Source organism: Canis lupus, chromosome 19 (genome assembly GCF_011100685.1).
Source record: "Canis lupus familiaris isolate Mischka breed German Shepherd chromosome 19, alternate assembly UU_Cfam_GSD_1.0, whole genome shotgun sequence".
In the NCBI taxonomy this organism is placed as follows: Eukaryota; Metazoa; Chordata; class Mammalia; order Carnivora; family Canidae; genus Canis; species Canis lupus.
In genome coordinates this window covers 19107143-19179024 of record NC_049240.1, presented here as the reverse complement: position 1 = coordinate 19179024, position 71882 = coordinate 19107143, and the positions used below count along the sequence as shown (strand labels likewise).

The 71882-nt window shown below is 36.3% G+C and overlaps 3 protein-coding genes and 1 long non-coding RNA gene across 7 annotated transcripts; 2 read left to right on the top strand and 2 right to left on the bottom strand.

Annotated features, from left to right (window-relative positions):
• Nucleotides 1-15477: 15477 nt before the first annotated feature.
• EXOSC9 (exosome component 9) lies at nucleotides 15478-27990 on the top strand. Its single transcript, XM_038564759.1, has 12 exons — nucleotides 15478-15651; nucleotides 16565-16659; nucleotides 17604-17723; nucleotides 17845-17947; nucleotides 18848-18985; nucleotides 20447-20529; nucleotides 22058-22190; nucleotides 23503-23591; nucleotides 24179-24325; nucleotides 24896-25080; nucleotides 27437-27515; nucleotides 27843-27990. The coding sequence occupies exons 1-12, from the start codon at nucleotides 15586-15588 to the stop codon at nucleotides 27925-27927; spliced, it is 1323 nt and encodes a 440-aa protein (XP_038420687.1). The 5' UTR covers nucleotides 15478-15585; the 3' UTR covers nucleotides 27928-27990.
• Nucleotides 24314-34385, bottom strand: CCNA2 (cyclin A2). The gene is made up of 8 exons (XM_038564760.1): nucleotides 33888-34385; nucleotides 32868-33111; nucleotides 31309-31421; nucleotides 30893-31116; nucleotides 30132-30339; nucleotides 29600-29713; nucleotides 29060-29193; nucleotides 24314-28730 (listed from the first exon to the last, which is right to left on the bottom strand). The coding sequence occupies exons 1-8, from the start codon at nucleotides 34098-34100 to the stop codon at nucleotides 28682-28684; spliced, it is 1299 nt and encodes a 432-aa protein (XP_038420688.1). The 5' UTR covers nucleotides 34101-34385; the 3' UTR covers nucleotides 24314-28681.
• On the bottom strand, nucleotides 32976-71619 carry BBS7 (Bardet-Biedl syndrome 7). 3 transcript variants are annotated; one of them, XM_038564757.1, is made up of 20 exons: nucleotides 71415-71619; nucleotides 69138-69203; nucleotides 64747-64809; nucleotides 63729-63904; nucleotides 61036-61222; nucleotides 58961-59033; nucleotides 58457-58573; nucleotides 56517-56647; nucleotides 54959-55043; nucleotides 54094-54196; nucleotides 52241-52433; nucleotides 50970-51044; nucleotides 48375-48440; nucleotides 44290-44429; nucleotides 42167-42331; nucleotides 39196-39305; nucleotides 38957-39060; nucleotides 38705-38828; nucleotides 36472-36617; nucleotides 32976-33111 (listed from the first exon to the last, which is right to left on the bottom strand). In XM_038564757.1, the coding sequence occupies exons 1-19, from the start codon at nucleotides 71448-71450 to the stop codon at nucleotides 36484-36486; spliced, it is 2148 nt and encodes a 715-aa protein (XP_038420685.1). In that variant the 5' UTR covers nucleotides 71451-71619; the 3' UTR covers nucleotides 32976-33111; nucleotides 36472-36483. The 3 variants fall into 3 exon arrangements, with proteins under 3 accessions (XP_038420685.1, XP_038420684.1, XP_038420686.1); XM_038564756.1 differs by lacking the exon at nucleotides 32976-33111 and having other exon boundaries at nucleotides 36278-36617; nucleotides 71415-71618; XM_038564758.1 differs by lacking the exons at nucleotides 32976-33111; nucleotides 69138-69203 and having other exon boundaries at nucleotides 36278-36617.
• LOC111091122 lies at nucleotides 34263-66397 on the top strand. Of its 2 annotated transcripts, XR_005373968.1 has the most exons (6): nucleotides 34263-34719; nucleotides 34890-34938; nucleotides 42173-42257; nucleotides 48244-48323; nucleotides 49874-49986; nucleotides 66181-66397. It is a non-coding gene; the product is annotated as an uncharacterized LOC111091122 (long non-coding RNA). The 2 variants fall into 2 exon arrangements; XR_005373967.1 differs by lacking the exon at nucleotides 34263-34719 and having other exon boundaries at nucleotides 34786-34938.
• Nucleotides 71620-71882: the final 263 nt, after the last annotated feature.

Below are 71882 nucleotides of genomic sequence, written 5' to 3'. Positions count from 1 at the left end.
CTAAATACTAATATTTCATTTCTCCTGCTGGAAGATTGCTCATTTATATTTAGACATATTATTTTCAAGGGGTCATATATGGTAAATTGGTCTACTTAATCTACTTTGGCAAGCCTGGTGGATCCCTGGAGTTCTAGGGATCTAGAAACTAACATGTTTCTCTGAAACTCAAGGAGCCCTCTTCTGGATCAGAAGTCATACAAGAGCCTCAAAATTCTAATGGGCTGCTTTTTTGTGCCAAGACTGTGCTGTCATAGAGATGCCAGGAGCCCTGTGCTAGTTTCTTAACATCCTGTGTGGCGTCAGAGTGAATCCATGAACAAAGCCCACTTTGGCTTCATTAGAAGTGTATCACTGAGTGTCAAGTACACAGTTTCTGGCAGTACATGGCAACCTTACCTCATCTGTAATTCACTTAATACAGATTACGACAAGACACACAGAGTAGCCACTAGCATGTCACATCTCTGAGGGCAGTTTCTGCACACTTATTTCCTACCCCTCCTTGGAAATGGGCTTGTGTTGTTCCCTTTGCCTCTTTGTTCTACCCACCCACCCACAGCCATTCTCTCTTGGCAGCTGGAAAGGAGCTGGCACTCCTGATGTAACTACCAACCACTTTCTGCTTTGCCAAATTGGGTTCTGACACCATGTTCTGCTGCCAAGGGCCCTGCCTCGCTCCAGCTGTTCCCTTATTTCTTCTCCAGCAGTATGACACCCACAATGAGGGGTAGAGGAGAAAGCATCCGCCACCATCCTTGTTTCTATCCCTGGGCTCCACTGGAAGCTCTTAAATACCCAACCCAACCATGTGCTTCTGAGCATAGGGTTTTTACAGCATTTGGGCTAATCAAATAAGCACAGTTAATTTTGTGCTTTGGGACAGAAGAAAGCTTATTAACTGATGTCACAAGTCTTGAGCCAAAATAGACATCACAGCCTCCAGGGAGAGGCCACAGAGTGACAAGGCTGCTTTCTAAGAGTTCAGGTAGACATGAGCCAGAAGTTGCTAGACAGACCTTGTATCTCTCCCTGATTTTTGTCTATGGCACATACAGCATCTCCACAAAATTAAGGGGGAAAAATAAAATCTCACCACTCTAAGTACATTTACTGGTTTAAGTTTTATATAACTCTTTCCAGTGCTTATTGCCATGGATTAATTTTTACACAACATTAATCAACTGGCTTATATAAAGCTGAAAGTGTTGCCACTTAAAAGCACTCCATCAACATATACCCTGATCACCTTCTCTGTGAAAAGCAGAGTTTCAAACAGCCTGTTCAAAATCTGATTACCAAAATATTGACTAATCTCTTGCAGAAAAATAGAATGCACTGGGAAGCTTGTGAAATGCAATTTGGATGGCTAAATATGTTGTGGGTTTTTTGGGATCCTGTAAAGATTTCCAATTCTGAACAAATTTCTTTATGCATCTTAAATTAATGGCCTGGTGCTATGAAACATTGTACTTTGCCTCACCTCAACTGACTTTGGTATCCTTCATAATATTGTAGATGATGAAAACACCATCTGTCCTTCTCTTTTTTTTTTAAGATTTTTATTTATTTATTCATGAGAGACACACAGAGAGGCAGAGACATATGGAGAGGGAGAAGCAGCCTCCATGTAGGGAGCCCCACGTAGGACCAGATCCTGAGTCTCTGGGATCATGCCCTGGGCCGAAGGCAGGCACGAACCCACTGAGCCACCCAGGCATCCCCCATCTGTCCTTCTCAAGAAGGCTTTGAAACTATTTTGAATAAAGGAGGGTAGTCTCATTGAAATTTTACATTATTTATATAATGTTGAAAAAGGTTCTGAAAAATAATTTTATATAACAGTTTTTCATAAAAAGGATGAATGGCTATTTAAAATAAAATGACATTTTCTAATTTAAAGACTTTTAAAACTTGTTTTGGAGAACCTGAAGCCTCAAACTTGAAGTCTGTCATAATCATGTTAGTGGTACTTTGATGCAAAATATGATTAGTAACATATTTTGTTACACATAGTGAACACTCACAGCTCCCCTACCAAAGAAGCGAAAGCACCAAATTAACAAATGTCTTACCTCTGGCTAGTTACCTCATTATCTAGGCATCAAAATCCTCATCTATTTAGGATTGTTGGGAAAAGCACATGTATGGAAATTGCTTTGAAAGGTGCCTGGAACACAGAAAGAATGCAAATGTGACTGTGAAGATTACTCTTGCTCAGTAGTACAATATAGGCCTGTGGTGCCAGACAAATACATTTCCATTTTCATCTTGGTCTTGATTTTCTCTCATTTATTCAATATTTACTAAGTATCTGCCATGTTCAGGCCTAGGTGCAGGGGATAGAAAACTGAATGAAACAGATTCTCCTCATGGAGCTTAATAGAGAGACCGAGCAAACAGACCACTTTAAATGCATCCCATAAATGCTCTAAAAGCACAGAGTGGGCACTCCACCCAGTCTGGCATTTCAGGAAAGACTTCTTGCTGAAACATAAAGAATGGTTAGGAGTTGGCCAGAGAGAAAATGTGGAAGAAAGTACTTCAAGCAAAGAGAATCCCAATGCAAATGCTTGGAGGTGAGAGAGAAATTGGTGCCTTTGAGTAATTGAAAATAATTCAATAAAGTTGTAGATAGAAAGAAAAGTGTGTATAAGTGGGACTGGAAAAATAAACAGAGACTAAATTAGAAAAGGTATTGTAAACCATGGTGTAGAGTTTGGAATTTACTTTAAAGTAATGTGAAGTCATAGAAGGGTTGTATGTAAAACAGCATGATTGGATTTGTGTTTTAGAAGCATCATATGTGATGTGGAAAATGAAGAGGAAGAAGGAAAGGTTGGAGACTGGGAGGCTAAGTTGGTGGCCAATACAATAACTTAGAGAAAAGACAATAGTGACTTGAATTATGGTCATGACAACGGGGTCAGGAGAGAACCCATTGATAGGTATCAACGGATTAGGTGTTTGATAGGTAGCCTCCACTGGACTTGGTAAGTTATGAGAAAAGGTGGATATGGTAAGAATGGAGTCAAGAATGACACCCTAAGGGGTGCCTGGGTGGCTCAGTTGGTTAAGTGTCTGCCTTTGGTTCAGGTTGTGATCCCATTATCCTGGGATTGAGCCCCATGTTAGGTTCCCTGCTCAGTGAGGAGTCTGCTTTTCCCTTTCCCTCTGCCTGCCATTTTCCCTGCTTGTGTTCTCTCTTTCCCTCTCTCCCTCTCTCCTTCTCTCTCTCAAATAAATAAAATCTTAAAAAAAAAAAAAAAGGAATGACACTCTCACATACTGGCTACTGGAGTGCTACCATTCACTAGAGAGAATATAAGGAAAAAAAGTTTGGGAAGAGTGATAATGAGTTCAGCTGTGAACACAATGAATTTGAAATGTCCACAGAACATCTAAAGAAATTTAGAATCCAGAAGAGGTCTGGATTGAGTTCTGAAATCCCACAATACCTTTGGGAGTAATCAGCACACAACCGATAATTGAAATCAGGGAAGTGAAAACCAGGGAGAATGTAAACAAGGGAGAAATTTTCTGAGACAGAATTCAATGAAACACTGACACTTCAGATGTGAACTGAGGTAGAAAAATTCCCCAAAGAGAACTAAAAAGGAATAGTCACATAAGGTAGAAAAATCAGGAGAATTAGAAGTCATGAAAGTCAAAAGGGAAAAAAAAAGTATTTCAAGAAGGCCACTAAAATCATAGGACAAAAGCATCTCAAGAAGACAAATGATATCAAATGATGCAGAAAAATCAAGCAAGAGATTCAATTTTCATTGGTTTTAACAATAAGGAGTTGTAAGTCTATCTAAATCCACAAACACACACAGAGACACACTCACGTGAACTTTAAATTCTCAGCTAATATAGGAGTGTTCCTCTGAGATCCACCAAGGGTCTGCTCTGTCTTGTTTTCCTTCTCTTACCACCTCCATCCTTTGTAGTTATACTACAAAGCTCCTCAGCTCTCAGCAGACCAAACTAAAGGAGGATAGAGGACAGGGGGTGGAGCACAACCTCTGGTCCTGTGGCCAAGGCCAAACTCATGTCAATGGTGCCCTGATTCCAACTGTTGTACCAAAACTTCTCCATGGAAGCAACTTATTACCATTTTAAGTGTAGACTGATAAATAAAATACAATTTGACAAACTGAAGTTTTGTAGTTTAATTCTCATCTCCCAACAATGCCAGTGACCTTTAGAAAATTTAAGAAGGGAGACCATGTACTATACATTTCAATATTTCAAAATGTTTATACTAGCTTTTGCTTTTAGAGAGTACCATCTACACAGAAAACAAAAATATGCATAGCTTTATTTCTTTGCTATATTTAAGTAACCAGAAATCATTTAAGAAAGAAATGCACTTGGAAAGGTTTGCTGCAAAGAAAATGACTGACCTATTTTCAAGGTACAACTATAATTCAGAAATTCAAATGTATAAAATATCTAATTGGTCAAGGGGTTCTATGCACAAAAATTTTACATTTTTATTTCTTCTTTACTCCTTTAAAACATATGGTTTAGTTAAAAGAAATAGGATTTATTTAGATAGCAGAAGAATGTCAGATTATATGACTCATATCCTACCTAAATTTTCCTGTTGGAAAATTTCCTCTAACAGATGAGTAATCTAATTTTATGCTGGATCAGCCCCACAAACTGATACAGTTATGGGTTTGAAATAGAAGTGATTTGCTAGTTGTATGATTCAAATGCTTTTCTAGTATAATGCAATCATCCCGTTACTTTAGCAAAAAATTGAAAACTATGTAGAAAATTTCTAATGGTCTTCATTACTAATGAAGTATGCCAGTAATATAAACTAGATTTTCATCCTAAAGAGAACTAGAAGTTCCCCAAGTTCCAAAAATGCAAAGAAGGCAAATATGTAAATGATGAGCTTGACACTGATTGCAAGTAAAATTCTAAAATAGATTCTCAAACAGATGGTCTGTGGGCATTTAGAAACATAAGAGGTGACCAGCATGCGCTCGGTACAAACAAATTTTGCCAGGTAATCCAATAGGGTTATTAGACTATAATGGATTTGCAAGTTGATGTAATATATACAAGATTATCTAAAAACATGAAAAATAATGGAAACTATTCAGCCATTATAAAGTATGCAGATAGTCTATTAACTATGATATAATTTACTATGACTTTGTATAGCCAATCATCAACAAATAGTTATTGAGCATTTACTTAGTGTCTTGCACTGTGCTGAGTGCTTACACACAACCTCTTTTAATATAGTTCTACCTATGAGGTAGAATAGTTCTCCACTATTATGGAGGCAGTAGAGTATGAGGCTTTTAAGCACACACACTTGGAGCCCCAGAATCTATTCAAATCCTGACTCTGTCACTTAAATGGCTGTGACCTTGAGAAAGTCACTTGATCTCTGCCTCAATTTGCTCACTCATTTGTAGAACGAAGATGGTAATAGTAACCACTTTGTAAAGAAAGAGCTAATCTATGTAAACATCTTAGAAAAGTATCTGACATGTAATAGATGCTGTAAGAGTATCAGCTATAACAACTCTGGTTTAGAGAGGTAGGATGATAGGTCCAAGACACCAATGTTTCCCAAGCCAGGATCTAAACCCAAGGCTTCCTGATGCCCAAACCACTATAAAAATTACATTTTAGAAAATGTGTGACTTTCTTAGATGATTTCAAAGAATCTTTGACACTTGCTTCTTTAGACCTTTGTTTTAACAATGGATTTTATACCTAATGTGTCTGAAAAGCTAGTTCCTGGTTCCTGTGCTAAAACTTTCCAGGAGGCCAGGAAAGCTACTTAGGAAATTGGGTTTGCAAATTTGAAGGCTAGAGCCCTCATCTTATAAGAGGCCGATCGTTATATCTCCAGAGAGTGCTATGTGTTGACCTTATTTAATAAAGAATAAATATTGTAACAGAGGAAACTTATTAAGAACAGTAGCTAATGTTTATTATTGCTAAATATGGGCTGAAGCCTGTTCTAAGTACTTTTTGCACATTATTTAACCCTCATGACCACTTTATGAGGGTGTAATTATTAGCCTCTTTTTTTTTCAGAGAAGTTTACAACTTGCCCAAGGTCACCCAGCTAATAAGTTAGAATTGGACTTTAAACCAGGAGGTTAGCTCTACAGCCCAGGCTTTTTAAATTACCTCTCATAAAACTATGTCCAGCTGTATATAGTACATGCCATAGAACCTCGAAGAAGTCATTTATTTGTTTCCAGCAACCTTCCTCCACAGCCTATTTGGTCATCTGGAATACGAAAGTCCACCACATTCATTCCCCACATTTCCAGCTTTCCTCAAATGCCTGCTCATCAGAGAGGCCCCTTCCTGATTATGTCATCCGCATAGTAACCTTCTGGCCACTCTCTCACCCAAACCTGGTTTTACTGTTCTTTGTATCACTTGTCATTGCCAGGCATTATTATTTGCTTGTTTGTTGATTATTTTACTGTGCCCCTGTCTCTATAACATAAGCTCCAAGGGAATATTGTCTATTATTTTGTGTACTACATATTCTAGTGCTTAGAATAGAGCCTGGCACATGGTTCACTCACAAAAAAAATATTTATATAAATGACTGAATTCTTTCAAATTCCTATTTGCTACACAATCTAATTTTATTAGTAACATTAGAAATAAAATTTAAAGTGCCACTTTAAATTTTATGTAATAAAATTGTAATAGATATCTGTAATCTCCGTAATAGTTCATCTCTGTTAGAGATGTAATAGATATCTATGTTAATTTCAGCCTTCCTTTCCAATCCAAATACTGGTATTTCTCTTTATAGATATGTACTCATAACAGAGATTCCAATATGAATTTGCCTTTTCAGATAACATTACTGGATCAGGTAAAAAAAAATCCATTGCTGAAAGGAGTTTTGCTTGTCAATGACTTTCAACAGACTTTTTTTTTTAAGTAAGAGCAAAGTTGGTAAAGGCTTTTCCATCTGCACATTAGAAGTAATTTCCCATATATTTTATATTGCCAGAGATAAAAATGATAGTTCTAGTCTAGTAGGACTTAATTAACTATAGCAAGATTCTTGAGATACAAACCATGCTTTCCTTCCAGTTGACCTCTTAAAGATCATCAAAAAATTTCCTGGTCACTAAGGAAAGCATACTTTAGTGACACAGAATCAGCATTTATGTGTTACAAATTTCTTCACAAAATATTTTAGCAACATTTTGATAAAGTTGCAAAAAATGTTAAATATAGATTTTCTTTGCACTATCAACAAGATGAGAATAGGTGAGTGGAAATATGAAATCCAGAAGTAATGCTTACCTAAGAGTTTGTGCTAGAAATTGCATTAGCTATCTATTGCTACTTAGCAGCTTAAACAATAAACGTCTATTATCTCATAGTTTCTGAGTCAGGAATCCGGGCACAGATCAGCTGGGCCTGCTTAAGGCCACTATCAAGCAGGGCTGGGGTGTGTTACCTGAAAGCTCAAGTTGGGAAGGATCTTTTTCCAAGCTCACTTAGGTGATCATTGGCAGTATTCAGTTCCATGGGAGCTGTGGATTGTGGACCTCAGTATCTACATGGCTGTTGGTTGGAGGACATCCTTACTTGCCATGTGGCCCCTCTAACATAGAAATATAAATACGCTTCATCGCAGCCAACAAGGGAGAGAAACTTGTAGGAATATGGAAGTTACATTCTCTTATAATCACAGATGTGTCATCCCCTCAATGTTGAGGGCGTCTATTGGTTTGAGGCAAGTTACTCAAAGGGAGAAGATTATGCAGGTCTTGAAACAGGAGGTGGGGATCACTGGGGGCCATCTTTGAGGCTGCCTACCACTGAAGTACTACCTCAAAATAATACTTTCTTGCTTTTTTTTTTTTTTTTAAGATTTTATTTATTTGAGAGAAAGAGAGCACCAGCAAGGTGAGGGGCAAAGGAAGAGGGAGAAGCAGACTCCCTGCTGTGTTGGGGGTCTGATGTGGGGCTTGATCCCATGGACCCTGAGATCATGAGACCATGACCTGAGCCCAAGTGGGACATGTAGGATGTTTGATGGACTGAGCCACCCAGGCGCCCCTAATTTATTGCTTGTTAGAGAAATGTGCCCACATGAAACCACCTTCTTGCCTCAGCTATCCACTATCACCTTTTGAGAGTCACTGTCATCTGGTATTCTCCCATTTCTGCTGACACTGCTGCTTGGAAACAATCTGAGCTTTCCTTCTTAGGCAACTTCAGGAAGAGGTACACAAAGTGAAAACAAGAAGTAGAAGCATTTCTTCTTAAATCATTAATGTGGATAAAGAGTTGATCCATGATATAGGTGCAGCATCCTGGGCTTTAGGGCTAACGGTCATACAAATGACATATTCTGTAAGAGTCTCTCAATCACCAACACCACTTTTGCACGTAGAAGTTCTCCTATTGCTTATTAATAAAAGCTAAATTACAATCTTACTCCTTCTGTATGCAAGCTTTGGGATTACAGTTGGTTCTCATCATGTCTCTCTGCATTAATGAGCCCACTTCATGGTTGTACTTCTAATTGCATGTCAAGTCTAAGCATAAGAAATGGAGTTTGGGTAATATAATAGCAGCTTTCTTATCTATGTATGGTGAACCTTTGAACAATGCAGAGGTTAAGGGTGCTGACCCCCCACAGTGTCAAAAATCTGTATATAACTTCTGACTCCCCCAAAACTTAACTACTAGGAGCTTACTGATGACCAGAGGCTTACTAATAACATAATCAATTAAATATATTTTGTATGTTACATATACTGTAGCCTTACAACAAAATAAGTGAGAGAAAACATTAAGGAAACACATTTACAGTACTGTATTGTATTTATCAGAAAAAAATCACATATAAGTGGACCCATACAGTTCAAACCCATGTTATTCAAGGGTCAACTGTAGATGTAAGTAGAACTGAAAGGGGAAAGTTAAGATCATCACAGAGAAAGAAAATAAATTGATTTGGTATTAAGATGAAGATCACATACTTGGAATAGAAATGGATTCTCATTTATAAGCAGCAGCACAGGGTAGTGGATAAATACCTGTCTCGAGACAGACTGCCTGCAAATGAGTTCTGGTTTCATGACTTACTTTTGACCCTAGGCAAATCCTTAATCTCTCGGTGCCTTAGGTTTCCCCAACTGCAAAACAGAGATGATAATTTGATCTACCTCGTAGGGTAGTTATTAGGATTAATATTTATAAATGCTTAAATCAAGGCCTGGAACATAGAATTATATGCATGTTTGATAAATAAAAGAATTTAAGTTTTTGGTGTTCCTCATGTGACTTCCAATGCTGGTCTAGCACACAGTCATCTTGGAAATGGTCATTTCTGCCCACATGAAAAGAAAAAAAGCTGAACTAAAAAATTGACAACTTTTATTAGATCTGTCATAAACCAAAACACTGTCACAAAATCTGGAGAGGCAGACAGACTGATACAGAGAACTACAACTTACCAGAACAGAAACTCACATACAGAAACCTCAACAGGAACCTCTATGGTAGAACACCTGAGCAGTAATGAATGGACTAATTGCTGGAGTTCAATGCAGACAAGTCTGATAGTTAAAAACTCTCCATTGGGGGGTCACTCATGGGATGACTCTCACTCTTTCGTGAGTTTTACCTCCAGAAGCCCTACCAGGCTCTCACAGTGAATATTGGGGGGAAAAGTCTTCTCATGCTTCTGGCAAGGAGAGGGGAACAGTTAGCCATTCTGACATAGGGCCAGAACACTCTGTTCTTCTTAATAAGGCTTGTCCTCAAGAGAAACTATGTCACCAGAGCCCAAGAGACTGGGGTTTTACCACAGTCCACCTAACTTGGGGGAAAAGAAAGACCCAACTCCATTCCCCATTAGTTTTCCTGTCTTACCTAAGGAGGATGGGGTGGGGAACTGAGAATCACTTGTAAAGGTCACAGCCTAGGGGCCCAGGCTCACTAAAAGACTAAGACCAAATCATAGGACTACAGAATGCTTCCTCCTTCCCACACCTTACCAACACTAGGTGGTTATATATTCCAGTTACTTTTATCCAGTACATGATGTCTGGTTTTCAACAATAAGTTACAAGGCATACTAATAGACAAAAATATATAGTTTGAAGATGACAGAGCAAACCTCAGAAACTGTCTCAGATATGGCAAGGAATGTGGAATGATAGGACCAGGAATTTTAAAATAACTATAATTAATATGCTAAGGGCTCTAATGGAAAAAGGTAGACAACACTTAAGAACACAAGAGACCATCTAAATGACCATGGGCTTGGGGATGATGATTTTTTAGATATAATGCCAAAGATAGTATTAAAAAAAAAAAAAACGCTGGCAAGTTGGATTCAATTAAAATTAAAAACTTCTGTAATGTAAAAGACACCGTCAAGAGAATGAGAAGGCAAGCCACGGACTGGGAGAAAATATTGCAAAACATATATGTATCATCCAAAATATACAAAGAACTCTTTAAAAAAGTGTTTTTTTTTTTTTTTTTTTTTTTTTTACAAAGCACTCTTAAAACTCAAGAATAAGAAAATATAAAACTCAATTTGAAAATAAGCAAAAGATCTGGACACCTCACCAAAGATTTGTAAATGACAAATAAGCAAATGTATTTGCTCAACATATATTAATATCATATGCCAGTAAGGAATCACAAATTAAAATAACAAGATACCACTATAGACCTATTAGAATGGTCAAGATCCAAAACACTGACAACAGCAAATGGTGGTGCAGATGTGACGCAATAAGATCTTCACTGTTGGTTGGAATGCAAAATGGTACAGCCACTCTGGAATACAGTCTGACAGGTTTCTTTACAATGCTGAACATATTCTTACCATATGATCCAGCAATTGTGCACTTTGGTATTTATCCAAATGAGTTGAAAACTGATGTCCACACAAAAACCTGTATCTGAATGTTTATAGCAGCTTTATTCCTAATTGTCAAAAACTTGGAAGCAACCAAGATGTCCTTTAATAGGTGAATGGATAGAGAAATTATGGCACACCCATAGAATGGAGTATTATTCAGTAATAAAAAAGAAAGCCACAAGAAGACATGCAAGAACCTTAAATGCATATTGTTAAGTCAAAGAAGCCAATCATTGTAAGGAAGCACAACTTTGCTGGCACAAATCACACTGTCTAGCACATATTAGGAGCTCTGTAATCCCTTTTCTGCCTCCACTTTCCTCCAGAAGTCTCTAAGCCCTCAGTTAGCAGTGTTCCCTGGGGAAGGGGAGTGGGTAACATCTGCAAGCACATTTTTGCATAAGACTGGGAATCCCAGAGCTATGGAAAAGACCAGGCATATCACTTTCTGTAAGAAAGTTTGATTAGGGCTTCTCTAACTTTAGTGTGCATAAAAATCAGCTGGAGGAGTTTTTTTTTTAAACACAGATGGTAGGGCCCCTTTTGCAGAGTTTCTGATTCAGTAAGTCTAGGGTGGAAGCTGAGAATTTGCCTAATTTTCTTTGTGTTCAGGATTACTCACATGTTACAACTATCAGAGAACAATGCAAATCAAAATATTCCTTGCTTCTCCTCTCCCTTCATCTTATTGTATTTATAAGTTGAAGATATAATTTTTTATTCCTCTAAACATATAGAAAAATCTTAATAATGAGATCATATATAAATAGCAAATGATAAGAAAAGGAAGCTCTTTTAACCATTCCATAGAAGTTAGAGATGAACTTGATAATCTAGGGTTTTAAGTTCATAATATGAAGAAAAATATGGAAAGGAAATACATACTACATGTGACTTATTAGTGTTCAATCATTTTTGTCTTAGTCTGTTTGGGCTGCTATAACCAAAAATACCACAGACTCGGTGTCTCATAAACAATAGAAATTTATTTCTCACCATTCCTGGAGGCTGAAAGACTGAAATTGGGGTCCTGACATGACTGGGTGAGAGCTCTCTGAGTCACAGACTTCTTATGGTATCCTCATGTGGTGGAAGGGGCCAGGGAGCTCAGTGGGATCTCTTTTATAAACCTACTAATTCCATTCATGAAGGTTCCATCCTCCCCTTCCTACCTCCTAATGTGATCACTTTGGGGGATTAGAATTTCAACATATGAATTTGCAGGGGGACAGAAATATTCAGACCACAGCAGTTGTCAATACATAAAACGTTTTCACATATTAATTACATAGTTTCCAGTTTGAATCTTGAAAAACAGCAAAACAAATGTCTTTGCTAAAATGTAGTTGTAAGTCAAAATCTCTTTAAATTGATAAATGTGTCAGAACAAGAAAAGAAAAATACATTTTTATTTTTTTCTGATGATAAAAGCTATTCATATGCCTTACAGAAGATTTGGAAAATATATAAAGAAGAAAGTTCAAAAAGAAAAAAAAAAAATCCCAGAATCCCACCACCCAGAGATAAAACCATCTTAACATTTTGCATTATTTCCTTCCAGGATAATTTTTGGAAAACCAATTTCTATATAGACAAATTGTACAGCAGACATATTATATGGCAAACAAAATTGAAAGATTCCACTTGTTCATTTATTCATCCGCCTATTAATTTCTTTCACCAGATGTACTATAATAGGCCATTCATCCATTGACTCACAAAGCATACTACCAATTTCAGTGGGAGATATAAAGATTAATAAGACATGGATCCTTATAATCTAGTAGAAGTGTATTTAGTCAGGATTCTTCTGGACACCCTTAACCAAAGACCAATTCAAATGTATTGGCTCATCAACTGGGAAGTCCAAGAAATGGTGCAAACTATTTCTACATAAGGGCTCCACTTCTCTCCCTTATTTCTCATTTTACTGGCCTCTGTCTGACTTCATTTTCAAACACATTCTCTCCATGTGGTGGCAAGGCGGCCCCTAACAGTTCCAGACTTGCATCGTCCTTACAGTTCATAATAGAGAAGGAAAGACCTACTGTCTCCCAGATTTCACATGTCAAAACTGACGAAGGGACTCTATGTAGTCCTACCTGGGTGAATAGGCAATGAGGAGAGAGGGTTGGGGCTCCATGATTGGTAGGATCTGGTTATACCCATGCCTGCTATTAACACATTGACACCAGAATAATGTGGGATCAGGACAGGGCATTCTCCAATAAAATAGAAAGATGATGGTCAGACAAAGCAAAGATGTCTAATAAAGAGGGAAAAAAGATGTGTACTCAAATATTTTGCTGTAAAGCAGGTTATATTCAGGCAGATAGTCCAGTTTAATATGCTGATTCAAACCGATTCTTCTTAAAGAACAGAATGTACAATATTATCTGAAGCCCTTTTCAAACTTCAAAAACTTTTTTCGCCTGAAAACATGAAGCCAAAGTCCCTTGGGTGTTTCAAACATTTCTAAAAATGAGATTGTGAAGTAAATATATTTTGTGATGGTATGCAGACGTGAGTGGACATGTGTTATACATCTTTGTATTAACTCTAATAAAAGGCAGATGCTGCAGTGTTAAAATTACGATAACATAATAGTGAAAGTAGGAAAGAAAGGTGGGAATCCTACCAAAGTGGAGAAAAGCAAAGGCAAATTAATCAAGCAACAGCAAGCTGACATGGTGACTCTGGATAATTTCAAGGGAAGCCTTTGGCAAGCCAAAAAAGGGAAGGAAACTAATATTTGAATAGCTATTTTGCCTAAAACACTGTGTTATTTTTTCAACTTAATACAAAGTAATTACTTATTTCCAAACTAAGATACAGAAGCTGAAGCTCACACAGATTACCTCACTCACCCAAAATCCATTTGAACTGACGTTTATCTGAAGCCAAACTCCCATTTTTTTTTTCCTCTACCAGGCTGCTCCCCCGGAAAGGCTAGATTACTTCAATAAAGCCCCACTTCATTTCTGATGAAAAGAGAAATTAGTAAATGTCCACTCAAAGAAATGATGAAATTAGCCTGGAGTCCTGTTGTGAAACTGTAGTATAAAAGAACTAATGTTGTTAAAGAGCTTGAATGCCTATACTCCGTAATCTCCTTTTCCTGTTTTGAAAATCAATCAACTGTCTAAGCATGTGGACATGATTTCTGTCCACTTTCCTCTTTCACAATTTGTCACCAGGTCATGTTAAACTCATCCTATCTCATTTTTTTTGACTCTCGATGGTCCTCCTGATTGAAACACTTATCCTTTCCTCCAGGTTGATATCATGGCTGCTCCTTGTCATCACTGACAATTCCCTTAACTCAAATGCCACCTCTACAAAACTTCTTCCTGCAACTACCCCTATTAAAATAGCCACCCCATTCTCAGATGGCATTCAATATCTGAACTTGTTTTTTTTTTTTTAAAGTTTTTATTGTTTGTCTCTTCTAAAAAGAGAATAGAAGTTCCTCGAGGAAACAGGATTTTGTCCACCACTGTTCTCCAGCATTTGAATTATTCTTGGGACATAGAAGCGCATCCCCCCACCAAAAAAAAAAAAAAAAAAAAAGAATTTATTGAGTATGTGGATTGCAAGTGCTACAAACTGAGACTACAATGTCATCACCCTTAGGGGAAAAATCTTGTAAGATGAAACAAAAGTAGTGGACTGGAACCTGAAAAGGAATCGTAGTGCCTATTACCTCTGAAGCAAATGTCAACCACATAATATGCAAACACTTGCATAGGACTTACTCGTTCCAGACACTGTTCTAAGCATTTTACATGTGTTAACTCGTTTTCATCCCTCATAATAAATAGGCGTATCACTCCTACTTTGCAGATGAATAATGTGAAGCCCATACACTAACTCGGCCAAGGTCGCAGACCTGTTAGTCAAGGGCAGAGGCAGAATTTCAATCTGGATCGTCTGGAGTTCCTGCTTTTAACTATTTCTCGGTACCGCCTCTCCAAAAAAAAAAAAAAAAAAAAAAAAAAAAAAAATGCCAGGTGGTCGGCGCGAGCATCCGGTTCCTCTATGCCCATGAAATTAAGTTTATCAGCTTGAAATAACTGCGGAGACTGAAAACACACACACACACACACTTAGTCAAGGCTAGCGGGGATTATAACGCTGTTAGTTACAAAGTGGTTAATATTCCCAATTCTTGTCAACTCCTCAAGTCTACGAGATTTCACCTTGAGCCCGCAGTTAATACCCCCCTCACCCCAGTTTCTCCTCCTCCCCCCCCCCTTCGCGCGTTCGCTCCGGGGTTTCTCCTCTGAAAACGTTTACAGACTTGGCCTCTGCAGCTTCCTAGCGGCTGAATCCCAAGTTCTTCATCTCTGTGAGTAACAATACCTGTCTAGCTACCCCGTTAGAACTGATGAAACGGTGGAATGTGAAAGCCCCATGCGGATATCGACTTCTATGCCTGATAGTTACACCTGCCTCTCCGCCAGCGCGCTCGCCTCTCCCACTCTGCTCTGCACGCGAGCGCCCGCGGGCCTCCGCGCTTGCGCACTGGGGCGGCCCCCGCCTCGCCCCTCCTCAGCCGCCGAGCTTTGATGACGTAGGTTTCCTGCGCGTCGGAGCCCGCGGGGCGCGCGTGAAGGGGGATCCAGATCACTTCTCCCAGCGGATTCCGGTGCTGGTGTGTTCCGTGTGCCTGCAGCATGAAGGAGACACCACTTTCAAATTGTGAGCGCCGTTTCCTACTCCGCGCCATCGAGGAGAAGAAGGTAAATGGCCCCGGAGAGCTTCGCGGTGCGAGGGCGGTCTGGTCGCGCGGCCGCCGGCAGCCTTCCGGCTTGGACCAACCGAGCTGGCAGTCGCAAGCGCGGGGGTGGGCGGGGCGGGGGGTAGAGAGGTTACGGGGTGGCCGAGGGGGGTCCGGGGGGGCGGAGGGGTGAAGGGTCCAACGGAGCTGGCCTTCGCAGGCCCGGGGGTGGGTGGTAGGAAGGTTACGGGATGGGTGAGGGGGGGTCCAACGGAGCTGGCCTTCGCAGGCCGGGGGGGAGGTCGGGGGGGGCGGAGGGGTGGGGGGTCCAACGGAGCTGGCCTTCGCAGGCCGGGGCGGGGAGGTTAGGGGGGGCGGGAGGGCGAGGGGGGGTCGGGGGGGGCGGAGGGGTGGGGGGTCCAACGGAGCTGGTCTTCGCAGGCCGGGGGGGAGGTTAGGGGGGGCGGGAGGGCGAGGGGGGTCCGGGGGCGGAGGGGTGAGGGGTCCAACGGAGATGGCCTTCGCAAGCGAGGGGGGGGAGGGGGGGAGATGGGGGGGAGGGGGGGAGATGGGGGGGAGGGGGGAGGGGGGGAGAGGGGGGGGCGGAGGGGTGAGAGGGTCCAACGGAGCTGGCCTTCGCAGGCCGGGGGGGAGGGGGGACAGGTACGAGGTGGGGGGAGAGCCCCTGAGGGGAAATGCCCCAATCCCTCAAGTTTTTTTTTTTTTTTTTTTTTTCTTGGCTCCGGTTGGGTTCAAGGCTGGAATCACACCAGCAACTATTAGTGCTCAGGGACCGAGATTCCACTTTCCGATGGGATGGGGGAGTGGTTAGGAATCGCCGCCGCGCCCCCCCGCCCCATGTTTAGCTCCGGCATAGAGTAGCTGCTCAATAAATACTTGTTGAAGGAATAAATGAATGAATGTTCTGCTTACAGCGGCTGGATGGCAGACAAACCTATGATTATAGGAACATAAAGATCTCATTTGGAACAGATTATGGGTGCTGTATTGTGGAGCTTGGGAAGACAAGGTAATAAAGGATTCGAATTAGATGAAAGCCCAACAGGGAGAATTTTAAAAGAACCTTACTGAATCAGTTGTTTACAAAGCAGCTAAGAAGTGTGCACAGACTTCTTTGTTTTGCTGCCAAAATAAGTATATTTTCTTAAATGCGAGAGTTTTGCGGATTTATAGTTCACATTTAAGATTTTTAACCATAAACGTATTTTTTGTTCCATGAGTATCATAAAATGTATTTTTCATCCCATGAGTATCACGTAGTTTTCTGATCTCTTCAAGCCAGCAGTAATTGCCCTGAATTTGTTTCCTGTACTTCCCATTAAATGGTCCTACTTTTCTCATTTTCCTGACATGAGAATTAGGTTTTTAATATTCATTTGGAAGCTGTAAAAATATTGTTCAGGTAACGTTAGCTAGCCATGCCATATGAAAACTCTTAAGAAATCTCAAGTTTTCATGCCATCTTGTGTTGATAAATAGTTGTTTTACAAAAGCAAAGATCATTGATTTTTAAAAATAAAATCTATGGAATAGTATTATAGGAAGAGTTTTTTTTTTTTTAAGATTTTATTTATTTATTCATGATAGTCACACAAAGAGAGAGGCAGAGACACAGGCAGAGGGAGAAGCAGGCTCCATGCAGGGAGCCTGCCGTGGGATTCGATCCCGGGTCTCCAGGATCACACCCTGGGCCAAAGGTAGGCGCCAAACCGCTGCGCCACCCAGGGATCCCAAGAGTTGTTTTTTCGTACCATCTTTTTGAGTACACCAATATGTGTTTTATTTCTGTATATATTCTAAACTCTATTTGTGATTTCAGCCTCTAATAGTACATCATACTGAGTGTGTGATTACTCAGAGTAAGATCAAAACTTAATTGGTATCTGTTTTAGGTTAATTTTTAATTGGAAAGGAGATATATTTAGTTAACAGATTTGTGCTTTATCTTTACAGAGTTCTTGGACAGGTTTCCTGTGAACTTGTTTCTCCAAAACTCAATAGGGCAACAGAAGGTATTCTTTTTTTTAACCTTGAACTCTCTCAGATGGCTGCTCCAGCTTTTGAACCTGGCAGGTATTTAAACCTTTTTTTTTTTAAAAGCTGCTTTAGCCAGAGGAGAACCTAACAGCAGTGAGCTATTGTTTTAATGCCTGGTGTTATATTTCATGACATTAGCCCATTCCTATTTTCATAGGCAGTCAGATCTCTTGGTGAAGTTGAATCGACTCTTGGAAAGATGTCTAAGAAATTCGAAGTGTATAGACACTGAATCTCTCTGTGTTGTTGCTGGTGAAAAGGTGGGGAATATGCCCAAAATTCTTAATCTTAGGCTGAGTATTGTTGATTCATGGATTCCTGTATCTGTACTTTTATTCTCAGAGCTTCTGTTAACTTAGTTTTATACTGATTCACTTCACTTAAAATGTTCCTGAGTGCTACCCATAGAATTTTATGTCATCTCTCTCTGAAGAGACAATAAACCTCAGTGAAAGTATCAATCTAGATGTGTATAAAAATGTGTTATTTAAAGAACTTGTGGTTTTTCATATATTCTATTTTCTTATGTTCTTTGGGTTGATAGAAGCAGTTAATGTGTTCCTTTTTTACGAATGAAAGAACTGAAGAACCGATTAAATCCTTTTGTGTAGGTTTATTGACTTATGTAGGGCTACACGAGGAGGCAGTGACAGACTAACATTGGAAATACTGCTCTCAATGAATTGTGTGCATGATGATGTTTTAGAACTTTACCCTTGATTAGGGTATTTTGACTATCTTTTTTGTTTCTGGAGAAGTCACTTTCCACATTCTATCCTTGAATATAATACTTTCTATTTGAATTACTTGTAGTGTTATTATAAATATTGTGAAGTAAAACCTAAAAGTTTGAGGTTTTTAAGTTAGGAGACACAATAAAAATATATTTAGGGTTGGGAAAATCTTAGTACTATTGTGTAGTGGTTCTGTTTATTTAGAGAGTATATTTTACTGTTGTCAGATGACTCAGAAGGGTGAACTGTTGGTACTTCAGATGTTGGCCTGGCTTAACATTTCTCTTAATACATTTTATTGGTAGAATAGGAGTAACTCCATGTTTTAACAGCAAGAGAAAAATTTGCACACAGTATTATTTTGCTTATAACTACCCAATGGTTGTGATCCTTTAGGATTTATTTTTGTTTTAAATTCACATTCAGGTTTGGCAAATACGTGTGGACCTACATTTATTAAATCATGATGGGAATATTATTGACGCTGCCAGCATTGCTGCAATTGTAGCCTTGTGCCACTTCCGAAGACCTGATGTCTCTGTCCAAGGAGATGAAGTAACACTGGTAAGCTCCCGTAATTTAAGCCAGTTTTCTCCCTATAAATGAATGAGTATCCTTGATGTGTAGGCAACTTGTTATTAGTGAATTCTTATTGTAGATGGTAATTAAGTATGTTCTAATATTTGTTGATAAGGCAAAAATGATATTGGTCAAAATTGTCCTTGAAATCTCTTCCATCTCTTGTATTAAAGTATCTGTCAATAAAAGCACACCCTGTCTTGGTTTTCTAGGATAAAACTAGATGACTTTTTCTTGGGATTGAGCATGAGATGAAGTGGTTGATTTATGTTGAGGAGCCACATGTGTGAGAGATACATGATTCGCAGCATGTTGAGATACTTGTGCGTACTCTCTGGCAAAAGTCCATCAGAAACAACTAGAAGACTCATTAAAACATACTGCTATGCTCTACCCTCAGAGTAGGGTAGGGGTAGAACCTACAAAGTACTTCTAACAGAGTTTCTAGATGATAATGATGCTGCCACTGTTAGGGCTACATTTTGAAAACTGTTGACATATACTCTTTACGTTGCCCCTCTCTTTTGTGTTCAGTATGTTCATTTCAATTTATATTTGAATTCATGCTGGAATAATGAAAGTACACTTTGGATAGTTTGAGTCTTAAAGTTGTGAAAGGAAACATCAGATGCCCAAAATTCTGAGCAGTTAGGTGTTCATGTGCTGCTTTTAGGCAATAGGCTAGGCTCTAACGACTTAAATGTACAGACAAAGGTTTCTTAACTATAGAGACATGTTCCTTTAGAGAAGGGAATTGGTATGAGGAAGTAAAAGAGTGATCAATTTAAAAATATTGTAGAGTTATTGCTAGTGGTAACCTAGAATATATAGCCACGTTGGAAGAGTTTGGCAGTTTCTTAAAAAGATAATTGTCAATTTATACAGCCCAGCAATTCCATGCCTGGGAATCTACTCAGGAGAAAAGATACGGCATTTTCAGTCAGAGACTTTCATGGGAATGGTGAATGACAGCATTAGTCATAGCACAAAACTGGAAAGAATCCAAATGTTCATCAACTGCTAAGTTGAAAAACAAATTGTGCTATATCTATATATTCAGCAGTAAAAAGAACCAAAGTAGTAATGCATATACAAGATGGATGAAACATGCTAACTTCAAAAGAAGCACATGTAAAAGACAAAATTACTTGATTCTACTTGCATGGAATGCTCGTGGTTGGGAGTGGGAGAAGTGACTGCAAATAAGCTTAAGATTTGGTGGGATAATGGAAAAGTCAACTGGATTACATAACTATAAAGTACTACAAACAATATTTATCCATAATATTCATTGTTAATGGATTTTATGTTATTTATACATTAAAAAACCTTTTTGACATATGTATAAAGTTCTAAGGAACATGAGTGGCAAAGTCAAATAGGTAATTGTAAAAGAGTTATTTAGGTACTTAACTGAGGATTAAAGGAATTTTTATTTTCAAACAGTATACACCTGAAGAGCGTGATCCTGTACCTTTAAGCATCCACCACATGCCCATCTGTGTCAGTTTTGCCTTCTTCCAGCAAGGGTAAGTCTCGTTCTTGTCATGGGCTGAAATTGTACATACAGCTAGGAACTTTTTTGTTCTGTTCAAATGTTCCCTGGACAAAGGAACAAATACCTCCTTTAATATTAAAGCACCTTTTTTCTTTCCTTGGAAGAGCATTAGTTGGCAAAGAGCATTCTCAATAGAAGTGACAAACTCTTCTATAATGAAGAGAGTTCACAACACTTTTCAAAGGATACTTACAAAGTTACTGCAGCATGGTGGTGCTAGAGATGCATCGATGTTAACAGAGTTGTGTGCTAGGCTCTAATTTGGGAGAGTAGGGTGAGAATTACTGTAAGTTAATGGAAGATGGGACTTTGGAGCATATTAGATGGAGTGGTTGTAGGAGCAGGTTACAAGGGGTAATGGTTCACAGATGGGATAAATCTAGTTTTATCTCTTTAGTAGTTTCTTCACAGTTCACTGCTAACTTTCTACAGCAGAAAAACTGGAGTCTTAGGTTCATGTTATGGTGCCTTTAAATGAAAATTTGAGCCTTAAATCTCTTCAGAAACAAAGGGAGGTATAAATCAGATGTTTTAACGATCTTATGACTAAAAACAAGGGAACTCTTCAACTTTTAGTCATTGTAGTGCAGAATTTCATTAGTGGGATATAGACCAGCACTCTCCAGTAAAAACACAACATGAGCAGTACATGTAATTTTAAGTTTTCCAGTAGCCACATTAAAAGTAAGAAGAAAGAGGGAAAATTAATTTTTATATATATTTTATTTATGTGTAAACTATTACCTTAATATTTAATATAAAATTATTCATGAGATATTTTACATTCTTGTATTTCTACTAAGTCTTTGAAATCTAGTATTTTTCACTCCTGTACATCCTGATTTGGACTAGCACACTTCAGAGGCTTAATAGTCACATGTGACTAAAGGCCAATAGTATTTTTTTAATGAGCCATTAGCTAAACCTAGAAGAACTTCATAATCTGCAACACACTAGGTAACATTTAAAATTTAAAAATGAATGTTATCTAAGTTTTCAAAAATATTTTAAAACTTATTTATGAGAATGCTTGTGCGCACAATTGGAGGGGGGCAGTGGGAGAGGGAGAAGCTGACTCCCTGCTGAGTGGGTAGCCTGACATGTGACTCAGTTCCAGGACCCTGAGATCATGACCTGAGACGAAGGCAGATGCTTAACTGACTGAGCCACGCAGGCGCCCCATCTAAGGTTTTATTGATAAGCCACAAGTCATTTAACCAAAGTGATAGCATTAGATTTAGATTATATATTATTAAAAAAAAAAAACAACAATATGAACTTAAGTGATTTTACTGTAATAACTAGTGATACCCACTTAGCATTTATTTTGTTCATAAAAACTGTAATTCTCATTTCTTCTCCTATTAAAGGGATTCACATCTATAGGCTCAGACCTTCACCATGTTGACTTTATTAATACTATCTTTTAAAAATATTATCTTAAGATTGATAAGCATTCAACCTCAGATTTGCTCAGGTCCATTTAACATTCATTTCAGCACATATTTATTGGTGGATCCCAATGAACGAGAAGAACGTGTAATGGATGGCCTGCTGGTGATTGCCATGAACAAGCATCGAGAGATTTGTACTATCCAATCCAGTGGTGGGATAATGCTGCTGAAAGATCAAGTTAGTGCTTTGATTAATGTCCTATTAAGAATAGGTCTCTTCTTTTTAGAAGCTTGTTCTTATTTTTTGTTTTGTTTTGTTTTTGCTTGCTTTTTAACTAAAAGCCATTAAAGATATTTTCAGTGATTGATTCCAGGCGATGTTAGAATCTGGTTTCAATATTATTACATTCTGTTGACTGGTGGCTACCAGTCTTCCATGCTGCTCCCATGTATGGCCCTCCAGGGTATGGCCCTTCAACATAAAGGAACACTTTTCTTCCCAGTGAGGAAAGAGATTTGTATTCCTCTTCCAAAAAAGGGGAAGGAAGGAAGGGAGGGAGGAAGGAAGGAATGAATGAATTAGGTAAAAAGATAATTTTATTCTCAGAAGTTGGGTTCAATAAGCAGTAGTTCTCAAATCCAGCTATGTATCAGATTCCCATGAAGGCTTCTAGAAAATAGATTAGCATATAGCACAGGTGGGGCACATGGCTGCTTTAGTTGGAATTCTAGTTCTGCCTTATACTAATTGACCTTTTGCAAATAATTTCATATTTTTGTGCCTTGGGTTCTTTATCTGCAAAACCAGGAATAATGTTATTGTCAACACCTTGTTAAAGAATGTAAGGATAAACACATGGGTACGTTGCACTGAGTAGTAGCATATATTAAGTATGCCGTAAAATGTTAGTTTCTATTACCAGTATTGTGACCATTACCAGATCCCTATTTGCAGAGATTCTGATCCATTAGATCACTGAGGCCTGGGAGTCTTTGCTTTATAAAAATTTCCCAGGGGATATTGCAGCCATGTCTTGAACCGATGCTTTGAATCACTCACATAGAAAGGTAGTTAGTGCATCCCTGAGTATATAATGTATGTGTGTGGCCTTTTCAGTGGTATTTTTTGCACTGTCAGGGAAGTTTTTGAGTCTTTTTTTTCCTTTTTTTTTTTTTTTTTTTTAAGATTTTATTTATTCATGAGAGACCCAGAGAGAGAGGCAGAGAGGGAGAAGCAGGCTCCCCGTGGGGAACCCAATGCGGGACTCGATCCCAAGACCCCAAGATCATACCCTGAGCTGAAGGCAGATGCTCAATCACTGAGCCACCCAGGCGTCCCTTGCGTCTGTTTTCTTAACATGATAATCCTTCAGACATTTTAAAACAGCTCTCACATTTTGCATTAATTTGTGTTTATACTGTATTTTCATATTTGAAAAGGTCAGGCTTAAATTTTAAAAGTAGAAAAACTATTCTCATGTTTATAGCTTTGTTAGAGAAAGCTATGTGGTTTGTTGTCTTTAAATAACAGAATGCACTTTTATAAATAGGTTTTGAGATGTAGTAAAATAGCTGGTGTGAAAGTACTGGAAATTACAGAGCTAATACAGAAGGCTTTGGAGAATGACCAGAAAGTTAGGTAAGTTTAAAACTAAATGGTCTTTTTATTTTTAACAGATTTTTCTGTTAGGGACTTTTCTTGCACAAGGGTAACAATATAATTTTTGCACTCCCATTTTTCCTTATCTGTTAATCTAAGTTGAAGTGTTGTATTCCAATTTAAATATAGTCTGTATTGAGAAGCCATATATTTTTCTTTAAAAAAAGTATCATTTTCTTCAGAAAAAAAAGGATTTGGTAGCTCAAATTAACAGAAGAAACACAAAGTGGGTTGACACTCTGCTGCTTCTATAATGTAGCACTTCCAAGTCTTCTGAAATATGGGAGATAAGACTTACTTGGTAGGGCTGATTTAAGGATTAAAGAATAATATACTTAGAGCACTTAACACTTGCTTGGCACATGGTTCAATAAATGGTAATTATAGTAACTTTCTTTTTAATTATTACTTTTGATAAGCATAGTAAATTGGTGAGGTTAAGTTAGTTTTTTTCCAATGTTTCTCCATCAAAAGGATGAAATAGTTAACTTTTCCCTTCCTGTTTTCTCTTCCATTATCATACCCCCCTCCTCCATGCCTCCCACTCCCAAATAAAACCCACACAGGAAAGAAGGTGGAAAATTTGGCTTTGCAGAGTCCATAGCAAGTCAAAGAATCACAGCATTTAAAATGGAGAAGGCCCCTATCGATACCTCCGACGTAGAAGAGAAAGCAGAAGAAATTATTGCTGAAGCTGAACCTCCTTCAGAAGTGTATCTTTATTGGATGATTTTTTCAGTAACATGATTCATAACACTTTTGGCAGTATTAGGTATATGTGAAGGGTGTACATACTGAGGTTTACCTTCTGAAACACTGCTTTGATAGAGAACACATTTAAGATACAAGACAGTGACTAGTCTTAAGTCTGACATAATATCCACCTCTTCATCTATCCTACAAAAACAGAAAATTTTCCATCTTAGCCAATTTACAGCATTTTATTTTCCTTTGGAAAATTATTCTTTAATCTCATTGGCATAATCAAGCATTATATATACTGTTACACATTGTTCTTGGAAATTTTTCATACACTTGCCAGATTTATGATTGGAACTGTTGAGAGCCAGTATGTCTCAGTATTTCTCACCATTGTTTCCATAAAATCTTAACCTTAGTTACATGTTTTTTCTTTCTCATTGTTCAGCCATCCATAGCGCAGCTGTTAGTGAAATTTTGCACAAATGATGCACACTTCAGTCTTAAAACTTTTACTCTCATCTTTTTTCAACACTGCATCAAATCACAGCATTTGTTATTCATAGTTTTCTTAACTTGTTAAGTGTTTCTAATCCTGTGCTTTGGACTCCTGGAACTGCCCAAATTGGAGAGGGAATAGAAAACTCCTGGGGTGATCTTGAAGAGTCTGAGAAGGAAGAGGAGGATGAAGATGGCACTGATGAAGCTATCATTCTTGATACTATAAAAATGGACACTGGAGTAGAAGTCTCCAATATTGGGAGCCAAGGTAGGTAACGCTTTATGGCTTTTATGTAATATATTATGTGTATTACAGCTCTTTTATTAGCAGTTCCTTTTTCAGAGGAGCTAAATATTTTGTGGTTTGAATCTGTTCATATTTAACCCCAATTCTTTTCTAAAATAATGTGCTTATCTTTGTGGAGTTAGTGGTACTCTTTTGTATGTAGTGGCATTTTTAGTTTAAAAATGTTTTGTTCTTTTTTCCTTTTATATCTGGCCAGTTTTAAAGGGATGGGTTTCCTAAGGATTCATTCCTGCATGCTATTTTCTCTTTGTAGTTTCTAGACTCAAATATAAAAAGCCCATATAACAGGTATTAGAGCTGTACAAGTGGAACTGTCTGTAATGTTAGAGATCTTTATGTACACTGTTCAGTATAATAGCCACTAGCCACATGCAGATATTGAACATTTGAAATGTGGTTTGTGACAGAAAATTAAATTCTGAATCTTAATTTTAGTTAATAGAAAAGTAAACAGCCATGTATGGCTGTTAATAGAGCAGTATTAGAACATACAAAATTCTAGAATTGCTTAGAATACTGGTAGTCCTGGATAAGATATTCTTTGCATTCTGAAAGCTGTAGAACTTGAGAAAATTGTTTTAACTTTTACTGTTAGTAAAAATTCTTGCTTAGCTCATAATAATCATGAATTGGGCTTTTTTTATGTGGTAAAACTTATCCTCCAAGGTTGGATGTAGCAAGTAGGCTGGCAGAGAACTAAAGGGTGTAATTATTAAAATCTGGCTGAAAAAATTAGGTTATACTGTTTAGGTATGGAATGCACATACCTGCCTACCTTCAAGGAAAGAAGTTATTATCTATAAACATTACTGAGAGGCTGCTGGGGTGTTTTTTTGTTTGTTTTCGTTTTTTTAAGATTTTATTTATTTATGAGAGACAGAGGCAGAGACATAGGCAGAGGGAGAAGCAGGCTCCATGCAGGGAGCCCGATGTGGGACTTGATCCTCCAGGATCCTCCAGGATCATGCCCTGGGCCAAAGGCGGTGCTAAACTGTGCTGAGCCACCGGGGCTGCCCTGCCGGGGTGTTTTGTGAGGAAAAATAATCCCCATTGATTGGGAGCCTTATTCAGCTTTCCCAGTGGTTACTTCTTTTGGTATTACTCTTCCAGACCTTGTTCCATGTATTTATTTACTGTGTATTTACACCAGAATAAGCTGCTTAAACACAGGGACTGTGAATGAATCCTTAGAACTTTTTCATGTCATCAGCCACATTTTTAAATGCTGCATTGAATTCTAGCTTTGACATTAACTAGGTTGGCTTAACGAAATTCCCTCGTTGATAAATGTTGCCATTTTCTGTTACAGTGCTAGAGTAAAGCATCTTTGCATAGGCCTCTTTTTAGATATTTTTGAAATATTTTTCTAAGATTAGTAAGATTAATAGCTAAACATTCAATTACCGCTTGGAAGAGTAATATTTTCAACTGAATGAAAGTAGACCTAAGATAATTGGGAGGATAAAAACAGGTAAAGTCTTTCTAAAGCATATAAACACTAAAAAGAAACTTAACTGAAAACTATAAAGAATTGATATGCCAACTAGGAAGAGGGCTAATCCACATTGTATATAGTATATATATATATTATTAAGGCTCAGGAGAAAAATTGGCAAATGATACAAAGTAATTCTCAGATATAAATGGCCAGTAATATATTTAATGGGCAACTCTAGTGGTAACAAATAAATTCAAAGCAGAGATTTCTATCAGAGAATATTAGAAATTGGGGCATCTAGTGGCTCAGTAGGTAAAGTCTGACTGGTTTTGACTCAGGTTTTGGGATCAAGCCTCATGTGGGACTTCATCCTCAGTTCAGAGTCTCTTCCTCTGCTCTTAGATAAAATCTTAAAAACCACCATTGGCAAGGGTGCATATAGGAAAAACAGGTTTTTCATTTAAATTGGAACAGTATTTTGGGTGGATTTAGCAATAAATTTTTTAGAATGTATATACCTTTGACCCAATAATTGTTTTTTTTGTATTTTCCTTTCAGAATAGAAGATACATAGATTTTGCCCCATTATGACATGTACAAAGTAGAATATAATTACAGAATTTTTAGGAAAGAAGTATAAATTACAGAATTATACATATAATTAATTACAGAATTTTAGGAAAGAAGTATGTTATTTTTCAGAGCTCCAAGGAGTTACTTTAGGGAAGGAAAGAACCAAGTAGTTCTGTAAACTCCAGAATAGTTGGGGCTATTTGTATGCAAACAGAGTATCAGAACTGCTGACATAAACCTATGTAGAAATTTTCCACGTGATTATACTTAGATAGTTTCCTTAATTTCTTAATTATTTTCTTAAAGATGCCCCTATAGTACTCTCAGACAGTGAAGAAGAAGAAATGATCATTTTAGAACCAGACAAGAACCCAAAGAAAATAAGGTAACAAATTTCTGGTTTATTTCAAATGTATACACATACTCAAGACTTCTGTGGTTTTATTCTCATCCTACTATAAACAAAGACACCCCTATTTTATTCAAATTCCAGCTGTTCTTACTGAAAAACTGGATGGATGCCTTTAAAGTTACCTCATTTTATTCTCATAATTGGCAAATGTTGTATGTTCTACTAGAAAAAAAAATAAGGCCTCCTATTTTGGTGGTCCAAAATTTAATGAGCAAATGGTGTAAGTCTGGTAAACCATCCATGGTCTCACCTTTATAATGCTAATACTGTTAGTAAAATGTTAATTTATTTTATTCACAGAACACAAACCATCAGTGCAAAACAAGAAAAAGCACCAAGTAAAAAGCCGGTGAAAAAGAGAAAAAAGAAGAGAGCTGCCAATTGAAGTGCATAGAGTTGTATGTTTGTATATATAACTATTAAAAGGATATTTATTCAGTGCTAATAACTTTGGGTATTTTTCTACTCACAAATCCATTATAAAATCTAGTTGATTCTTTACATAGCATTTTACATTATGCTTTAAAATATTAACCTTCTGGACAACTTAACAGGTTTTAAATAATTGTAAAGTGTAAAAGTTGAGGAAAGAAAAAGCACTTTCATAGTGTGTTCAAAGGGCTGAAAGATTCTCAGGATCATCACAACTGATAAATAAGCACAGATTTATTCCAGATATGCTTAGATTATGCTCAAGTCACAAAATTGATCCAGTTGCTTAGGAAACTGAATATTAAAACTTCAATGTTTCCCTAAAACTATTTTTAATTTCAAGAGAAGCCTTCCCAGTCCCCTTCTATAGTAAAATCACATTAATTCTTCTGAGTGGTATCTTAAAGTCAAACCAATTTGACTTACAAACCAAATTTTCCAAATCCATTTATTAGTTCTTACTCTTATTGTGCTGACAGGTGGCATCATTAATACTTTAACAAAACCACTTAAAATTAGCCAAATAACTAAGATAGTTACATGTACAAAAGATATACAAATTAAAACCATTTAAAAAGTAATAGATACCATAATTTGTACTTGACCATAACTATTCAGAATGATTGTAAAATTAAAACCTTACAAAAACTGTACACCATATACGTTGAGTGATTTACATCTTAGAAAATAAAGGCAGTCTTTCGCTGTTAGACATTTAGTGTCTCTGGTGGGTTGAGGAGAGAAACACCATGATACCTGTAAGTAGGAAAAAACAGTAAATGTTCATCAGGTAAGATCATGGAATGATACATCTAATTAGGAACTCAAAAATGCTATTTCTATTCTGAATTAATGGTTATTAAATCACTGGTCCACAAAGCATGCATGCATGCCCCATTCCTCTCCCCTCCTCTCCCTCAAATGGAGAACATAAAGCCTCTAACTACAACTTGCTCAAAACAGTTGGCTTGCCAAGAGGAGGCTGTGCCTCTTTTGAATCCTTTGATAAAATGTCAAGGATCTCAGAATCCTACAGTAGCCAGGAAAAGCAAGCTTCTTTAATACCTATTTATGTTAATTCTTACTTTGAACTTTTATACTTTTCTCTTATAGACTGTTGTGCATGCTGTGGTGCTCTGAGGTAGGTCTGGTGAAGGTCCATGAGACAAGGCTTAAGACTTTCCAAGGTATATCCAGTCTTTTGAACTAAAGATTCAGGCTGCAGAGAAAGGAGTAGAGAACCACTGAGTTTTGTTTTTAGCAACACTAAACACAATGAGTTAGTAGTTGGTATTAAGCTTGAATTTCATTAAATTTAGGACTAACACCTCCAACTAACCAATCTAGTGTTCTCAAGCTGTAAATCCATCTTTTATGCTGACTTTGATCAATTTTTATTACTTTACCTGTCAGTAGTAGGTCACATCTTCCAAATCCAAGCAATAACTAAGCTTTCTATGTAACAAACATATTACTAAACAGGTAAACTTTAAGCAGCTTAGATTTTTTTGAACTGTTTTTCCAGGTAGGTACCTCTAGACCACCAACACTTGTACAGTTATCTAACTTATCTGGCCTAAATATTCAAATTGCTAGGTAGACATGTGAAGCATGGCAATACATACCCAGCTCTGTCCTGTGACTGTGTAGAGTGCTAAATGAAAGGCTGCTGCAGCAATAACTGATGGGAGATACTTTAGGTAGGGGTCAGCATCGATCAGACTTAATTCTCCCAAAAACTGGAATGAAAAAGTAAATACACTTGATGATTACAAGAGCTCTAGAATTCAAACCTCAAATTTTTGCCTTCTGCCCTAACATTTTCCACTCTTTAAGACTGGCTCTATGGCAACCAAAGAAAAAACCTCCCATAGCCTTATCCATTATCTTAGTGTTTTTTGCTCCATTCTCATCCTGAACTTTTTCCTCTTTTAATAATTTTTAAAACAACTCTTCTGGCTACCATTTCCTAAGACTTCATCCTTATACCACTATACTCCTGGTACTTTCCCAATTCATGTTCTCTTTTGCCAATGGTAGGCTCTTTTTATGCGGCAACACTACTTTGTCCCTGAAATACTAAATCCCTTGACCAAAGCTATGTAATTAAACTATGTGACCTAAAAATCTTCATTCAACAAAATGAAAAGAACTTACCATTGCTAAACTTTCAACTTTGCAGTTGGCAGACTGCTGGTGCAGAAAGTATTGGGTAAGAAACTGATTTACTGTTGGTGCAGCTAGGTCAAAAGCAAGCACTTTCAAAACTAGGTGCTCCATTCTCAGGACCTGTTTCTTGGTATAGGTATCATCTGTAATGTACACAAACTCTGCTACTTCTGGGGGGTATATTTCTTCAAACTTTCTACAATGAAAAAAGTTTTGAGTAATCAGTTCTTCCAAAAAGAGAAGCAAGCTGTTTATCTAATTCTGAAATCCCTTTAGCAGAGCAAGCTGTTTATCTAATTCTGAAATCCCTTTAGCAGAATACATGGAATGAATCCAAAACCTATACTCCACCACAATGCCAGAATTCACCAAGTAACTAAAAATTTAGGAAATTCTTAGAAAAATAAACATTTTTAGTTTTTGAATTTAGTTTCCATGTCTTAATGGTGAGAAGATTTCATGCCAGAAAGTACTTTTTGATGGAAGGAACCACTTTTAAACTTGGTAATCTAGTCCTAGCATATTAAAATATAGCCCGTCTCCCATCTTCATTCAAGAAAATTCCCTGAAATCTAGATCTGGGAAAATTAATGTCCTAAATTAGTTTCTTACTCTGTTTCATACTGCTACCCCTTAAAGTAGTCACTCTCTGCCTTGTGTATATTAAAATGTCACAATGTTAAAAATCACAACTTCTTCCCTACACAAGAAGTTATCACTTTTAATCCAACAAACCAGGTTGGACTTACGAGGCCAAGAGCATAGCAGCAGTGCCCACAAGCTGAAGTTTTCCTCTCAACACAGACATCGATGAAAGGAACCTATCAATGTAGTTCACAGCCAAATGCAGGGTCTCATTCTGTAGTTTATATTCTTCTCCTACTTCAACTAACCAGTCCACAAGGATAGCCCTCATACTGTTAGTGATGTCTGGCTGTTTCTTCATGTAACCCACTTTAGGCTTACATTTAACCTGTTGAGAAAGTTACTTAGTATAATGTTAAAATTACAATTAGATTATTCTACCATTAACAAAGATGCTACATACCAGAAACCTAAATACAACAGAATAATCCACTAGCAGTTAAAAAACTTAAAATCATCCCCTTGGTTTCATTTTGCCACAATGAATAACAGTATAAAAACTGGATTCCAGAGCTGTTACCTCCATTTCCCTAAGGTATGTGTGAATGTCCTCATGGTAGTCTGGAACTTCATTGACACTCAATGGCTTTTCATCTTCTAATACAATTGATATGTCCATAGTATGTGGTGACTCTGGGAGGATATAAAAGTATGATTAAGTTCATAGTTTAATTTTCTAATTAACAGTCAAACTGATTGGCTTTGTAAGGCATCCCATTCAAAAGCATTTATTTCATCCAATTAAAAAGGGCTTCTCATGGCAAAGAAACAATATTTCACTCTGGTTTTAGTACCTCAGTCCACTTTTTTTTTAAGTATGTATTTATTCATGAGAGACAGAGAGAGGCAGAGACACAGGCAGAGGAAGAAGCAGGCTCCATGCAGGGAGCCTGACGCGCGACTCGATCCCGGGACTCCAGGATCACACCCTGGGCCCAAGGCTGGCGCTAAACCGCTGAGCCACCCAGGGATCCCCAGTCCACTTGGTTTTAATCAACAAGAGAAAATACTGCTAGGCCACTAAAAGAGTGTGCTTGAAAATGTATTATTATGTTTAAGTATCAATCATATTCCATGAGAGAAGAGCAAATGGCACAGTGATTCTGCAAAGACAGTTAAAATCCAAGTTTTGTGGTATTATGTAGTATTTACCTTAAGAGTGCTGACCCCAAAGTCTGACATATTCAAAGAACAATGTAGCAATAACTAAAAGCAGGGTTAATGTTAATTAAAATTAGGTTTGTTATGAGCAATTCAAACAAATTAACACTATAATCACCAAATGTTTCATGTTTTGTAATTTTAAATTACTTTTTGAGGCAAAGAATATCATTCATTACTCTTTTCAAGTTTCATTGTAAGGTTAAAGTTTGTTATAAATTTTCAAGAAAAATACAAAAATTACTTTATTTCCAAAGGATTTTCCTGCTATTCCCAGACCACTTCTCAGAACTAAAACCTAAATGAGATGAAACGAATGAATTATCCAGTGACTCAACAGACCTATCTATGTATGGTAAAGAAGTTGCACGCATAAACTGTTGGCAGAGCTTGCTTTATAGCAGCTACTTCATTTTATATGTGGTTAGCTGCAGTCATGATTCAACTCTTGCCTCACAGGAGGACAGTGTCCCTCTCTGGTATCAGACTGGATTTACAGAAAATTTTAAGCTGTAAGAGATGTTAGATATCACAATATTGAAAGCTGTATCCTATTCAAATACTCTCGTAAGTGGTATGTACACAGTGAGTTTATGAATACGGTTCAAATCTATTCTCCCAAGCAGGCAAATATTTCCAGGGTCAGATTAAAATAAGGGTTTGAGATCTAATTAAATTGATGTGATTGGCAGTAATATGGGAAGGAAGGAGCACCCAGTTAGGATTTATAGGTCACTAGGTCAATGTATGAGCTGTGAGATCGGAGATGAATCATACCCTTTCTAAACTTTGTTACATTACACCAAATTCATTATATAGTAAGGGTCAGGTAAAATAATGTCTTAAAATGAAACTATCATTAATCCATAATCACTTTAGGATTACATTGATTTGATACAGATGTTCTTTAAAACTTACCAAAACTACCATCCATTGGATAATCAAGAGGTACCAGCGGTTTTCTTGGTCCAGGTAGAGTAATAGCTGAATTAAAAGCCAGGACATTTTCATGTTCTGTTTTTTTAGATTCAGCTGGCCTCTTCTGAGTCTCTTCTTCTGTTTCATCCACATGAATGGTAAATGCAGGCTGTTTACTGTTTGCTTTCCAGGGAGGAATAGTGACTTGTTCATCATTTATAGGAAGATCCTTAAGAGGTGCAACCTAAAAAGAAATGAATAGCTAGCTTTGAGCCTATTAAATGGAGTTCTGCTTGCTTTCTTCCCCTTACGGTTCTCAGTTTCTGTTTTCACTCCCAAATACTCTAAGGAAATTAAACTATCTGGGACAAAATCCAGGCAGTAAAGTTTGAATAGCTGAAGAAAGGGATGTTCAAGTTCGTTAGCGGCATTTCTACATAAGTTATAGAATCACACTAAATGCATTTATGCAAAACTAATCAAGGCCACAAGAGGAGTGGGGTAGCAGGCTGAATGATGACAAGTTTAGGAGAGCCGGCAAAGAGGTGTTGGTTCACCGCTTTGGCCCCAGGGTGGAGCAACAGAGCAAATCCGGTAAAATGGCGGAATTTAGTAAAAAAAAATTATTTTTTATACTCTTTCCTAAAGTAAAGGTAATCTTAACCAAATGGCGAGCAGGAAGGGGGTCCAGATCCTAGGGCAGTGCCTGGGGTTTAAAGCGGCGAAGAAAGCGCGGACATACGTCGTGGTGCTCGGTCTGACCCTCATATTCTATCGGAAAATATACCAAATAAAGAGCAGACAGGGAGCAAAACACACAGCGCTGGCGAAGAGAGCTATGGGAAAGATTTACGTGGCATCCCCCGCGCCAGAACACTAGGCATCAAGGGGACTGCAGACCCAGGCCTCCCTTACAACAGCTCGGAAGATGCTTTCTCGCCACGCTCCCCGGCCTGCTCAAACCTCGTGCAAAACTCCCGCTCGGCCCTCCTCGCCTGCAGATATCGTTCATCTCTTTACCCGCCGTGTCTTGGGCCTCTGCTGCGGCGCTGGGACGCGCTGGTTCCCGGCCTTCAGGACCGCCAACCCGGCCCGGGTCCGGGGCTGCTGGGCGGGCGCCGCCTTCTCGGGGTTGATGTTCTCCTGGTCCTCTTGGAGCGCCGTATGCTGCAACGTTAGCAGCGACGAGCCCGCCTCGCGGGCCTCAGGCCCAGGCTCCGAGCTGCCCAACATCACTGCTCCCCGGGTCGCGGCGGGATCAGCCTGCGGCGCCAAGCAGCGTGTACTGCGTCCCGCCGACCCCGCCGAGAAACGCTCCAGCCGCAGCCGCCCGCGGCAGTCCGGGCCAGCCTGCTCGCTCGGGATCGCGCAGCTCCGAGGACGTTGCGAAAGGCTCAGGCAGGAACTGCCGGGCGTGGAGGGCTCAAGACGCCCCCGAGATGTAGCGAGCAGCCCGCCGGAGCGGCGGCTGTTCGTGCAGTTCAAGTATCCCGCGACTATTGAAATGGGCCAATGGGAAGGGCCGATGCCCCTGACGTCACTCAAGGCGACACGGTCGCAGACAAATGAAGGAAGCCGTGAAGGCCACGGAGCGGGGGCGGAGAAACGCCGAAAGGCGGCGGGAGGGAAAACGCCTGCGCCGGCCAAAGAGGCGGGGCCTGAACTTCTAGTGACTAAACTGGGCCACTTGGTGACCCGAGGGTGCTGGGCCGCGGCTGTCTCTAGGACCGACGGAGTCAAACCCCAGCAATTGTTAGTGGCCGCGCCTGCCTAACGCTGGCCGTGGGGCCCTCAGTTGGCTGGACTGACTGGTCTCCCAAGCTCGGATCCGACCCAGCCGCGAACCGGCCTGGTAGGCGGGCCCCGTGATGACACGTCTCTGATTCTCAGTGTTCTCATCTATTAATTGGGGGTAAAATGCTACATGTCGTATGGCTGTTGTGATTATGTAATGTGCGTAAATCATTAACATGCTTGCTTACTGATCCTCGAGTGTGGACTGTACTGTCATGTATCATTTAGGGGTTTCTTCAGTCATGCTTCCGAATTCACCTCATGAAGATGTGATTAGGTAGGTGCTACCTTAACTACTGTTGATACATATATATAAACAAATAGTAATGTACTGGAAGAAACTCAACTAGACAGTCACTAATTTTGATGCTTTTCCCAGCTGTGCCAGCCAACAAAAAGCACCCAGTGAAATTTCTAGTGACATAGATACAGAATTTTGTTCCATTTGGCAATGAAGGCTGTTTAAATAAAAACAACATGACCTTTTAAAATAAAACTCTCAGTGATATGTGCCTTTAACAAGTTCTCAGATTTAATAAACAAGGCTTGCATATATTAATATAATGGTAAAGAATTAAGAGACCTTGTTTTCTGACAAATTCATGAGGATGCCCTTCTTAAAAACATGATTATATAATCTTTACGCCATTTTAAAACAATCTTCAAACACAATATTCTCCTGAGTATGAAGAAACATGAATTAACATTAGTGAATAAAACTTCTGTAGCTTTAAAGTCTTATTTCCCTCTCTACATGATAAAACAAGTCAGTGGACACTAGTGCAGGAAAATCTAAGAGGCCATCACTATTTCTGCACTATTCACATGTAGTAGCCTTGTACAGTTCTACTGGTTATAGGACAGCAAGTGAAGATCCCTTCAATCTGTGCAGCTCTGCTCATTTCCCTGGCCAAAATTTATAGCACTGAGCATACTCAAGCTCACAAACTGAGCACGGGTCACAAAACATTACCTAGCAAGAGTGAAATCAGTTGCAAATTGGGGGATCCCTGGGTGGTTCAGTGGTTTAGCGCTGCCTTCCGGCCCAGAGTGTGATCCTGGAGACCAGGGATCCAGTCGCACATCAGGCTCCCTGCATGGAGCCTGCTTCTCCCTCTGCCTCTGCCTCTGCCTCTGCCTCTGCCTCTGTGTGTGTGTGTGTGTGTGTGTGTCTCATGAATAAATAAATAAAATCTTAAAAAAAAAAAAAGAAATCAGTTGCAAATCAATCTCAACTCCTAGAAAAAATAATTAGTAAGTTATTCTCACTGATTCACAATATATAACTGGTCCTTATATAGTAACCAGGACACAAACCAGGCACCAGAACTTGGAATCTGGTCCCAGCTTTACAAAATAACAGCAGCATGTCCTCTTCATCACTTAACCTCACAGAGAATCAGTTTTCTTATACGACTTGACAAAATAACAATAAATATATATTGTGAAGCTCAGATGAAGTACTATATGTAAATACTTTGAAAACTGTAAAGCAGCTTATATGTGGGTGTAGCTTGTTAAATATTTGAATTTATTTTCCAAATATTTCTCATTTAAAAGTTAAAACATCCACTTGCAAAAAGTTCATTGAAATTCCTTATAATCATTCCACTTGCTCCAAAATAAAAATTCTCTTTATTTTTAAAAAGTTCCATTTCTCAAAATAGAAGCATTAGTAAAGGAAGTCACATCTTAAATGTTTTTAGATTATATTAAAAAGCATTTGAAATACAAGTATGTACAGTTAGCTTGTGCCATAATTCTGTTTTAAAATATTTCGTTTAAAAAGACAACTTCTTTGGAACTTTACCTTGTGTACATTTCATGCAGCATCAAAGAAAGCAATCAATGCATTTTGGTCGTAACTGTCCAGAATCTCCAGTAAAAGAGGCACTCTGGTTTTTACATTGGTGCCTTTGAACTTGAACTTATCTATGAAAAGATCAGTGATCATGCCTATAAAGAAAAATGTTAATTTCTTGTCATTGATTAGTTCTAATTAACACAGTTCTTAATGAAAGTGATACCTGAGAATCTATTTCTAAGCACTCATTAACTGCATTTTTAAATATATACAAAACTAAAAGTATTGATATTTTTAAAAATATTTATTTGGGGGGATTTTAAGGCAAGTTTCAAAACAAATAATTTGGCTAGTAATCCTCTTATTAGTTAAAAGCTACTAAATTCAGAAAATTAACTGCTGACATGCTGTGAACTGCTATTGGTATATATGTAACATCACAAGTGGTTTTATTTTTCTTCCCAAGCTGACCATTTTGACAAAATGTAGACAGATTCTGTTTTTTTTTTTTTTTTTTAAGATTTTATTTTTATTTGAGAGGGAGCAAAAGAGAGCCTGAACAGGGTGAACGGGGAGGAACAGAAGGACAGGGATAAGCAGACTCCTCACTGAGCAGGGAGCCCCACTTGGGGCTCAATCCCAGGACTTCAGGATTATAACCTGAGATAAAGCAGATGCTTAACCAACTGAGCCACCCAGGTACCCCAACAGATCTTGTTCTTAACAGTTCTATTTGAATTAAACTATTCAATTAATATGATGAATATTCTTGGAATTTATCTAAGATGTGTTTCAGAATTTTTCATATTTTAGAAAGATAATAAAAGGAATACATCATATATGGCATAATATCCAAGGGAAATGAGCGGCAGCATCTGAGAACAAAACATAATAGTGGGACGCCTGAGTGGCTCAGCGGTTGAGCCTCTGCCTTTGGCTCAGGGCATGATCCTGGGATCCGGGTTTGAGTTCCACATTGGGCTCCCTAAGGGGAGCCTGCTTCTCCCTATGCTTATATCCCTGCCTCTCTCTGTGTGTTATTTATTTATTCTTTCATGAATAAATAAATAAATCTTTAAAAACCAAAAAAACACAATAGTGTTTTTGCGGCAAAATATATCGATAAATATTCATACTAAGTAGAATAAAAATGACTATAAATAACCTCAATTGTCAGTTTAAGTGAGGTTTTGTCATTAAATTATTAATTTAGATCAAGTCAAATTTGCTGCCAAATAATTTATAAAAGTTTTAGTTTTCAAAGCTTTCTAGATTTTGGAACTTGTGATAAGAGATGGTTTTGTACCACCCATCTTCTAAGTTATTGTAAGGATAAAAGATTATGTGTTTGCCATATAATCAATATTAAGATACTAGATTTTATTGTTATAGTTTGTGAGCAAGTCCCTGGGTATAAAATTCATTAGGCAGGCTCAAAGATCAGTGTGGATTGATGATACCAACTGACTCTACAGAAGATTTGGTATAGTACAAAAAGCAAGCATTTAGGGATGAGGAAATTATAATGCAGGCTGTGCTACTACCTATGTGACAACAAACTTTTTAGTCTCAGGTTTCAGTTTAAAAAAATGTGAAAAATAACGGTAACACCATCTACCTTGCAGAACTGTTGGAAGGATTAAATATCTGATTAATGAAGATATTGTAAAGAAACGTGCTCTGCACATAGATATTATATAAAGATCACAAAAAAAATGTTTTCCTTAAGCTGTTCTATCCTTTCTCTCTCTTCCTATATGTCTCTCTCTTGCTCTCGATGTTTTTCAAGACAATTTGTGAAACACCCAACTTGTCACCATCAAAGCAAAACAAGTTTTCAACTGTAAATTGACAGCACATATATATCCCTTACATTTTGTCTAAAAAATATTAAATGTTGCATTTTGATATTTCACATTATCATCATAACCTAAAAATTATTTGTGTGAAATACAGCCTACATTTTAATACTTCATAGGCTATATTCATTTCACACCAGATTTCTTCATATACAGATTAATTTACTGCATTACATGTATTTCACTTAACTTTTATTTTGTCAAGTAAAAATATTAATTAAAAAAATTTGACAAAATATTCAATGAAATAAATTCGTTGTCACTGGTTCATGATTTTTATAATCTTCACTTACCTTTCTGCCTAGCTTCTCTCACATGATCCTCCACAAATAGCCAGCAGAAAAGAAATATAGCAAGATTTTCTAGAATAGTCTACTAACCGTACAGTCTTTCAAGATGTGCAGGTTGCTTTTTGTATTCTTCCTGTAGGTGATCTGCTTCTTCTAGAATACAGCGATATTCCGGTATCAGAAAGTCTGTATTTCCCTCGTGAACCTGCAATTCCTTATTTAAAATAAAAAACAAAGGCCTTTAATGTTCAAAGTTAAATCCATGTAACTTTAAAGTCTATAATTTTAGAAATCCCATCACCATAAAGTAATGATCATGAGTCCATGTAAATGTATACTTACTTTTAAAGCATCAATTAATTGCACTTTCTTAGCCAAAAGCAACTGGTACTCCAGCTTTGGGTGGATTAGCTTTAAAGTGTGTTTGACGGATACTTCATTTATCTCTAGAAGAAGGTGAGCCAGGCACGATTAGCTAAGTCACTTTGATCAGAAACATTCTTATTGTAACAACAACGAAAAACCAATACCCCAGAAAGAATGATTTTTCTTCTTCTTTTTTTTTTTTTTTTTTTTTTTACCGTATGATATGTTGAGGTTAATTTTCCTTTTGGTAGCTTCTTTAGACAGCACATCTTTGAGGATGGATATAGTAGAAATGTTGTCAGATTTAAAAATTCCTTCTCCTTTTCTATAAAATTAATATATTTTTAAAAGAACAACTTTAGAAGAAAATAAATATAGTAAGTAGGTCCAGTAAATACAATACTTTATAACCAGTACTTGGTGTTTAGAATTCATTTGATTTTAGATTTCTTTATATACGTATCTCATTATTAATATAAAGCATACTTAAAATGTGTAATCTTTTACTGTTATACAAAGTTTTCATGTGTTTTCATGTGAACAAAATTGTGAAACTAAATAAAAGATGTTAGATATATGCCTCCCAAACATACGTCAATACATGTAAGTCATTAAAGCATCTTTTTTCTTTACTTTGACTAATAAAATTCCCAACAGCTAATTCTGTATGTATATGAAATGCACTTAGAATTGCTTATTACACATAAGTATATTTTTCTTCAACGTACTCACACAAATTACAACAGGACTACATTCTTCATTCTTAAAAGAAAGCTGATACTAAACATAAGAATAATAGCTCTGTTTTTCCATGCCCATCATCCATTGCCATTTCTTACAGACACAGGAGCCGTCATCTTCTTTACAGAACCACTTCTTTTTTCTCTAACCCTCCTCAATCCATATAGTTGACCCTCGAACAATGTGGGGGGTTCGGCTGCCAAACCCCTGCAGTCAAAACTCTGCATATAACTTCTGACTACCCATGGGATCCCTGGGTGGCGCAGCGGTTTGGCGCCTGCCTTTGGCCCAGGGCGCGATCCTGGAGACCCGGGATCGAATCCCACGTCAGGCTCCCGGTGCATGGAGCCTGCTTCTCCCTCTGCCTGTGTCTCTGCCTCTCTCTCTCTCACTGTGTGCCTATCATAAATAAATTAAAAATTAAAAAAAAAAAAATTTAACTTCTGACTACCCAAAAACTTAACTAGCAATAGCCTACTGCTGACCAGAAGCCTTACCAATAATATAAACAGTCAATCAACACGTATCTTGTATGTCATATGTATTATATACTATATTCTTACAGTAAGTTAGAAAAAAGAAAATGTTAAGAAAATCATAAGAAAATACATTTACAGTACCATACTGTATTTATTAAAAAAACTGTATATAGGTGGTCTCTCACAGTTTAAACTTGTGTTGTTTAAGAGTCAACTATAGTTTCACTGGCACTGGCCTCAACCCTTTTTGTGAGACTTTAGGAGGAAGCATTTAGCAATTTGTCACTAAATGTGACATTCCTGACCACAATGGTTCATGGCTCTACAATGACACTCAATCCTGGGACTTTTATTGGAAACAGTGGGAAAGAAAGGCTCGATATTAGCTGAAAAGATAGAAAACTGGATAGAACTGCTGGTGGCCACAATGATACTTAATTGGAAAGCCAAAAAGAGACAAGAACAGAGCTGAGCAATGGAAAGGGATGGTCTTGATGACATCAGTTAAGCCAGTGACCCAGTTGTGCCTAAAGCAGATTACTATGGACTTTTAAGTTATATGAGCTTTTATTTGGTATGTTGGTCTACCTGTATTTGGTTCCTTTTTATGATAATCAAAAGTTTCCTAATCAATATATATACCATCTTTCATGTATGAAATGCTGTCTTTTTTTTTATTTTCACACACCCTAATAGTTTATATTAACTACCTGTAGACAAATGCTAATTCTTTTTTTTTCTAGGAAGATGACTCCTATATTATTTTGATTCCAATTATGTTTTAGAAATCATGATATTTTCACTAGTCTTTAATTTTAACTGATGATATTTAATATTAAACACATAGTACCTAGCACTGTGGCATGATTCACAAGATTTACATTCTTTAATCAATCATCACCACTCATTGAAGTGCTATTATTTCTATCCCTCAGAAAAGAAAACTGAAATCAGTGAAATAATCCAGATAGATCAAATAGCTGATAAGTCACAGAGTCATGATTCAAACCTAATGTCTGCCTCTAAAGCACACTTTCTCCATATTACATGTATTTTTAAGTACCCTAAAAATATTTGAGCACCACTATGTTCAAAGCCATGTAGTAGGTACTTGGAGGAAACATATAAAGATAATTAAGAAATTGACTATGCCCATAAGGAGCTTAAAGTCTAATTTGAATAATTTGAAGGAACAAGCTTACATAAAAATTACTATTTACTTCAAACAAATAACAATAAATACCTAAGACAGGTCATTTCACATTCCAAGATAGGAACAAAGGAGAAGCAAAATTTAGCCTCTACTGTATTCAGACAGAAATTATGGAAGCCTGTGGGAGATGAGTGAGTAGCGACATGAAGGAGCAGGAGTGCAATGAAGAGCTTAAGAGTGTAGAAGAATATGACCTCCAACTTTTAACATGATAGCTTCAAAAACCTAAGCTCTCAAGTTCTGAGCCATTTCCTATTTTTGCATAAACAAATTTAACCAGAATTTTTACTGGAATCAGGATAAATGTCTGAAACAATTTGGGAAGGACTGCCATGTTTACAATATCGTCATACGGATGACTATAGAATATATTACTACATTTAATCAAATCTTTTATGTCAATAAAATTTTAAAGTTTTCCTCATGTAAGTTCTGCATATTTCTAATGAATAGTTCTACAGATTTTACATGGATATTTTGTTACTGTTATTGTTATTCTGATAGTGTCTTTTAAAATAATTTATTTTCTAACTGGTTATTGTTGGGAACAGGAAAGGTATTGATCTTTCATATTCATCTGTATTCAATCATTTTTTTAAGCTCATTAATTCTACTTGTTTTTCAATAGATTCTCTTGAACAGTATAAGCTTTCAATCATATTATTTTCAAGTTATTCCTGCCTTAAAACAAATGAAAAATTAGAACTCCATTTATATAAAAATATTTGCAAGCCAGTAATAAGTTTTATTTACCTGTAGGTACTTTCAAGTTGGGTATCCAGGAAGGTGTTCTGAAAGTAAAATGTCACACATTCTCCTGCTGGAGGTTTTTCAGGAACTTCAGGTAGGCAAAAAACCACCCAGGAGTGAACTTCAGCAAAACTGAACTGGCCCGTTAAAGTCAGTGTATTCATAGGTCTGTAATTTAATAGTGGGGGTACAGATTTGTGTGTGGGAATATGTGAAGGTATTTATGTGCATAACACATGAACAAACAGAATTCTGCAATAGTGGTTCAACAAATAGAAAAATATCCATTTAATTTTCCTCAGATTAATAGTAATCATCAGATAAATAAAAATTCCAGTTTCATGAAAAAAATTATTTTTAATATTAAGTAAAATATTAGCTTTACAAATAAAATTCAGTTTATTCAGGTAGACTTCATTTTTTAAAAGTTCATCTATATAAACTACAAAATATACTTAAACAAGAATTTCCTGAAGGAAAGAATCAGCATAATGTGAAGGTGAAGAATTGGGCTTTCAAGTAAAATAGACATGGATTTGAAACCTTGCTCCATTATTTTCTAGCTGTTTACTAGCTGTGAGGCACTGGGCAAGTTAGAGAAAAATACCTGCTATCTTGCAGGGATATGGAATACAATACTTCTTATTTTGCAAAATCACACACATACATATGCACATGTACACAAAAGGTTGTAAAATAAATCAAATACATTTAAGATAAATAGATAATTGTGAACAGTTAAGAAAATGCAAGGAATTAAGGATTCAGAGGAATTTTAAGAAGACACAGAATTAAAGAATATAAGGACAAGATGGGACCTTTGAGAGCATCCAGATCAACCCTCTCATTTGCAGATAAGAAACCTAAACCCAGAGAGATTAAATGCTTTCCCCAAAGTCAAAAAGGAACATTAGATAAGATGTAAGATTATAATCTTGGTCTCTTGATTCCCAGTTTGCTGTTCTTTCCAGCACACCATGCATGCTACCTCCATTAACAACAAGTTAGACTTTAAAACAGGAAGAAAACCATAAAGAATCTATTCTCTTTAATGTTTTCTCAAAATCTTCACTAAGAATATTTCTCCTTATATCTTATTTAAAGTACATATCTTTAAAATTACCAACTGCAATATAAAAAACATGGGCTTTGGCCTCCAACCATAACTGTTTTCTGTAAACAAGTTAGTTAACTTTTCCAAGCCTCCATTTCTCATCTATAAAATGGAGACATTACTACCTGTCTTGCTTGCTGTCAGACTTATATTTAAGTCCATGGCGTCTCATCTTTAGGAAAGAAAATGAAAAACTACCAACAGAAGGATGCTTCACTTGAAATGGAATCCAGAAATAAGGGACTATCACAACCAATTGCTTTACCAGTATTCCCTGAGGTAAAATAGAAAATATAATGTTTGAGACTAATATAATAATGATAAAGGATAGCTGAAGGCAAGCAGGCAGGGACAAGCACCCCCACCCCCACCCCCACCCCAAGGAGACTAAACCACACTTAAAAGGATTTTACACCTCCCTGGAAGGAGCCCTCCACCCTTTCCCACGTGACAGGGGACAAAAACTTGATTGGATGACAGGCACAGGGATGATTAATCAGATTAAAACAGCCCATAGAAACCCCCAGACTTAGAAACTCCATTGATAACCCTCTCAGGTTCCCTCCTTCTTTGGGAGCTTTGTATTATAGTTTTGCTATTGCTCAATAAGCTTGCTTTGCTACCCACCACTGTCTGGTCTATCTTTTCATTCTTTAAAATGGCATGACAAAGAATGGCAGGCACCCATGTAGAAAGAAATCCTGTAACAGTAAGAGCCTATTCAGAGAGAAACTGAAATGCTAAATCATATTTATTCATCATAGGTGTTTGGGAGAGAGAACTATTGTTCTGCTGATATCAGAATGGTAATATTTGAGAAAGACAGGAGAATTCACCTTAAATCAACCTTTAAAAGAAGACAAATCTTATATTAAAATTATGAATCCATAGTGTTTAAATATTTAATTTTTAAAATGTATAACTAGCTACCAGAATTTGTACTATAAAAGTGAAAAGTGTATTTGCATCATGTAATATCCTAAAAAATAAACTGCTTCTTCCTTTGACCTACCTGTCATGATCAATAAAGTGAGTTCTTTGATGGAGTGAAAGCGGTTTGATAAGGTACTGGTGCACCTGACAGGTTTTAGGTTGAATCCTTGGAGTCACATATGCTTGAAGTGTGCCATATTGGCCTTCAATTGAACGAATCTGATTTAACACAAAAGAGAAAAGAAAATTTTAAAAATCTAGCAACAAAACATAAATGTCATCTTTAAAATGTTCAACACAAGTAACCAAGTAATTAGACCTTAATCTCTTCTGTAATATTCTGAAGTAAATAATGACATTCTATTTAACAACTGCTTTTTATCTAGAGTAAAGGAAAATTTAAAAAAGATTTTGGCGGGCACCTGGGTGGCTTAGTGGCTGAGCGTCCACCTTTGGTTCAGGTCATGATCCCAGGGTCCTGGAATCGAGACCCACATCAGGCTCCTTGCAGGAAGCCTGCTTCTCCCTCTGCCTGTTTCTGCCTCTCTCTCTGTGTCTCTCATGAATAAATAAATAGGATCTTTAAAAAAATTTTAAAAAATAAAAAGATTTGGGTACTCAAAGGTAAACTTTATCTATAGAAGTTATCTCCATGACATACTTTTAGGTGATTTGTCTACATTTAGCAGTGCTATGCCATTCCAAAAAACATAGATTCTCACACACTACCCTATCACATCTAAAAACATAGGTGTATAATGTAATTTCATAAGATTCACATAAAAAGCGGTTAAAATTTAAACATTTTCATTGAGAGGATAAGTTTTTCAAATAATTAAAACTTAAATGGAATACTTCATTTTCTCGTTAAGTAAGGGTATCACAGCATAAAGCTATTATAAAAATCTGTTGACAGAGGGGCACTTGGGTGGCTCAGTAAGTTATGCGTCTGTCTTTGGCTCAAGGTCATCTCAGTCTTGGGGTTGAGCTCTGTGTTGGGCTCCCTGATCAGAGGAGAATCTGCTTCTTCCTCACTCTCTGCCCCTCACCACCACTCTACTCTCTCCCAAATAAATAAATAAAATCTTAAAAAAAAAAAAAGCTATTGACAGAAAAAAATCTAAGAACTTAATTCTTGATTTTCCATGAGAATAGAGAAATAAACACCATCTAATTATTACATATTTGAATTAGGAAATTCTTTTGAGATATTTTAAATGTACCTGGTTGGACATCCTGAGAATTCAAAAACACTTAACAGAAAATAATAATTCATAACTGTGAAGAACTAATTTTAGAGGGGTTGGAAAGCCGTCCGGCTTCTCCTTCCTGGCCCACTTTCTGCTCCTCTCAGTTCAAATTCATGAGATGGACTGTAGTACCTCTTGTATTACCATGGTAGCTTCTCTAAGCTAGCTGATATTTTAATTCACACTTTTCCTAGCGTGTCGGGGGGTGGGGGCAGCAGAGAATCAATGTTTTACCTAAATGGGAAACATAAAAGTTTAAAGCAAGGTTTTATGTAAATGTTATACTGCAAATATTGCTCTAAATGGAAAGAGAGGAAAGATAAAAAGATAAAAGATACAAATACAGATAGGAAATAAAAAATATATCTGATACAGCCATATTTCAGGATTTGGTTCTAAAACATAGGCTTACACTGGCACATAATTGTTTCCACAATAAAAAGTCATACTGCCTTGATTATATAATAATTCACATTCACTATTAAAAATATAAGTAAAGAAAAATTATGATGAACATAGAAGTCACCTAAAATCCTCCCACCCAGAGATGATCATTACTGCTATATTGGTCATGCCTTCACACATTTCTCTATGCAGATGTATAAAAATAAAAGCGTAATTGCATAGGAATAAATTCTTTTTATATCAGACATCTTTGTTTTTATTTCTAATAATTACTTTTTTCCCTTATCTCTGAGTCTCCAATGCCACCCACTCCCATCCCACCCATGCTTTCCCCCTATTTCATAACCTGTTATATCAGACAGGTGTGTGTATTTTCATATCTTTCTTCATATTTATACCACCATAGGTAAAATGTATTTACATATACAGGGATTTCATTCACATTTTATTTTTCATGGAGTTTACTCCATGTTAATAGGAATAGATCAATGCATTCTTTATTGCACCTGTGTTACATTCCATGGAATGCATAAACAGCTATTTATTCAATCATTCAATTACTGAATGTCCACCTTGGTTCCATTGGGGCGGTTAATGAAATATACATCTCTGTGTATGATACTGTGATTTTGTTGCCATAAAATAGATTCTTCCAAATGGGACTTTGCCAGTTTTCCAAAGTAGTTATAACAATTTTTATTTCCTTCACCTATGGTTGAGAGTGTCCTTTTTCTCATCCCTGTCATCTGGTGATGTTCCCTTTTAAAATTTTTTGCCAGTCTCTTAGATAGCAAATGTTTTTTGTTTATTTTAATTTGAATTTCTCTAACAAATAATACGGTAGAACATCTTCTTTTAGTATTTGTTAGCTATTTTGACTCCCTTTTGTGGAAATCTTTTTTTTTTTAATAACAAGTTATACACAGTCTTTGTATTTTATTGATATTTACCCATTACCTACAAGACAACTAAATTTCCTTCTTTTTAAAAATAAAGTACTTAACTCATCTGAACTTATTTTTTAAATATGGCATTAAGATAAGAATCCACTTGATTTTATTCTGGATAGGTGCCAGTTGTGTCAACATCAATTTTTAAATAGAAATAGTAATTTAATAGAATTTTCCCTTACATAAAAATATCATACATTAAATTTCCATAAATGTATAGTGGGCTCTATTTCTATTATGTTGCTCTGCCTATTTAGGTCTTATAAATACCCTACACTATTTTCATTATAGTAGTTTTGTGTTATGTTTTAGCATATGGCAAGATAAGTTCCAACTTTTTCTTCTCTTTTTGTAATTTTTTCACATCTATTATTGCATCCAATTTTTAAAAAAAGAACACAGCTTTTTAATATTTTTAGGCCTACTTCCCAATTTATTGGCACAGTGTTGTTCAGTGGAAATGTAACTTAAAATGTTTAATGAAGTTACACAAAATATGTTTTAAGTATATTCGTTTAGAAATAAATTTATTCTAGTTTTCAACTTTGCTTTCAAAATCCACAAGAAGGAACTTATGCAGACTAAAATAAATTGTTTAGAAAAAAACCTAAATTTAATTGGAACTTCCTTAACTAGATGTGAAAAAGTTATTGTATAACAGCATCTCTCTTGAAAAAAACAGGCTTTGAGTTTCTGAACATCAGCAACACAAGGAAAACAGTTACAACCCTTAATTTTTAGATCATAAATGTATCAAAAATAATTTTTTTGAAACCTCACACAAATTAAGTAACTAAAATAGATTTGTGTGCTATAATCAGTATTTAATTATAAGAGATATTACTAAATTACTAAAGAAAAATTAAAATATTTTCTTTAGAATATATGGTAATAAATGACATTATTGGAACACAATCAGAAAAATCTGGGTGGTAGAAAAATATAGGGCAAATACTCCAATACTTCAGTAACCAAATTACCATATTTGGACCTTGACTGGATCAAACTATAAACATTAAAGTCAGTGAAATCTAAATACTAAATATTTGATGATAGTAAGGAATTATTAATTTTCCTTAGGTGTGATAATAGTAGTGTGCTTACGTTTTAACAAATAGTATCTTTTGGACATATGTACTGAAATATTTACAAATGAAATCATAAAATATCTTGTATTTGCTTCAAAATAATTTGGAATGGACAATGACAGTATAAACAAGAATGTTATGAGTTGATGACTGCCGAAACTAAAGTCATTACTTTTATGTACCTTTGAAACTTTCATAATAGAAAATTAGAAAAAAAAATTCCACTTAGAAGAAATTCAGGATGGGTAATTCTAGAGAAGCCAATAGCAGAAATGATGATGGTTGGCGCTAGTTAAAACCTAACTTGTCATCCAAAAGTCATTACTCCAATTCATTTCAGGGAGAAAAAAAATACAAAGAAATGAGATCATATGTTGCAAGATATACCAGAGGGAAAAAAGTTCAAGTTTTCAATTAAAGGTAATTTCAAATTTTTTTTTTTTTTTTTTTTTTAATTTCAAATGTTTTTACCTTGAGTTCCAGCCTTGTGGTATTTGCCTGGCACCGATAAGTGGCGAGAAGAAAGTTGTCATTTGACTGGGAAGAATTCAAAGTTGAGGAAAAAGGATGAATTCATGTTTTTAATAACAAAAACATCAACAATAATAATGGCTACTTAACATTTGCTAAGCACATATCATTTGGATGACACTGTGATAAGTGCTTTTTTCTTATTCTTGCAAACAGCCCTATGCAAAGTTTTATTTACTAAGTAAGTTTTAGCAGACGAAGAAACTGCAACATCATAGGTTAGGAGAATCTCCCAAAAGATAGTAAGCAATGAAAGTGGAATCCAAATTCGTACCTTTTAAGACTCTAATGCTCATGATCTTTCCATCCTGAGCTTCTACAATAACATTTAAATATTAATTGTCCTAAAACTTTAACTGACAGCACATACTCCTAATGTTTATAATATTAAAAGACAAAAACATCAGTGTTTGGTATTGACTGTCTTTAACTTTCACAAATACTTATAGAGGACAAATAGCAAATAGCACAGTGCCTGGGATACTATAAGCATTCATTACAGGTTTGTCAAATTAAATTGGAGAGCTTACTTCAAATATAACTTCCTGAAACAATATTAAACTGCTAAAAATAGAGAAATGTTGTATGCAGGAATTGTAAAAACAAAGCAACATGAAATATTTAGCATGCAACTTTTGTGTACTACTATTTCCCTATTTTTAATAAGTAACTGAAGAAATTAAAAGGATGCCAATATCAAAAAGAGAATTTGAATATTTTAATTTCAAATCATTTAAATTTAGTAAACAGAATTCTATGAACTTATACTTTCGTGTGGTTAAGAACAAATATTATATATTTAAATATTTATGGATAAGATGATAAAGATTAAAATATATGAAAAGTCTGGGATTAGGCTTGGGATGGGAGAAGGAGAAGACGATAAAACAAGACTGGCCATATGTTGAAGTTAATGAGTTCATGGAGGTTATTATACTATTGTCTCTACTTCTGTATATACTTAGAATTTCCATAACAGGTTTATTTTTTTTCTTTTAAATCCATCATTCTAGAAAATGGGTTCTAAATTAGCATAAAATGCTCATTTCAAAGAATCCTGCAGTGGTGTAAATAAAATCGGTTAATCTTTCATAGCAACTTAGAAATTAAGATTTTTTAAGATCAATTTGATTTTTTAAATGAAAATAAAAAATGTAAGTCCCAATCTTTTATGTTTTATTCTCAAATAGGGATGAAAAACCATAAATATTACATAATATAACTGTTATAAAATCTCTTATCAAAAAAACCTTTACTATGTAATTATACTGAAAACTATTCCCTATTATAGGCACCAATTTTGTCCTTCATCTACTCTTTATTCCTCCCTTTTTTATGTGTATAACTACCTGCCAACTCTAGTCACCATCTCCTGCTCTAGCTTGTGTTTCTCCAATACAACTACTCCAGACCCTAACTTTACCCTAACCTCTCTTTAGGAGCCACACTTCGCTCTGAGACTGCTAGTTAGCTAGTACTAAGCAGGAAGAAGTGATATAGTACGCATATCCAAAAGCTCCGACACAATCTCATCCAAGGTACTTTGCACATGGTGAGTACTCAACAAATGCCTACTAAATGAAAGTTAAGCAAGATCCAGCAAGCCCAGAAAAGGTGAAAAAGAACAGACAGAAGGAACAGACCATGTTCAAATGTAGGATGTGTGAAACTATATAGCATTTTCAAGAAATTTAAAGAACTTCGGTTTGGCAGAAATATGTGCATGGGAGGAAAAGTAGCAGCTGGCAAGAGATAAGCTAGAGATATAATCAAGAGCTGAATCATAGGAAGTTGTTATGCTACAAAGAGAAATCTAGACTTATATGCAGCAGGTAATAAGGATTTTTAAAGGTTTTAAGAAAAGAAATGACACAGAGACGTTTATACTCTAGGAAGACCTCTCTGGTGGCAGTATACAACAGAGCCTAGAGGTGAGAGGCAATACTGGAGGCAGAAAAACTGGTAGAAGAGTAGTTCAAGCAAACATGATAAGGGCCTGGAAAGTTAAAAGAAGTGGAAATGAAGCGGCACCTGGGTAGCTCAGTCAGTTAAGTGTCTGCCTCAGGTCATGATCTCAGGGTCTTGGGATTGAGCTCCTTGTAGTTGGGCTCCCTGTTCAGTAGGGAGTCTGCTTCTCCCTCTCCCCCTCCCCTTGTTCATGCCCTCTCTCTCAAATAAATAAATAAATAAATAAATAAATAAATAAATAAAACCTTTACAAATTAATAAGATAAGAAATAAATGAAAAAACGTGGAAATGAAGCAGAATAGAGGTGTAAGAGCCAAGGAGATAGAACTGGCATAAACTAGTAACTAACTGGACTTAAATCAGAGAAAAGAAGGAATCTAGGATGACACCCCAGTTTTATGGATTATCTGAAAATACAGGAAAAGAGCAGATGCAGATTTTGAGGGAAAGGTTATGAAAAAAGATTGAAGAAGAAATATCAAACCCTAGTAGCAATCACAGACTTAATTCAAAATGGTGTCATAGAAATGAAAGTGTCTGAAAAATTCTTTATACTTTCTACTCACCTCAGAATCACAGCTGCTAAAGCTGACAACAGCAGAATTTTTATCCACATCAAGTAAGTCTATTGGAACATCACTCTACAGTCAATTTAAAAAAAAAAAACAAAAAGGTTCAGATGGAAAAGTAGAAATTTTCACAAAATATTTTCTAAGTATTCTCTTTAATTCTATTTCATAGTCATCTTTAAATTTGAACATGTGAATTTTTTAAATTTATATGTGAGGACAATGTATACTTCTAGAAAATAAATGCAATAAAGAATAAATGTTATATCCCAATGACTTATTTCTTTCTTATTTGGATTACCAGAGATCATAGACTATCATCTCTTACCACCCCCTTAAAAGTATAATCTTCCTAATGTGGCTATTCTTACTATATCAGTTCATTTTTATGAATTTTATTTTCACCTCTAACACAGAAAGGAGATAATATTTAATCTCCTCTGGAGAGTAGTTTCTTGGACACTGCTGTTGCACTCAGTTCAAAGTAAATGGATGTACCTAGAGCTGTTTAATGCAAGCCTTAAGCTAGCATTACTTAAGACAGGTTTCAGCCTTTAGATTTAATTAAAAATCTGATCTCTCCCCAAATCTTTTTAAATCTTGTCTTCTTCCTCATGTTTTTTTCTCATTTTCTGATGGGTTTTGATCTTTTGCTTGTTTTCCATTCATCCCACTATCATCCTTCTCCACTCCCTGAATATCATCCAATTTAAAGAAAAACTAATTAAATATATTGTTGAGTGGAGTTATATATTTTATCCCTCAATTCTACCTTTGGGATTATCCACTTTGTCTACTGACCTACCTGGAAACTAGTGGCTAATGAGCAAGCTGTACTGTAAGCTCCCATTTTAGGATCTGGAGCTTAAAAAAAAAGGTTATAATAAGGGTATTAAATACTGCAATTTTCTTTCACATCTCTTAAAATTCTCATAAAGGTCAACCAAAGAACGAAACCCTTAACGTTCTTTCTGATGTTTCCTGAAACTTAAGTACATCAGTCTTATTTAGTGCTCATAGGATAAATAAAAAGTAAAGATATAATTTAGGTAATCTATGACCAAACTGATTATCTACTTAAAGATTAAGATAAGCCTTTAAAATTATCTAAACTAAATGCAACATTTAAAAGATGAACACTTAAAAAATAAATAAAAGATGAACACTTACAATTACTGTCTAAAATTAAAAGTATTTAGTAGTAATTAGTGCATATGACTGGTCTGCAAATAGATCCAATCATAAAACAAATAAGCCATTTTGCTTACCTGTATTAAGACGTTATCTATTGCTGTCTGCACCTCTAAGATGAGACTATAGCTGGCATCATCTTTATTTAATGTAAACTTGTCATTTACACTAAATGAAGGTACTGCTGATTTTGCCTTGCTTGATTGAGAAGACTGTTGATATTTTTCTCTTTCCTGTAGTACCTTATACTGCAGATGTTCCAGCTCACTCCTAAAGGAAAATATATACAGCTCTATCACCTATAAGTATACATATTTGAAGTTCTTAGAATGATTTCAAGCATTTGAGACATTTACTTCTGCAAAATGGACTTTTATTAGTTGAACTAGAATTATGATACTAATAGGAACAAAATTTTGCTTCTGTGACTGACCAATTCCACATTATTTATCTTTAATTTAAAAGTTAAAGCTCAGTACTATACCAGCATTATTACTAAAGAGTTATAAGTATCAAAGCAGCTTGCAAATAATCAATTCTAACACACCAGTCTAGGTACAGTTACATATAACACTAATCAGAAGAGAAACTGATTGTACTGGGACAGAGAAATGTATTAGATTTAATTTGAAGAAACAAAATGTGCAAAACCAGAAACATTACCTTTCAATAAGAATTAGGCAAGACAGACAAAAGAAGGAAACAAAAGAAGGAGGAGGCTGCAGCATATTCACATTTGGGGGACCACAAAATGATCATGAGCCAGTGCTATACCTGAAGTTCTACAGACTGCACTACAAAGGCATTGCTTCATTGCTTAGAGCCACTCCAATTAAAGGGAAAAGCATATGCAAATGAAGCAAACAGTAACTGAGAAACAACAACATGAGGCTTAGCCAGCCCCAAATTAGGGGGAAAAGTCTGGGAGGAGCTTGGAAGAGATTTGTGCAATAAACAAAGGAAAAGATTTATTTGTCCAAGCAATATCTACTGAGTGCTCCATATGTACCTATATTGCAAGTGCTGAATAAACAAAACAGATATAAGCTTCTCATTCAATATTCCGCTGGAATCAGGAGGGATAGACTGGGCTATAAACAGATGGTTTATGGTCTCATACTGAGAATGTGAAATAGTAGACATTAACTCTACTTGGTTTTCTTGTACAAATATTGGAGCTTGCTTTCCAGGTGGCTTTGCTAAACTGGCTTGTGGTAAACTTGTGTGGCTTTAGTGAATCAGTACTTATGGCATTTTGCTGCCTTAAAAACTTCTGTAGCCCTTAACTACCACCAAAAAAAGATCGGCCCTCACTGCCCCAAGAGGTTGGTAAGAGTTGAAGTAGGGAGAGTAGTTATTAAAGTTTCGGCAATTCCCACTTCTTCATTATATGAAGTAATTTTACTTGAGTCTGGGGTCCCTTTTCATAGGACTTGTCAAATTAAATAGGCCACAGAAGCAATCCCTGTGTCTAAAGGAATCAACATTACTCATTTTCAGTAAGAAATCTGGTCTGTCCATAGGAGCAGTAAACATTACAATTAATGAGGAATACAGCCATCTGTGTTGGTTTCTTTCTAATGCCTGTGAAAAAAACAAAACATTACCACTATCTATAACTAAACGAGTGAAAAAATACAATTTTTGATATAAGAAAAAGTTAATATAGAATAAGGCATATAAAAGTATATTTCTAACTTTAAAATATTAATTAGCACTCACTGCTAATTTTCTCAAACTGATAAACTTTCATTTAAAAAGGTGATAAATGGATTAAGGTATAATTCCTTCCAATAAAATATTCTGCATCTATTAGTATATGTGCTGCCAAAGTGAGCACAATATTCTGCATCTATTAGTAATTAAAAAAACAAACAAACATGTACTTCATGAAGTGAAAAAAAAAGGCAACAAAAAAATCCAAAATTACCTTAAAGAAGAAATTTTATTCTGCATCTCCTGATTAATTTTTAGTTCCTCTCCTGGCCCACTTTCCTTATGTATAGGCTCTGTTGTCAGACCTGTAACCCAGCCTGTAGAGATGAAATTATAATCATGCACCATTAAGTGCTGCTAGGTGTTTAAAAAAACCCTAACGTATATATATCTTTGTCCACGAAGAGCAAACTCATTTAGTCCTAGGACTTATTCCCCAAAAAACAAAACAAAACAAAATGAAGAACAACAGAAATCAAGCTGGAAAATATTCAAATGATAAAAAAAAAAAAAATAACAAGTATTTTGAGATACTAGTTATTTTGCCTGAAGTAGTATAATACTATGATTAAGGAAATCTTATAATGTTAGTTTTCAAGTATGGAAAAAGTCAAAACATTCTAGCAAATACCTGATGAATTAAAACAGTCTTTTAAAATTCATTTTCATGGAAAGTTAAATTCTCCCATTGGCTATTTTGAAAATATAAAAATGACCAACTCAAAACCAAGGAAATTTTTATAAGAAATGTATACAATAAGAAAACATAAAATAATTTCAGTAAATACTTATTTTTAACCAAAGACTATCATTTAATTTTCAAAGATACTAGAGGATGCTAAGTACTCTCAATTAAGTATTATTCAAATATTAACTTTTTTATAAATATTTTATAAATCAATAAATCAATACACCCATTCCTTACCTCCTTATTTTTTAACCAATAAAGAAAGGTTTGAATGCTGTTGGTAAGACTGATTTACTAATGACACTTTTTTTAAAAAGTAGTCATCAAAAATAATGTATTAAATTTCTATTTTCTTATTGATTCTTTCTTTACCTATTACTGTTTACCTTACCTGAATATGTGGATACCACAATTTCATCATAGCCATCTTTCCCTATACAACCACCCTGGATAGATGTGACACTTTCAGACAACATCTAAAATAAATTTAAGATCAAGCAGTTCATTAGTACCTGTAAATAACTGTAAATAAAAAGTTGTCAGACATATAAAATAAGTCATAAAACTTATTTTCCCATCTCCAGACATTCAACATACATTTACTGAGTATTTATCATGTGGAAACACTGAGGTTGGAAGGCAAAAATCCTGCACAAATGGCAGAAAATCCCAGTGCTTTCAAGTTTGGAGAAAGAAGATTAGAAATGACTCATATATTTGTGTGTTGTACTTAGCCACAGCAGTCACCTAATAAGCAAAAATCATTTATTTATATGTCACCTAATGAGCAAAAATCCTTTATTTATATAAAGAAAGAAATTTTTGCTTTCTGTTTTTAAAGATGTATTTATTTATTTTAGAAAGAATGAGTCCACATGGGTATAGCATAGGGAGGGAGAGGGCAAAGGGAGAGGGAGAGAAAAACTTAAGCAGACTCCTGAGTGCAGAGCCTGATGTGGGGCTCAATCCCATGACCTGAGAGGAAACCAAATCAGATGCTCAACCAACTGTGCCACCTAGGCACCCCAAGAAAGAAGTTTTTTAAAAAAATTACATAAGAAAAACTCCCAATATGTTTAGCCTATTACCTGAATCCCATATACCACCTCTCATGTGTTTTTTCCAAATAGTTTTGTAAATGAATTAAGAAGATGATATGAAGCCTTTAGGGAATTTTTATTCCCATATTATCTATGTAATATACTTTCTCTATACATCAAAACATCTATATTTGCTGATGTGCAGTTAAAGCTGGAACTGAAAGGTAGCACTAGTAGAGAAATTAGGGAAAATTGTTACTGAGTTGTAGTTTTGTTGTTTCTGTTTTTTAAAAATGCCTCAATGAATCCCGCCTGAGGCAAAATGGGACACCCTGGACTGGCAAATACCACTTCATGAAAATGAAAGATGACATTTACACCAGAATGATTCCCCATGTAACTCTCTATTTTAGGATAAGCAAGGTTAACTACATTCAAAATTTGTGAACTAAAATTACTCTTAACTAGTAATTCTTCTCATATAGTAAACTCTTGGATGCCTAAAAGTGAAATTGCAACTTTTCTCTCTATGCTTAAGGATATTTTGACATTGTCCTAACAATATGAGTTTACTCCTAAAACATTATTATTTTCAAACAACAGTTTTGCTTATGTTACCAAACATATGTTACTCCTGTACTCTACTATGCATTATAAAACTAATGCAAATATTTAATACTTCAAAATACAATATTTAGAAACCAAATGAAGCAGTAATTTATTATGTAGCTGGAAGACAGTAGTCTATTATTCAAACACATGAGTGGTCTAGAGATTTTAATAATATCAAAGGTACACTATTCTAAGCCAAACACAAGATTTTAATATATTTAATAAAACCCAAACCATCCTAGTCATCTCTAATTATTTGATGAACAAGTGTATTTAGTCTTTTTTTAATGAACTGACCTGATCAAAACGTAGAACAGGCTCATTTGCATTGTCAAAACTGTATACTTCCACCATTCCATCATCTCTCCCAACAAGTAAATCTTTAACCCCATCACCCACAATGTCAAAGCTATCAACACACAAAATACCTTTAAAAAAGATGATAGAGGTGACAAGTTATTAATAAAACTAACATTATGTCAAGTATATACTAAGTAAAGAATGAAAAAAATGTATATACCAAATCAGAATGGGAAAAAAACAAAACAAAACAAAAAAACTGGGAGCACTATCAGGTGTCCTCTTTTCCATCCACATTCATCTATTTCTAAGACTTTAAATATAATCTAAATAGAAATGGATCATAAGTTTATATCTCCACAGCTCTGGCCTCTCCTCAGAGCTTCAGACTCATGTAGCCAAGTCTCCATTCAGCATTTTCTTTGAGACATACATTTGCATCTCAAAATTTCCATGCCCCAATGAAAACTCTTCATTCACCTTTTTCACACCCTTTCAGTGCTTCTTCCCCAATTTTCTTCATCTCAGTAAGGTATCACCTAGTTCCTCAGGCCAAAAATCTAGACCATTTCTTTGATTCTTCTATTTTCTCACTGTCCACACCAAATCCCTTAGCAAATCTTATCGGCTCTCTCTCTAAAACATATACTGAAATTGCCTCCTTTCCATTTCCAACTACCATCAGCCTAGCCCAGGTGGCTTATATCTCTAGCCTAGACTAAAATAAATTATAACAACTATAACGATGACTTCCTAACTGATCTCCATGCTTCCAATTTTGAAGCCTCCCCCCAGATCCATTCTCCCTGGTAGGTTTTTTTGTTTTGTTTTGGTAGATTAGGTCATGTCATACTCCCACTTATAATTCTCCAAGGACTTCCCACTGCACTTAGATTAAAATTCAAACCCTTCCCCAAGGCCCACAAGGATCTACATGATTTGGCTCTATGCTACTTCCCTGACTTCTTTGCTTGCCATGCTAATGCATTTAGCCACACTAGTCTTCCCTCTGTTCTTCACATGAATTAAGTTTACCTCTGCCTCAAGTCTTGATTTTTTTTTCCTCTTCCTGGAACATAATTTCGCCTCAAATTTTTATATTACTACTCTTTTTCTTATCAATCAGATCTCAGCTCAAATTTTACCTCTTAAAAGATGCCTTCCATTACCACACAGTCTAAATATAGTCTTCTTCCTTCACCCACCACTAATACATCACCCGCTGATATTTCTTTCAGGTGACTGGATGAAGCTATCTTATTTATTTATTTCTTTATTCTCTGTCTCTCCTAATAAGTGCTTGTTGAAGGAATAAATGAATAGAATTACTTTTTTAAAAAGACTTTATTTATTCATGAGAGAGAAAGAGAGAGAGAGAGAGGCAGAGGGAGAAGCAGGCTCCATACAGGGAGCCCGATGTGGAACTAGATCCTGGGACTCCAGGATCAAGTCCTGGGCCAAAGGCAGGCGCTCAACCACTGAGCCACCCAGGCTTTCCTGAACAGAATTACCATACCTATAAATAGCCATCTTACTAACTTCTAAGTCAGATATAAATTCCCTCAGAAAGTTATAAATTCCTTAGGAAACAAATATTCCCGTTGAACAGAAAAGACCTGTCGGACTTTCTCCTTGCTTCATATCGAATACTCTCAAATTCCAATGAATATCCTACACCAAACAGTGAATAATGGATTCGACCACAGAATGATGTTATAGATGGACAATAGCCCATAAAAGCCTATCTATCCTAAATTACTATTAGCATTTCTTAATTAAAGATTATGCCAAAATATGACAGACCTGATAAATAAATAATAAGGTGGCTTTGTGAATTACTAAGTCTACTACGTACTATGAAAAATTAAACAGAATGAACTATATAATTTAGGTATTTAATAATCAATGAAATTTCAGAATCTATATCACGAACCTACCTCCCCGCTTTTTCTCATTTTGAATTTCCCACTTGTGTATTGGTTTGGAGGTAGTGATCTGAATAAGCCCAAGTTTTCCATCTGATGTTCCAAACAAAAGTTCTTCTCCAGAGTCTCCTGATTATAATTAAAGTCAACATATTATATTTATTCCATGACTCATAATCTCTTTATAGCTGAAATTTTTTTTAATATCACATAAAAATCTCATTTAAAAAATATAAAAAGTCAGACACTTAATTTGGAAGTTGGTTACATAGTCACAGAATTTTATAAATATAAGGGATAAGACCCTTCCTCATCATCTAATTTTAAGATGAGGAAACTGAAAATTAAAGTTCAATAATTCATTACTGTTAGTTACTGGCAAGTTACCCGAAAACTGTCTTAATTCTAGTTCATGCTCTTTCTACAATTCCTATTTTCATTCACTTTATTTATAGTTAAATGATTAAACCTGAAATATCTAGACCTAACACAATACACTCCCTTGATTATCATTACCGCCATTTCCGTTATGTAGTGCTAAGACAGTAGGTGGGCCAGGCACTTCAGTTTCATACATCACATCAGACCCCTGAAGGAGAACAAGTATTTTAAAACTGAAACAGAATACAAATTTAAAACATTGACACTAATAGATAAACATCAATATTCATATAAAGAACTGTAGAATAAAAACTGCCAGAAAAAGTTAGATTGTGATTAACTTGAATTTGTTAGCTATTTTGTGTATGTTAACTCGTTTTAAAATACATATAAAATGTAAAGATCAAGAAGAAATACATATAATATTCTACACTTCAAATAATTTTCATTTTAAATACTTTGCCTGAAAACTTAACACTGGTAAATTTTACTATCAAAGCTTTCCTGGAACAAGTTGTTTCTTTTGTCCAGTTTAACTTAGAACACATTCAAACATTTAAACAGATCCAAAGTTACTTCCTAAAGGAGAAGGTTGGTCCTGCATTTGGATATTTCCAAGACCAACTCCAATGAGAGCCAGTTATTTAGACAGGAAAACAAATTACGCCCATTTATTTGTCTTTTTAAAAATTTTGCCACTTGTAATATTTTCATTTAGTATACATAATTTGTGAAGCTGCTAAAGAATGAGGTAGAAGTACTCATACTCAAGTGGAAAAAATATCCACGATAGATCATTCAACAAAGAAACCCATGAAATTATAGTAAATATGGAATGATATTTTTCTTAAAAAATTAAATTTATATAGAACATGTTAAAGTCATACTTTATTTTTTTATTTAAAATTACACCTGAAAATTCATACATATCAACTATATAAACACAAAAAATACACATAAAAACTTTTTAAAAAGGCTACCTCTGGGGTAATGATTGCTTACAAATGGGGAGTCGATGGAGAGTAGGAATATGTGACTAGCAAGGCAAAGTTTTAAGTTCCCACAAATCCTTAGTGATTTTTTTTTAAATTTTACAGTAAGCACATCCATCTCTTCTTGTTAAACAAAGCAGAATCCTAGAATCAGCCAGACTAATTCCTAATTGAATATTACCCAGTTCCTGTTAAAAGCCTTATTCAGACAACTCATATTTGGGAGTACAGACAATGGAAGAAACTAATTATTCAGGCCCCTAGAATGAACCTTGAATGTCAACTTTGTTTTCCCATAGAAAAAAAAAAAAAAAACCTCACAGAATTACTGGATTTTCCCTTCCATTTAAAGAACTGATGTCAAGAAATGGCCATCTAGTTATGAAATTCCAGAGTGAGAAAGTTAGTGATGGCAAAGAATAAAGTGGTAGATGTTTTGTTCAACTGTACCAATATTAGTCCAACTTTCTGACCCAAATAATCTATCCGTTCTAGATTATTTGCATGTGTAGTTTATTTGCATAAACTTTATTTTATGGATCCTGGCATGTGTATGTATGTGTATTTTACTGAAAGTCACTTTTGAGAAGACATAGTTGTAACTATTATTACTAATAACAATGTCTTATGCAGTTGTTTTAAACAATCATGTTTTTAATAGAAATGTAAGGATGATAAAATTTTTCCCTCTATCATTCATTTACTTCTCTAATATTTACTGAGTGCTTATTCTGTTCCAGAACTGTCATTAATGTGGAATAAGTGCAAATGATACAACTCTGATCACAACTATCCCTTCTTTGTTAAAACCTAACATCCTCTCCCCAAACCAATTTTCTCCATTAGTTTGATTTTGGGGAGAGGAAAGAGTAATGGAAGAAGAAAGAAAGAAAAAAAAAAAAAAAAAAAAGGTGAGAAGTGTCCTTTGTAGCAAAGACTCCATTCTGACTGAACTAACTCAGAAATTATGCATGGGGACAGAAAAGCATCCTTTTTCCCAAATATGCCTCTCTAAAAATTTGCCAAAATTCTCAATACATTTGTCTCAAGCTAAAAAAAAAAAAAAATTAGCTTACCAATTAAAAAGTATTTTTTACAAATATAATTTTAAGTAGGACATTTAAAGCGGTAGTAAGTAATCTATCTCAAGTACACATTGTTCAGCTATATTCATTTACATAAATTATGAAAAACTATAAAAATGCAAATAACAGAAACCTGTAAAACTCTGAGCACTCTGTCCTGGCAGGCCAATATCGGTGTAATACGAGGTAATCTTTCCACTGGAAGGCAGATGACATCATTGATTTTGTCCCCAGAAAGGTAATAATGTTGGTCTTTGCAATCACAATAATGGTTATAGATGTAACTTGCACTGAGAAAGAGGTCTGAGCCAGATATATACCTGAGAACATTAAAAGTAATTTAAAACATCCATATTTCCAAAAAGAAATATAGGAAATTCCTGAATTCTTTTGAGATGAAAACAAAAGTTTACTTAATTCCTATCATTTTATCACAGACTTAAAGAATAGTTTTTTCCCCTCATTTCCCCCACTTAATTTGTAGCCTTTTGATATAACACGGATTTTAAAAAGCTGAAAATTAGGATCTTAAGTCCTTAGGCATCTCAAAAATTATGCTCTGTAAAACTGAAAACAAAGACCATGATAATTGTCTGTATCTGAAGACAATTAATATGTCAAAAAACCGGGGGTGGGGGTGACTGGGTGATGGGTACTGAGAGGGGCACTTGATGGGAAGAGCACTGGGTGTTATTCTAGATGTTGGAAAATTGAAAACCAATAAAAAATAAATTTATATAAAAAAATAAATAAAACCACTTGATTTATTCTTGAAAAACAAAATGTCAAAAAGCAACTTTTTCTGAATGTGCACTATGTGCCAAGCACTGTCCTAATGGATTTACATGTATTACATGTATTAGCTTAATCTTCATAATTCTGTCAACTAGGGACCATTATTATCCCTTTTTACAGAGAACACTAAAATGTCAAGTAACCTGCCTAATGGCACACAACTAGTAGTAGAGTAGATTGCAGCTCAGGTAGCTTTTAGCTCTAGAGTTAGCTTTCTTACTACTACATGAAATTGTCCGGAAAGGCTATTAGAAGCAAATCTACTTTAAATGATAAACAGTGGGAGAAAAATTCATTAGAATTTTATCCTGAAAAAGGGAATGAAGACAAATGCACTTCAAATTACACTGAACAAAACTTAGGCAATAATCATAACTATGTTCTAATTCTTATATTGAATCCAGTTTCCACTGAGGGAGTTGAAATTTGACAAAAATTATATACTAGTGTATTACCTTTCATTTCTAAGTTGCTAAAACCACATAAGCATAAAGAAAGTAATTTGAAGGTTTCATCTATTTCTCCACCATTCTAAAGTCTACTTAAAAATTTTTGGTACTAAAATTATTTCCAATGCTATTATGAGCTTTACTGACTTTCTCTTCTTCAATTATTGCTTAAGTAGCCTCACTTTGAGGCTCTGGATATTATTTCAGTAGTCCTCTTAATATCATTTTTATTAATCTAATGAAATTCTATCTTTTTCAAGATTTGAAGTTTCATCTTGAAAGCCATCTGCATTACATTTGCAATTATATTGCAGTTACACATTTTCCAAAGTAATAATTGGAATCACTGTTGTTGACAAGAGTGGAGAGGATGGAAGCATTAAGCAGGGAAAGATGTGTTAGTGGTAACTAACTTTGTACATGCTTAGTTTCTTATTGAATATTTTCAAGTTATAACCTTGATTTCCTGTGCACCCTTAAAAATCTGGAAATTCAGACAATAAATTTTTGAAAATTGAGTAAAGATCCCCTCCCTCCTACCTCTGCCACTCCAGTAAAAACATTTAAGAAACTAGCAAAAGAGACTATTGGCTGGGAAACTCCTGATCCTTCTCAAACATCTGTCCACATACTTTTCCGAATGTGGAGTTATGCAAATTACTAATTTATTACTTTGATTTTTAGTATTTCACAATTATAATTGTCCATTTCAAAAATAATACATTCTTACTAAACCACTGAACTCACTCCCAATTGCCATTGTATAATTTTTATCTAATATCACCAAAACAGTCTTACAGCCTGGATACTGGATTTGTAATGTGCATTATATAGAATTATACAGGACAGCTGTGTATCACACAAAACTCTATAAATTAGTAGTTTTCAAACCAAGGTCTGGTTGCTTAGACAACTTGACTGCATCACAGTCAAGTGAACATTTCTCTTTTAACCACTCCTAATAATTCTGATTCTGCAGGTATAAGTAAGACAAGAAATCTCTTATGTTTCCAAGGTATTCTCCTAAGTGGTAGGTTTGAGGACAGTGGATTAGAAAAACCTTAAAATCCTTTCCAGTCTCCGCATGACTTAAAAAAATTAAAATTTTACTTGCAAAATCTCATATATCAGGAAGCCATTAAGGGAGTCATTTTTTTTTTATTTAGGGTCTTACCTGACTTACCTGAAATTATATCCTATTTGTAGTTACCAACTTTGACAGCCAGTTTTTAAACAAATGATACTACCTCACAACCAAAATGACCAGAGACAGCAAAGAAACAGAAACCTAAATATCTCTAGATTTCTTTTACTTTTATCTTTTACACTTTGTTCATGAATCAACTGAACCAATCAGTCAATAAATGAATGTGTAAATACCATAAGGGTCTTAAGAAAAAAACATTTCAACAACCAACTGATTTTGTACTGATTCTATGTTAATAAACTTCTGACTAATAAGGTACCTTTAGTCAATTTTATTTCCCAGGAAACCTATTAGGATATGATACTCCATCTGATGCTTGTCAGCTATCCAAAATATTGTAAATGGATATGTAAAAATAAAAAAGGATAAACATACATAGCTTTTATGCTTTCAGTGAGGTTGGTTTCAAAAGAGAGGAACTGTTTTCCTCTCTTTGTAAAGCCTCTAATCTCAGATCCTGCAGCAATAAAAATTTTCTCCTGGGGTGTGTTAAGAACCCCTCCTAGCTCCAATCTTGCAATCTTCTGCCCTGGTAAGGTCTTGAACACTGCCTGCAAAAATCATTGGAGAAAAAATTAAGTTACTGTAACCATTTTCCTTTACTGTAAAAGATGCTGTGATTTCAAACAGAAAAAATATTATAGTTCTATAGAAACATCTTTAGATACAAATATATTTACTTCAGTAAGTCTTCAAGGTTTCTGGCTAAATATCTTCCAAATTTAGAGCATTTATTGCCACACATACATCAGCCACATCATTAAAATCTAAACTCCTGCATCTATAAGTACAGTTCATTAAGCAGTGGTATCAGTATGGTTAAACCTTATTAAAAACACGTATCCTAAATTATTTAAGAGAAGATTTTCTTGCTGGCCTGAAGAAGTAGGTCACCATGTTAGGGGAGAGCTTGTGAGAAAACCACAGGGCAAGGAATTGTGGGAACCTCAAGATGCTGAGAACAGGCTCTGGCTTACAGACAGCAATAAAGTGGGGACCTGTGTCCTACAAAAGCAAGAATCTGAATCCTGTTATTTTAGCTTGGATTAGGACTCCAACTCCAGAAAGGAATAGAGCCTGGCACTGTAGCCATGTGAGACACTGAGCTCCGAATCCTGATCCGTAGAAACTGAGATAATAAATGTGTGTTGTTTTAAACACCAAAATTTGAAGTAATCAGTTACACAGCACAGAAACTTACATCACCCCTAGGCTGTCAAAGGTGTTTTACAGCTATCTAGCACATGACTCCTGTGTTGCCTATAGCAATACTTCATGTAACTACTTCCCTTACAATGCATTTTTCGGACAATTTTAAACTAAAAGTATTCAATAAGTAGTGTGTTTCTCTTTAGAAAATCATTTTTTTCTCCTAAAAAAAAGTTATACATACCACTGCTTCTCCTTTTTTCATGCCAAAGCACATAACTACCCCATCATGATCTCCAATAACGACCTACAAGAGATTGAAGAGAATCTAAAATTATTATTATGTCCTATTAACTTATATGGGGGAAACACAATTCTCAATATATAAATTATGACTTTAAATGTAGAGATCAGAAAATCTAGGAAAGTAACTCCCATAAAAATTACTACTATAAGAAATTATAAGAAAAGGGCAAATTGGTGGTATGGAGAGTCATTATGGAAGTAGCTGACCATATTTTTTTTTTTTGCTGACCATATATTTTGTTCCTACAATGTAAACAGAACAAGAGAACAGAGAAAGAAATGGCAGGGAGGTAATTTTCTTTTTTTCTCAACTGGAGCATAAGAACATGTTAAAATTATCTTTCAAAACAGATTATCAATTAAAGTTGTGACTTACCGTTTTGATATTTTTAAAACCTTTGTTAATAGAAAAATTTTAACATATACAAAAGTAGACAGAATATTATAATGAATTTCCATGTATCCATCACTCAGCTTCAATAATTATCAACATGTAAACAATGGATTATTTTGAAATAAATATAGAGGGAGATTTCACCACTTCTTTCTCAGGAACTGATAATCAAGCAAAGATAAGGATATAGATTAAAAAACAATTACCTTTGATTTAAAATATATACACATATGTATACTTGCATGCACATACATATAGTGTATGTGTGTAAACACATGCATAAATAAGTAATCACTTGTCCTAGGAATTAAATTATAAATGTTCTTTTCAAGCACACAGAAAACATTAGAAAGGTAACCATGTATTAGGACATACAATAAGCCTCAAATATGAAAAAGTTGATGTTGCATAGAGCAGATTCTTAGGCCCTTGATTCTTAACTTTGGGGTTGGGGGATCACAAACCCTTTTGTGCATTTGATGAAAGCTATGGACTTTTTCCCCAGAACAATGAACATTTACAAATAATTATGCACACGCTTTCAGTTATAGAATTTTGGTATTGTGGCAGCCTGGGTGGCTCAGCGGTTTAAGCACCTGCCTTCAGCCCAGGGCGTGATCCTGGTGTCCCGGGATCAAGTCCCACATCGGGCTCCCTGCATGGAGCCTGCTTCTCCCTCTGCCTGTGTCTCTGACTCTTTCTCTCTCTCTGTCTATCATAAATAAATAAATAAAATATTTTTAAAAAAGAATTTTGGTATTGGCAGATTTCTATTCAGATGAAAAAATACATAAGAATAGCTAAGGTTTTGAATTTTTTTTAACACTGCACTACTCTAATAATTTGTAAAACAATTATGTATTACAGGGTTTCCCAAAGTGTGATTCCTTAACTCCTGGGGTCAACAAGAACTTTATAGGGTATCTGGCAAGTGAAAACTATTTCTCTAAGTAAGTCTTTGTTTTCCTTTTTCTATAGGTTGATATTTACAAGATGGTACAAAAGCAATGGTGGATAAAGTTGGTAGTGTCTGGCAAGAACCAAAACAATGGCAACAAACCATACCAGTGGTCACTGTAATCTTTATCACCACTTGAGAGTAAGGAAAAAAAAAATCCAACTTCATGTAAGAATGTTCTTGATGAAGCAATAAAATGTTCTTGATGAAGCAATAAAAAGTATTATTCTTGTTAAATTTTGGCCCCTGAGTCGTGTCTTTTTAGTATTTAGTGTGAGAAAATAGAAAATATGTATAAAATTGGGGTGTCTGGGTGGTGCAGTTGGTTCAATGTCCACCAGACTCTTGATTTAGGCTCAGATCATGATCTCAGGGTCCTGAGATCTAGCCCCACATTGGGAGTGTGGAGTCTCCTTAAGACTCTTTCTGCAGCTCCCCCTTTAAAATGATTGGAAAAGAGAAAAAGAAGAAAAAGAAAAAGAAAAAGAAAAAGAAAAAGAAAAAGAAAAAGAAAAAGAAAGAAGATGTATAAAACACTTGCTGCATACCAAAAAGCACTTATAGAACTGTTTCATTTCAAGCTGAACTACTCATTTTTCAAGAAACATTTTTTTTTTTAAGATTTATTTAATTTTAGGGACAGAGAGAGAATGAGCAGGAGGGGACCAGCAGAAGGAGAGAGAAACTCAAGCTGACTCCACCCTGAGCACTGAGTTGGATATGGGCTGGATCTCAAAACCCTGATATCAGACCTGAGTTGAAACCAAGTCAGACACTTAACCGACTGCACCACGTAGGCACCCCAAGAAACACTATTTTAGAAATGAAAGAACAACTGGCAACTATCAACAGTTAATAACAAATTGCTATTAACATTTGGGTATTTGTAGACATTAAAATAAAAAAACTCAAAAAACTGAAAGAACTGAGCTTTTCATTTTATTTATTTATTTATTTTTTTAAATTTATGATAGTCACACAGAGAGAGAGAGAGAGGCAGAGACATAGGCAGAGGGAGAAGCAGGCTCCATGCACCGGGAGCCTGCGTGGGACTCGATCCCGGGTCTCCAGGATCGCGCCCGGGGCCAAAGGCAGGCACCAAACCACTGCGCCACCCAGGGATCCCCTGAGCTTTTCATTTTAAAGGAAAATAATTGACAGTATTTGCTCCCAATGATAAAATTTGAGCTTTCAGGTGAAAATAAGTACTTTGGAAGACTTGTATCTACTCCTACTGTGACCTTGACAGCTACTCCACATTTAATAACTTTTCTGATGAAATCAGTAGTGATATCAACAAATGTGATCTGTTTGATATTCTATAATAATACCTGGAACAATCAACATTTGAACACTCAACATTTAGGAGATCTGCATAACTGAATGAACCAATAATCTCAAATGACCATTTCAAGATACTATAAAACTATGCATGAGTAAAAGATCCATTCAAAGTACAAATGGATTTGGGGCACCTGGGTTACTCAGTGGTTGAGCATCTGCCTTTGGCTCAGGTTATGATCCAGGGGTCTTTGCATCTGGTCCCAAATGGGGCTCCCAGTGAGGAGTGGGGAGACTACTTCTCCCTCTACCTATGTCTCTGCCTCTCTCTGTGTGTCTCTCATGAATAAATAAAATCTATAAACAAACAAAAAACCCCAAAAAACAAAAACAAAGACAAAACAAAGTACACATGGTTTTTAATGTACCATGAAAAGCTAATCAATGGGGTTTCATATCCCACATTGCAGCTAATGTTTAAGAAACTACTAGTTATCAAGCATCTGTGTCATATATATGAAGAGCCGTAATTATCTCGGAAAGCTATTTAAAGAACTCCTATTTTCAACTGCATGTCTGTGTGAGCTGGATTTTCTTTGTATACTTCTATCACAATAGACTGTAGGAAACAGACATGAGAAGCCAGGTGTCTTTGCCTATGCCAGATTAGAGATTTGCAAAAGTGTAACACAATTCTCTTTTCATTTTTGGAAACAGTTATTTTTCATTAAAATGTTATTTATGTAAATGTAATGGGTCTGTTGTTTTAAAGGATAAAATAATAAATATTTTAGACATTTCTCAGTTTGAATCTTAATATAATAATATTGATAGATATAAACCAAATAAACAAAAGTTGTTTGGGATCCTCAATAATTTAAGAGTGTAAAAGGGTCCCAAGACCAAAAAAATTGAGAAATTCTGATCTAGTAGACCAAATACAATAAATGACAGAGATCTGATGATTTATCTTAACAAAATGTTATTATATCAGGATATTGTATTTATTTTGCAGCTATTAAAATATCTTACTAGTCTACTAAGAAATTTTAATTGGCTTATAGAAATCATAGGATCAATATTTCTATAAAAATATTATTAGTTAAATAGAAAGTTCAAAATCAAAGCACTTAATTACTTTTATTTAAAGATTTTATTTTTATTTATGAGGTAGAGTGGTGGTGGTGGTGGGGGGTATTGTAGAGAGAGAGGGACAAGCAGACTATGAAATGAACGCAGACCCCATCAGCAGGCCCAATCTCAGGACCCTGAGATCAAACCTGTGCCAAAACCAAGAGCTGGACACTTAACTGACTGAGCCACCCAGGCACCCCAATAACTTATTAATACAATAAAGCTTAAAAAGTATTTTCTCTATATCCTATTGTGCTTTATGTTCCTTTTTTCATATACACAATCTGGTACACACAAATACTGAGTAAGTTATTAACAGGAAAATTGAACATATTTTTCAACATGTTTGCTTATCTATTGCAGGTTGTACATAAAAATTATAACATCCAAGTAAATTTCTGTCTGTAAATGTCCTTTGGTATTCCAACCTCTGTTCAAATTAAAAGAAATTTTTTTATATTTTAACATTAGTATTTTTAAGAGAAACTTATCAATAAGGAAATATAAACCTCTACTCTATCAGAGCTACAGAGATGGGGAGAAATCAGTACCTCTACAGTACCTTTTGTGTAGCTTTATGCCTTGAGGCAGGAAGTAGCTTCATAGTCTTCTGAGAGGTCACTCCCACCTAAGGAAATACACCAGTCACCTAGTGAATGTTTTCTGTTATTCTAACTTGAAATTATTACATCAGAGATTAAAAGGACCAGCAGATGCTGATCATAGTGAGTCTTATTTTTTACTGCAATTAGTGATATAATTATGGTCAGTGATGAAGTTATTTTCTAATGCAATATGCCACAAAAAGTCAAAATACAGGACACTCAAAATAGTAAAATTCAAGCTAAAAGTTGTCAAGCCAAAAATAATGTGACACTAGTGGCAAAATACTTAGCAAACAAGTATTTCTAGAAGACTTCATAAAAAAAACTTCATATAGGGATCCCTGGGTGGCTCAGCGGTTTGGCGCCTGCCTTTGGCCCGGGATGCGATCCTGGAGTGGAGCCTGCTCCTGGCGTGGAGTCTGCTTCTCCCTCTGCCTGTGTCTCTGCCTCTCTCTCTCTCTCTCTCTCTACGTCTATCATGAATAAATAAAATCTTAAAAAAAAAAAAAAAACACTTCATATAGTTGTTGTAAAGTGATTTAAAAAATCTTTGGAAGTAGATGACAATTATTAATAATCCAACACAGAAGATTTTTGCTAAAATATCAAACATGCTGATGGCAATACCATCCAATTTGATGATCAAATTATTTCACAAAAGTTACGGAAGATGAAAACAGCATGGCATGTTCAGCAACGAATTATCACTGGCGCACCATTAGGATAAGAGGTGGGAAGGATGGGGCCAACGTGAGAGAACTTGGAAAAAAACAATAAATCATGAAAGGATTTAGGGAGTATATAACTACAATTTTATTCATTATTCTAAGGGGTAGTATTAAAGTTTAAAGTATTTCTTTTGACTTGCATTTGTGAAACATCACTCTAATAAGTGATGTTAAGGATGGCTTGGAGAGAGGTGAAGCTGAAGGCTAGGAGCCCAACCAAGAGGCTATTTCAGGGCAGCCGGGGTAGCAAAGCGGTTTAGCGCGCCTTCAGCCCAGGGTGTGATCCTGGTGACCTGGGATCCAGTCCCCTGTCGGGTTCAATGCACGGAGCCTGTTTCTCCCTCTGCCTGTGTCTGTGCCTCTCTCTCTCTCTCTCTCTCTCTGTGTCTCTGATGAATAAATAAAATCTTTATTTTTTTATTTTTTTAAATTAATTTTTATTTATTTATGATAGTCACACACACAGAGAGAGAGAGGCAGAGACATAGGCAGAGGGAGAAGCAGGCTCCATGCACCGGGAGCCCGACGTGGGATTCGATCCCAGGTCTCCAGGATCGCGCCCCGGGCCAAAGGCAGGCGCTAAACCGCTGCGCCACCCAGGGATCCCCTAAAATCTTTATTTAAAAAAAAAAAAGAAGCTATTTCAATTCTTGGAGAAAGAGAAGATGAGAACCTGAACTGGAGATGGAGATGGAAAAAATGGGACAGAGTCAAGAGATATTTAGGAGACAAAAGCAGTAGCAAAAAGTGGTGACCAGTTCAACATGGAAGGGATTCAGGTGGAAAGTAACGAAGCATAACTTCCAGGCAAACTGACGGGCAAACTTTTGTACAATTAGCCAAAAGAGGATTACTGGAAAAAAGAGATGGAAAAGAGGTACAGAATATGCAGAGCTGAAATAAGGAGAGGCAGGATGGTGTAACCGAGAGCACCAGCTCCGGCGTCAGAGACTTTGCTTCAGATAGGAACTCCATCCTTTTATTTTGCTGTTAAGCCAGTTGCTTTATCCGAGTCCCTGGATCCCCATGTCGTAACATCACCTCCTAAGAGAAATGTTTATGAAGATTAAAGCATGTTAAGCTCTTAGAACAAAACTGCGGGCACAATCAACGGTTGCCGCGTTTACGACCTGGCTGGTTGAGGTCGAGCTCTGGCGCTCCGGAGAAGGGGCTGGGTAGAGACGGAGCTCCGGGACGTTGGGGCCCACAGGGAGCCGCAGACGCGAGGCGACGGGCCCCCCCGGAGGGGCATCGGGATCACGTCATGCATTCTAGGCATCTTCAGAAGCGGGCAGGCGCCGGCGACGCTGGGGCGTGGGCCGCTCCTTTCCACGTCCCTGCGGACCCTCAGGAACCAGCAGGAGCTGCCGGGGACCGGGACTCGCGAGCGCAGCCCCCCGCCCCGCAGCACCTAGGCCGCCACGCCCGCTCTGGGCGGCCCCGACCGTACTCGGCGCAAGGGCAGAATCACCCCCCGCGGCTCCCGCCTTATCCCCTCAGGTTTACCTGTAAATAATCCGCTCGATTTAAATTTAGATCCATGACGGTGGCACCGACGCGCTGCGCAGCGCCGAGCCGGCACAGGAGCCGTGACAGAGGCTGCCAGCCCCAGGCCTCTGAGGAGGGGGTAGCGGACGCTCGCGTCCCCCCGAAAGAACAACCTCAGCAGCCTCACTGAGGGATGCGAGGGCGTGGCGTCAGGGCCGCGGCGTCGGCGTGACGTCAATACGTTCCCGAGAGGCGGGCCCCGCCCCTCTCCCGAAGGACCGCCCACCGACTTAACCTGCGTCCAATCAGAGGCAGAGAGGAACGGCGGAACGATCCAGGAGACCGGAGAAAGGTGGTTTCCCGGGAGACTGGAGACGCACTATTGGCTCCACCCCCACCGCCCTCTAGGGCGGCACCTCTAAGTTCTCCGTGTAGACTCCTTTTTTTTTTTTTTTTTTTTTTTTTAAAATTTTTTTTTTATTGGTG

Excerpts from the sequence above, each read along its gene's own strand:
- EXOSC9 (XM_038564759.1), top strand. The coding sequence starts at position 15,586 with ATGAAGGAGACACCACTTTCAAATTGTGAGCGCCGTTTCCTACTCCGC. Across the intron at positions 15,652-16,564 it reads GCGCCATCGAGGAGAAGAAG|CGGCTGGATGGCAGACAAAC; the intron begins GTAAATGGCCCC and ends TTCTGCTTACAG. Across the intron at positions 23,592-24,178 it reads GAGAATGACCAGAAAGTTAG|GAAAGAAGGTGGAAAATTTG; the intron begins GTAAGTTTAAAA and ends AAACCCACACAG.
- CCNA2 (XM_038564760.1), bottom strand. The coding sequence starts at position 34,100 with ATGTTGGGCAGCTCGGAGCCTGGGCCTGAGGCCCGCGAGGCGGGCTCG. Across the intron at positions 33,112-33,887 it reads AGAGGCCCAAGACACGGCGG|GTTGCACCTCTTAAGGATCT; the intron begins GTAAAGAGATGA and ends ATTTCTTTTTAG. Across the intron at positions 31,422-32,867 it reads TCCAATGGATGGTAGTTTTG|AGTCACCACATACTATGGAC; the intron begins GTAAGTTTTAAA and ends ATATCCTCCCAG.
- BBS7 (XM_038564757.1), bottom strand. The coding sequence starts at position 71,450 with ATGGATCTAAATTTAAATCGAGCGGATTATTTACAG. Across the intron at positions 63,905-64,746 it reads TGAAAAAAGGAGAAGCAGTG|GCAGTGTTCAAGACCTTACC; the intron begins GTATGTATAACT and ends TGATTTTTGCAG. Across the intron at positions 42,332-44,289 it reads CACTTTATTGATCATGACAG|ACCTATGAATACACTGACTT; the intron begins GTAGGTCAAAGG and ends ATTAAATTACAG.